We start from the raw sequence: 60948 nt of genomic DNA on the forward strand, positions 1-60948 counted from the left end.
TCTTCATAGTCATTTTATGGGATTTTTACTGTTCATGTTAAACTGTGGTGTTTGCTGATACAGTGTCCCTGCTGTTTGTTCTCATCAACAGTCCTGCTGTTTTTAATGAAATGGGCTGAAGCTGAAGGAAATGCTTCTACAGTGTTAGTCAATTATTTAGTTTGGAGCTGTATCATCTAACTAATGATGCTTTGATTCAGTTTACCAGGATCTATGACACAATGCACTTTATGATAAAGGCTTTATTCAGCCTAAAAACATGGCAGAATGTAAAACATGTGGACAAACTGAGCTGAGGTGCTTTAACCTCCTCTACATCCCTGTTAGCAGGATGAAGGCGCCCTCTTGTGTTGTGCATCACTTTCAGATTTCACTTGTTAACCTGCAGGAAGACAAAACTTCACTGAGCCTTCAGCAGCTTCAACATCATCAGTAAAGACAGATTTAAATATGTGTAATATCACACTGTGTCAGTTTGTTCACAGGAGTCACAACCTGTAACACTGATGCTGCATTCAAGGACCATTACAAACATCTGAAAGGACTTAAGAACATGAAGACAGAAGAAAAGACTTTGTTCAAAGTTTGATTTATAGTCAAACCTTCCAGTTTATTCACACAATAAAACATCAACACAATATATGAATTCATTCATTAAAATCACAGTTTTTCCTCATTTGTTTGATGATTTTGACAAAAACAAACACAAACACACACACATGGTCTGCCATACTCATAAAGAGAAATGTCGACATTTTTCAATACAAATATTCCAGAAACATTTAGAGGATAGAGAAGTTTACATTTTCATGTGGAGAAATATTTTAGTAAATCAAAATGATGATGAGCAGTGATAGCCTCCATAAACAGTCACAGGAAAGATCTCCTTTAAAAACTCAGAAACATCAAGAGAACAACTAGAAGATGTGGAGGTACCACCCATAATGTTTGACTGACAGCTGATCTCTGTGCAGAAATGATGGAGAGGAAATAAAATGAAACTAAAATACAGATTTAAACCCACAATATGAAAGACTTCAGTCTATTTCACTTTAATCAACTCAGCAGTGTCTCCAAAATTATGAAACCAAAGTCCAGCATAGAGCGGCTGAGTGAATGTGGTCTGGACTCTGTGGAGGAGAGTCATGGTTTCAGAGACGCTGTAGAAGGACAAAATACCTGCTCTGTGATCCAGGTACACTCCTACTCTGGAGGAACGAGGACCTGAGACAGGAGTTTGGATGTTGTTGTACAGAAATGTATAAATGTTGTTGTTACACTCTAATGACCAAGATTTGTCATTATATCCAAATCCACATTCATATCCTTTTCTGCAGATATTCTTGTATGCGACTGCTACATAAACTCCTCCCCCTCTCCACTCCACCTCCCAGTAACAACGTCCAGTCAGACTCTCTCTACTCAGGACCTGACACCATCCACGCCATGCAGTGAATCTGTCTGGATGATCAGAATAAGACTGTTGTTGATTCATTAATGTTACTTTTCTGTTCCCCTCTGATAATAACAGATATGTGTTTGCTGTGTTTGGATCCAGTGTGATTTCACATGAATATTTTAAGAATCCAGCTCTGGTCTTTGGCTCTGGTGGATCTGACAGTGAAACATCCACTTCAGTGACTGTCAGTGAGATGTTTGTCCATCCCTCTCTCAGAATGTCCTGTAGTTTATCTCTGACCTCTGACACAGCTGCTGTCACATCCTCAAAGTAGCTCAGAGGACGGATATTGATGCTGGATGAGTCTGTAGACTCACTGAGTGCTGACAGTGAGGGGTAGTTGTGTAGAAACTGGATGTGATCCTCTGTGTGTGAGAGCTGCTTCAGCTCAGCATCTTTCCTCTTCAGCTCAGTGATCTCCTGCTCCAGCTTCTCCTGAAGCTCTTTGACTCGACTCACTTCAGTTTCCTGCTGGGATCTGATCTGCTGCTTCACATCAGAGCTTCTTTTCTGGATGAGATGGATCAGCTCAGTGAAGATCTTCTCACTGTGCTCCACTGTTTGATCAGCAGACTGATTGATGGCCTCCACCTCCTGTTGAAGCAGCTTCACATCTTTCTCTCTGTCCTGGATTCTCTGCTGGATGTTTTGTCGACTCACCTCCAGCTCTCTCTGCCTCTCAGTCCTTTCTGCTGCAGCTGAGACTGTGTCGTGGCCTTTATGTTCATCCACAGAGCAGAGATAACAGATACTCTGCTGATCAGTACGGCAGAACATCTTCATCACCTCATCATGACGAGAGCAGATGTTCTCCTGGAGCTTCTTGGAGGGCTCCACCAGCTTGTGTTTCTTGAATGTAGGTGAATCATAATGAGTCTGAAGGTGTTTCTCACAGTAAGATGCCAGACAGACTAAACAGGACTTGAATGCTTTCATTTTTCTTCCAGTGCAGAAATCACAGGCCACATCTTCAGGTGCAGCATAGCAGTGATCAGCAGGAGCAGCTTGGAGTCCAGTCTTCTTCAGCTCCTCCACTAAATCTGCCACTAATATGTTTTTCTCCAGGACAGGCCTCGCTGTGAAAGTCTGTCTGCACTGAGGGCAGCTGTAGATTTTCTTCTTTTCCTCTTCATCCCAGAAGCTTTTAATACAGTTCCTGCAGTAGCTGTGTCCACAGGGAATAGCCACCGGATCCTTCAGTAGATCCAAACAGACTGAACAGCAGAATTTTGTTTGATCCATTTGATTCATGTGCTGTGCCGTTTCACCGTCTCTCAGTGACTGTCAGACAGTTTCACTTCCTCTGAACAGAAACAACCTCTGTGCTCTGAAGGGAAACAGATCTCTGCTCTTTTTCACCTCCTACAGGAAATGAGGCTCACCAGCAACTGCATTTACACCATGTTGTTTAGACCCATCCTGATACAGACACATCTGTGAAGGGAGGCACTAAAGAAATATTCTTACAGAGCGACCAAGAGCCAATCACATGATGCAGGGTGTGGTATGTTTGGTTACAACATGCAGTAACAAGTCTGACCCAGTTAAAGTTTAATAGTTTAACTTTACTTGGTGCTTTGAAATGTGACAGTCAACACTCAGCGAGTTCATTTTATATTTCAAAAAGTTCAGCAAAGTTTAGGATGCTGTGATGAATAAAAATAAATCACACTTTATATTTTGACATTTTCTAATCTTAGTTCATTCTCACACTTACAGAATGATGCATGGGAACAACTGACTCCACTAAATCAAACCTATGTTCAAATGAAATTATGATCATTAAATAGTAACAAATTGTTATGCTGAGTGAACGGACTCTATGGCAGAATACACAGAAGCGCAGAAAATGCAGGGAGTGCTCTTTATTTGCTGTGTCAAACTTATTTACACGGGATGAGATTATACTGAGGAATAAACAGAGGGAAACCAGGGGAGGAGGCTGACACGCATTCGGAGGGAAAGGGGTTACCCGCGCACGCAGCGTGGATCTATAAGAAAAAGAAAACGAAACTTTAGGGGGAGATGCCAAACCACCGGTAAGAAACAGCAATAAACATGGGGAGAGTTTGAGAGCTCACTTGTCACACTGGCTGTTCGGGCTCGGGCGAGGATTCTCGGGATGTGGGAGAAACGCTGTAATTGATCTCCGTAGTGATCCCGGAAATGCGGCTTCACAAACAGCTGACAGGTAAGCGGGTGATGGATCCGGCTGAGGATACAGGACAACAGGTAAGCAAACAAAATCCAAGACATAGGTTGGCCGTGATGCACACCGCGGAGAATTAAACACGTTACCCACGAGGAGGTGGCAACACTCCGACACCAGACGTCAGTCGCGCTGCTCCTAAGTAACGCTCCATCAAATGACGTCTGATGCACCGCCGGTGTGTCAGCATCCCGTGACACACCACCCCGCCTACCTGAGCTGAAAACAGAAGCAGAGCCCGTGACACCACACCAGAGAAACCCCACCAACTCCTAACACAAATATTTACATTTAGCAATAACAAATGCAGATCGCTCCACAGTGTTTACAAAAACAAACAAACAAACATCTTTTTGTAGTTTTTCCTGTGTACACAGTCACAGTGGAGTTTAAAAGAAAACATCAAGATGTGCTCGAAATGAAAACTTTGAAGTTTAATTCAAAGGTTTTAGTAAAATTTTTGCATGAACTGTTTAGTAATTTTTGTTTTTTACAAAGTGTCCATGTCAGTAATTCATTTGAATGTATTTTGGTCTTAAACAGATCCAGTAACTGTAACTTTGCCTCACCTACTTAACCGAGTATTTTATTAAATATCAGTATTTTTTATTCAGCTTTGGGAAAAATACTTAAGAGTACACACTCCAGGACCGTTAAAATGAAGGTGGTGAGGAGATGTGCTGGATTAATCCCTGGCCAAAGGTGTCATTCTTAATTCAGACTACTGGACGAGCTCCATCAGCCTTTTGTGAGGTCTGTTTAAAGTGGACTCAAAAACATTGACAGCAGCTTCCTGCAGTGGACTGTATGCACAGAAACACATGGTCACATATGCAGCTGTAGCAAGCTTGCAGTCATTTTAAACAGACTTGTTACTCTGATGTCTGTCTCTGTTAGTGCTGCGACAGACTGGTGACCTGTCCAGGTGTACTCTACCTATAATTACTGGGACAGGCCCGAGCCCTCCACCCACCCACCAACCCTCCCACTGTGACCCTGAATTAAATATAAAGAAGAAAATGGATCGATAGGCTGACGTTTTTTTAAATTGTTCAAGAAATCTGAGCTGTTGCTTTGTCCTTGGATTTTGTGGTAATATTAGAGCAACCTTTCTCACAGAATTCCTACAATAAGCCATGTTACCTGAGATTATTCCTGTATTTACCTGAAGGCCCTGACAAATGTGCTGTGTACATGAAGGATGGGAATCAAATCACATCTTAACTGCTTACAGTTAAGGAACCTGTTCATGTTTATTTGATGAACCAATGATTTTCTATAAGTTTGTGATCCATCTTTGATTACTGATTCCAAGATGGTCTTTACGGAAATCCTGTTTGGCTTTTTAAATGTTATTTCCCTTTTTCAGTTTGCCAGGGCAGCTCTCCACAGTCACTGTCCACATGGGTCAGTGGGAACTAGAAGCACTCTGCTAATGTGTGTGACCAGCAACCTCCAGCATCCACCCAGTCAGCGTTTACCATCGCCCTGCTGGATATTTGTTTTTGTCTGTGACTGGAGAGTCAGATTTTTTTTGAGGTTGGAGGAACAGCCTCACACTCGCAGAGGTGAGTCAGTTTTCAGAGGTCATCTAAAATCCTCCCACCCTGGTTTTTATGAAGTAGATCTTATTATGTGAAACAGTAATATTTCTCTTCCTCTTCACCCTCTACACATCTGACTTCAGGTACAAGTCTCAGTCATGTCATCTGCAGAAATTCTCGGATGACTCTGCCATTGTGGGTTGTATCAGGGATGGACAGGAGGAGGAGCGCAGGAGTGTGGTGGACAGCTTTGTCGAGTGGTGTGAGCTAAACCACCTACAACTTAGCATCACAAAGACAAAAGAACTGATTATGGACTTTAGGAAGCATGCTCCTCCTCCTACCGCTGTCACCATCAGAGGGGGCTGATGTAGAGATCGTGGAGGACTACCGGTACCTGGGGGTACACTTGGACTGTAAACTGGACTGGACCAAGAACACCAATGCTGTCTTTAAAAAAGGGCAGAGTCGGCTTTTCCTACTGAGGCGGCTCAGGTCCTTTAATGTTTGTAGGAAAATGCTGACCATGTTCTATCACTCTGTGGTAGAGAGCGCTGTGTTCTCTGCAGCTGTGTGCTGGGGCAGTGGGGTGAAGACAGCTGATGCCAACAGGCTGAACAAAGTGATTAAAAAGGCTGGTTCTGTCCTGGGTGTCAGACTGGAGAACCTGGAGGAGGTGTCTGAGAGGAGAATGCTAAAAAAGCTTCTTTGTATCATGGACAACCCCTGTCACCCCATGCACTCCTCCATGATGGAGCATCGGAGCAAACGCAGCAAAAGACTCACTGCCCCAGAATGCAGAACTGACCGCCACAGGAAATCCTTTGTACCGGTGGCTATAAGACTGTTTAACTCTTCCTCACTCTGTAGCTGATTTTCCTGAGACTATTACCAATGTTATTCTGTTCCCTTCCAGACCGTGCAATATTACCCAACAGTACCTTATTGAATATTTGTTTCATCCCCCCATCATACGCTGCTACTCCCTTTATTCAATTGCACAATAATATGTCACTTTATAGAATCGCCTGCACTGATAGTTAAGTTATTTATTCTCCAGGATATAGTTATATATATTACTTCGTTAGAGTTATTTGATACTATGTCTTGCACTATCCTACTGTATATTACTGTACACTACTATTCTTATTGTATATATTGTATATCTTATTCATCTGTTCCTCTGTCTCTCCTGCTGCTTTGAGCATGTACATGACAAAAGAATTTCCCTCGGGATAAATAAAGTTATTCTTATTCTTATTTCAGTGACTGCTGCTTATACCACAGGTTAATACACTGTACAGATCCCTGATGGGAGAATCAGCCCTATTTTAGGCATTACCTGTTCCAACAAAGAAGTCTGGTAGATGTTTGTTTACAGTCTGATGATGGGACCACATCCTCAGCATCTCTGAGTTTGTTTCTTGGTTATTATTCATACACAGTAATGTGATGTATGATGATATCTAGTATAATTGGACCAACCTGGTGCTCTTCATTGATGAAGGCTGTTTGAGTCTGAATGTTTGACCTTGTGTATCTTGTGTTCTCTGGGCTTTGCTGACCTCAATCTTTTTACAGGATCAGAAAACAAAACCAGGATTACTGTAAATGTTTCTTCTCCAGGTGGATGATGATAAGACTGTGTGACACAGGATGCCACCTTTAGTCTTGTGAGGAAGCAAAGCTCAGTAGGAAGTGTGATATTATATGGTACCCACATGTGTGCTGCTGAGGAGGATGTTCAGGGACGCCTGCAGCCAAATCCAAGCCTCCTCAGGTTAGTCGTAGTTGCAGAACGTTATAGAAGGACTGAGACAGCTGAGGTTTAAAATGTTTGAATAAACGGATGAAAAATAGATTTTCTTCACTATAATTATCACTTTTTTAAATCTTTGGCAACTAAAAGTTTTTTAAATTACTTTGACACCTGAACTGAAAATGATAACATACTGTATTCATTAATAATCAGAAGATGCTCCACCATGCAACATCTCATTGGCTGTAATTTTGAAATATAACACCAACCTGTCCTCTAAACTCCTGTCTGTTCACTGGATTGCTGAAATTCTTTTTAGATCTAAATGATCCAAACTTGAGCTCTAATGTTTAATAGTAGTAATATTCTAGACCTCTTTAAGTCATTTTCACTATTCGACTGTCCAACCAGCCAACTCCAATAAAAGAACACAGCAGCACTCAGTGATCACCACAGATGAGCGAGTTCCTGTAACATTCATCATCTGATCCCTGTTGGTCTGTGTGCTTCTGCTTTTGGTAACTATAGTTACCTAACTGTAGTAACCATAACGCAGTCACTATAAACACATGCCATCCACTTTCTAACTGCTGGTTACTGGTTACTTCCTGCCAGTTATTTTAGACCCAACACTGTTTCTTCTTGTTCGCCTCAGTGTTGACGTGTCAAATGTTAAACAGCTGGAAATGAAACTACACCAGTGTGCTGTGATGTTTCAGCAACATGTGGCAAACGCTGCTCCTGCCATTCATGGTGACATCACCAGAGACAGCCCCGCCCACCTCAGGACCTCCCCCTGTCATATGTTGATCATGATGATTATGAAGATGACAGTGAGCGAAACTAAGACTGTAAAAATCCACGACCAGGATGTTTAGATGTTTTCTAATTATTAATGAATATTAAGAGCCTGTTTGTGTTGTTTATCTTTGTTTTTGTGTCGTTTGTTATTAACAAATTTCACAAACTCAGACAGTTTACATTCTGTATGTGTTTTCATCTTTACCAGCCACACTTTAACTGCAATTAAGAAAACAAACGTTAGAAACTGTTGACTCAGTGACTTTATAAAATATTTAAGTGGTTCAGGTAGAGCCAGCTGTTGGATTCCCGTGAACACTTACCATATTGGACCTGTACAGCATGTTTTTGTATGAGACAGATTTGTAACAGAGGCCTCGCTCTCAGTAAGTTTGAAGTCATTTCCTGATTTGTTTTGTAATCTCTGCTCTTTCTGTATTCTGCTCAGTTTGAATGCTTTGTCAGCAAAACAGACAACAAGTGAACAATTTTGAATAACAAACTGTAGCATGCACTAATATTACACATCTCCAAACAACAATCCACTGAGACCATGAACTCCACTTCTTTGAAGCATTCTTCTTCTTTTTGGCATGAAAAAGAAAGCAGAAACAGCACGAGCTGCTTTGATCTACCAAAAGGAAAAAACAAGATATCTGAGGTGAAATCAGTCAGGTGAAATAATTAAGATATAAACAATAATTCAATGCAATGTCTCAGGTAGCTTAGTCTGCTACAACTGTTGATAAAAACTAAACAAATTAACACTGTGTCAGGGAACTGTTGTGTGGGAACTAGTGGCTTTTATGTCTGCAGTCATTTAACTTCCATCTATTCATTTAACTGAGGGGGAAGAAATGTCAGGTTGGTGCAGGCTGGTTAGGTGCATTTGGTCCTCTGTTGTTGTAACTAGATGAGTTGGTTCACTTTGTGGCTCAGCTGTATGTGGGGTTATATCTTGGGCTGGGTATCGATTTTGATTTCTACAATCATTTTGATTCCAATTCACAAGGTCCCGATTCGATTCAATCACCATTTGGATCCAATTTTGACTCAGCGTATGAAGATTACGTGATGCTGCTGAAGTGAAGCAGAGCAAAGGTACAGAGGTTTTACTAGAGAGACAGCTAAGCGTTTTGCAATTTGGCGTCATTTTAAAAAGTTTCGATTTCTTCAGTATTGAACAGCCGAAATGAGGCTTTTTTGTCAGAGGTTATTTTATAAAAACAGCACCTGACAGCGCTGTACACAACGGTAGACTGGTGCATAATGAGCAAGTGAATAATGCAGAGAACAGATTTGAGATGGGAAACTGTTCTTGAAGTACACTGAGAGAGAGAGAGCTGTGCAGGAGGTGTGATTTTAACGTGGTGGAACCAAAACAGCAAAGGTAGGAGGGATTTTATGATGATGTTCATCAAACGTGAAGCAGTTTTGATCTTCTTTTGCTGCTCGTTCAGTGAATTTTGGTCAGAGAGTGACAAAACCTGCAGCTTCAGAAAATGTGAGATGTCAGCATTCAGCCCCGACAGCGTGTCTGTGTACGTGCCATCGGGTGAACGATCCACGCTTTGTGTTTACATCTTTGTGCTGAATCTGTTTAGCTGCTCTCACTTGCTGTAGGTTGCCTCCCCAAGTGGCCGGTCTCCACCATCACTGCAGTGAAGCCTGTTCATTTAATTAATGTTTGCTAAGAAAGTGTTTTCATTCACGCTTCTGTGTTGACAGCCCTGCTATCTAAGGAGTTTCTTTTCTGCAGCTCTACATTTGCAGTTATTTTGTCTAAACTTTGTTTTATGAAACTGACCTTCCTCACCTCTGCTTGTTGATCCTTTCACACATAGTGGTCACTACAGTGGACAGCTACTCAAAGGCTGTTTTCTTGTATTTGTGTCAGTGTTGATGGTGTACTTGCACATAAACACAACACACAGTGTCAAATTCACAAGTTGAAACATATGTTGTCCACCTAAGTCAGACGTTCCCAAAGTGTGGGGCCCGCCCCCTAGGGGGGGCGCAGAGCCATTGCAGGGGGGGCGCGGCATGAAAAGGGAAAAAAAACCCAAAAAAAACCAAAGCTTGGACACTGCTAGCACGGGCGCCCACACAAACGCAAAGCAGGAGATGAAGCATAGCTAAATATGTTTCCAAACCAACTTCATTCTAAGCCAAAGACTAGAAAATATGATGAAGCAAATCTTCCCTTTGGTTTTACCTGCACAAGTGCCGAGGTAGGTCTCCCTGCAGGATTGGTTTTCCCTTCGTCGGGAGCAGCGCTGGGCTGTTTAAATCACGGACAAACAGTATCCCACATTCTTGATTTGTAGTTCACAAACACTTGTTGTAATGACTAACTACTCCTGACATTTTGGAGATGCTAGCTCTTTATACAGTAAAGTTACAGTGGGATACAAATAATATCAGGCTGATCCTGCCACAATTTGTTCCCCCGGTTCAAATCACGGACAAACAGCATCCAACAGTTGTTTATGTTTTTGAACCCATTTTGCAGAGGGATTTTTTGAAAAATGTATTGATAGCAATGTTGAATATTATTACACAGGAAAAAAAAACAACTACATGTAAAATAATTACACCGTGACGCCTCTGCCTTTGGAGGATGTGTTCGTGCGTGCGTGCGTGCGCGCGCGCGAGGGGGGGCGCGAACATTTTTCTTGTAAAACAAGGGGGGCCCAGCAAAAAAAGTTTGGGAACCACTGACCTAAGTGGACATGTGAAAAACTCTTTGAAAACTACGTTTAAAAAACTCAAGTTCAAAAATCTTTTTTTCATGACTAAAGATGAATAAAAATACTCAAGAAAACAATCCTGAGTGAGGTTGTCATAATTCATCCATGATAAATGGCCTGTATTTGTATAGCGCTTTACTAGTTCCTAAGGACCACCCATTCACACACACATTCACACACTGGTGATGGCAGCTACATTGTAGCCACAGCCACCCTGGGGCGCACTGACAGAGGCGAGGCTGCCGGACACTGGCGCCACCGGGCCCTCTGACCACCACCAGTAGGCAACGGGTGAAGTGTCTTGCCCAAGGACACAACGACCGAGACTGTCCAAGCCGGGGCTCGAATCGGCAACCGTCGATTACAAGGCGAACTCCCAACTCTTGAGCCACGATCGCCCCCATCATCCATGAAAGGGTTAATAACGAGCCCGTGTGCCTTTTGTAACTGTTACGTTTGCACTGGCTATTGTAACCTCTCCTGGGGTGTAACTTCCTCCCCAGGTGGCGCTGTCAACACCATCTAGTTGCCTTTACCTGTTTTCCACCTTTGTGCCACCACATTTGCATATATCTCTATCAATTAAGTCTGATTTGAGGTCTGCCATATTTTAAATTCAGTTATTTCTCTCAGAAATTTGGGATCTAAATGACAAATCTGTTATACTGTCACTGTTTAGTGTAAATGACTCATTGGAACATATAAAATTACAAATGTTAAAATTTTTATTAAATCGCTTCACCTGATATCGAGTGTCCAAGAATATCAAACCTGTAAAAATTGTTTACGGTCAGAATTTATAAAAACTAATTGTAAGTAAATTCAAAGACGTGAGCTTTTCTTTGTGTTGAATATCAACACTTAAGACTGTGAGCTTTACTTTAGAACAACCAACAACTGAGTTGAGTTTGCTTTATGTTACATTGTAAATATGTTAGGTTCTGGTGTTTAGTATTAGTTAGGGTTTAGTTGAGATTTAACCTAGTTTATGTTTCTCCTTCGTCTCCTTGTTTGAGTCTTTGTCTGTTTTTTATCTCCTCGTCTGTAGGTTCCCTCTCTGTCTCGTGTCAAGCTTGCGTGTCCCAGTTCATGTCTCAATGGTTCCTGTTTTATTGTGGATTCTGTTCCATAATCAGTGTGTTTAGTTGTACTTTCCCTGTGGCGTTCAGGTACATTTGTGTCAGCTGTGTTTCCACTTCCCTCATTACCCTTCTGTGTATTCATGTCCTCTGCCTTCCCCTGTTCTTTGTCAGGTTGTGTGTTTTCTCCATGTCAAGTCACGTCTGGTCACAGCGTTTTATTTCTACTTCTCAGGTTCATGCTCATGTTTTTTTTCTTCATGTTCCTGTTCAGCTTCATGTTTCAGTCATCATAGTAATTTAGCTGCTCCCAGTTTAGTTTGTAGTTTAGTTTGTCCCAGGACGTTTTGCCCTAATTGTTTTCCATTTTTGACTTCAGCCCAAAAGAAACGGTTCACCTCTTTTTACATTTTTTTTTAACTTTGATTTTCTCCTTTGTCTGCGTTTTCGGTCCACGTCATAACACTGTCATTCCAAATGTCTATTGATAACAAGAAAAACTTTTTAGTACATAATCTAGATTTCTCCCCAACTTTAGAATCTGTCGGCTTTGTCTGCTGGTCTGAAGTCAATAAACCACAAGAAATGACTGTTTCACTGTACTCATCAACTAGTTGTTAAACTGTAATAGACTTCATTTGAAATGATTTGTTGTGAACAAGTGTAATACTGTAGTTTAAATGTAGCCCATAAACACTACATTATACAAAGCTGATGAGCTGCTGATGAAATATTTGAGCGGTAATTTCAGTCCAAACTAAATAAGTGACTAATGATGCTTTGATCCAGTTTACCATGATTTATGACACAATGCACTTTATGATAAAGGCTTTATTCAGCCTAAAAACATGGCAGAATGTAAAACATGTGGACAAACTGAGCTGAGGTGCTTTAACCTCCTCTACATCCCTGTTAGCAGGATGAAGGCGCCCTCTTGTGTTGTGCATCACTTTCAGATTTCACTTGTTAACCTGCAGGAAGACAAAACTTCACTGAGCCTTCAGCAGCTTCAACATCATCAGTAAAGAAAGATTTAAATATGTGTAATATCACACTGTGTCAGTTTGTTCACAGGAGTCACAACCTGTAACACTGATGCTGCATTCAAGGACCATTAAAAACATCTGAAAGGACTTAAGAACATCAAGAAAATGTGACTTGTTTCTCTGTAATGAAGCTGTTTTAGTGAAGAAAGTTGAAAGGTCACAGAGCGACTGCTGAATCTTCTGCTCTAAACATGAACTCTGAACTTTGTGATGCTTCAGGAGGAAAACTGCTTCAGTTATTCTCTCAGATTAGTTTCATATTTTCTGCATCAGATTTGAGTGAGATCCTGGAATGAAGACAGAAGAAAAGACTTTGTTCAAAGTTTGATTTATAGTCAAACCTTCCAGTTTATTCACACAATAAAACATCAACACAATATATGAATTCATTCATTAAAATCACAGTTTTTCCTCATTTGTTTGATGATTTTGACAAAAACAAACACAAACACACACACATGGTCTGCCATACTCATAAAGAGAAATGTCGACATTTTTCAATACAAATATTCCAGAAACATTTAGAGGATAGAGAAGTTTACATTTTCATGTGGAGAAATATTTTAGTAAATCAAAATGATGATGAGCAGTGATAGCCTCCATAAACAGTCACAGGAAAGATCTCCTTTAAAAACTCAGAAACATCAAGAGAACAACTAGAAGATGTGGAGGTACCACCCATAATGTTTGACTGACAGCTGATCTCTGTGCAGAAATGATGGAGAGAAAATAAAATGAAACTAAAATACAGATTTAAACCCACAATATGAAAGACTTCAGTCTATTTCACTTTAATCAACTTAGCTGTGGCTCCATGTACAGCACAGAAAACCCTCAGTCCAGCATAGAGCGGCTGAGTGAATGTGGTCTGGACTCTGTGGAGGAGAGTCATGGTTTCAGAGACGCTGTAGAAGGACAAAATACCTGCTCTGTGATCCAGGTACACTCCTACTCTGGAGGAACGAGGACCTGAGACACAAGTTTTAATGTTGTTGTACCAAAGTGTATAACTGTTGTTGTCACAATATAATGACCAAGATTTGTCATTACATCCAAATCCACATTCAATACCCCGTCCTTTTCTGCTGATATTCTTGTATGCGACTGCTACATAAACTCCTCCCCCTCTCCACTCCACCTCCCAATAACAACGTCCAGTCAGACTCTCTCTACTCAGGACCTGAAACCTGTCAGTGAATCTGTCTGGATGATCAGAATAAGAGAGTTCTTGTTCCACTGCTGTTGCTTTTCTGTTCCCCTCTGATAATAACAGATATGTGTTTGCTGTGTTTGGATCCAGTGTGATTTCACATGAATATTTTAAGAATCCAGCTCTGGTCTTTGGCTCTGGTGGATCTGACAGTGAAACATCCACTTCAGTGACTGTCAGTGAGATGTTTGTCCATTCCTCTCTCAGAATGTCCTGTAGTTTATCTCTGAGCTCTGACACAGCTGCTGTCACATCCTCAAAGTAGCTCAGAGGACGGATATTGATGCTGGATGAGTCTGTAGACTCACTGAGTGCTGACAGTGAGGGGTAGTTGTGTAGAAACTGGATGTGATCCTCTGTGTGCGAGAGCTGCTTCAGCTCAGCATCTTTCCTCTTCAGCTCAGTGATCTCCTGCTCCAGCTTCTCCTGAAGCTCTTTGACTCGACTCACTTCAGTTTCCTGCTGGGATCTGATCTGCTGCTTCACATCAGAGCTTCTTTTCTGGATGAGATGGATCAGCTCAGTGAAGATCTTCTCACTGTGCTCCACTGTTTGATCAGCAGACTGATTGATGGCCTCCACCTCCTGTTGAAGCAGCTTCACATCTTTCTCTCTGTCCTGGATTCTCTGCTGGATGTTTTGTCGACTCACCTCCAGCTCTCTCTGCCTCTCAGTCCTTTCTGCTGCAGCTGAGACTGTGTCGAGGCCTTTATGTTCATCCACAGAGCAGAGATAACAGATACTCTGCTGATCAGTACGGCAGAACATCTTCATCACCTCATCATGACGAGAGCAGATGTTCTCTTGGAGCTTCTTGGAGGGCTCCACCAGCTTGTGTTTCCTGAATGTAGGTGAATCATAATGAGGCTGAAGGTGTTTCTCACAGTAAGATGTCAACCAGACTAAACAGGACTTGAAGGCTTTCATTTTTCTTCCAGTGCAGACATCACAGGCCACATCTTCAGGTCCAGCATAGCAGTGATCAGCAGGAGCAGCTTGGAGTCCAGTCTTCTTCAGCTCCTCCACTAAATCTGCTAACATGGTGTTTTTCTCCAGGACAGGCCTCGCTGTGAAAGTCCTCCGGCACTGAGGGCAGCTGTAGATTTTCTTCTTTTTCTTTTCATCCCAGAAGCTTTTAATACGGTTCCTGCAGTAGCTGTGTCCACAGGGAATAGTCACCGGATCCTTCAGTAGATCCAAACAGACTGAACAGCAGAATTTTGTTTGATCCATTTGATTCGTGTGCTGTGCCGTTTCACCGTCTCTCAGTGACTGTCAGACAGTTTCACTTCCTCTGAACAGAAACAACCTCTGTGCTCTGAAGGGAAACAGATCTCTGCTCTTTTTCACCTCCTACAGGAAATGAGGCTCACCAGCAACTGCATTTACACCATGTTGTTTAGACCCATCCTGATACAGACACATCTGTGAAGGGAGGCACTAAAGAAATATTCTCATAGCGTGACAAGAGCCAATCAGTTGATGCAGGGTGTGGTATGTTTGGTTACAACATGCAGTAACAAGTCTGACCCAGTTAAAGTTTAATAGTTTATCTTTACTTGGTGCTTTGAAATGTGACAGTCAACACTCAGCGAGTTCATTTTATATTTCAAAAAGTTCAGCAAAGGTTAGGATGCTGTGATGAATAAAAATAAATCACACTTTATATTTTGACATTTTCTAATCTTAGTTCATTCTCACACTTACAGAATGATGCATGGGAACAACTGACTCCACTAAATCAAACCTATGTTCAAATGAAATTACTGTACAAGACAGGCAGCAAGCTTGATTTCTTGAGTATTTTTTTAAATAGTAAAATATATGTAAAACTATTTAAAAAACAAATACAGATAGTGTTCTAATTCTACATTCTTTAGTAATTTTTCCTGTGTACCACCATGGATTTCGAAACAATACATTAATATGTGCTTTAAATGCAGACATTCAAATATAACTCAACATTCACACTGAAGATACACAGTAGACATAAGAATCAGTTTTCATGCCCTTTTTTTATTCTTTCATTTAAAATCTTTGTGGTAAAGATCATCATAATTACCCATTAACTTTCATGTGCAGCTTAAATGTTTCACTACACTGTTGGCAGCAAAGATTACACAGCAAAGCCGATTAAACTAGAAGCTAAACGACTGTTCAGTCCAAGGGCGTAGATTTGGCATGGACGGAAGGGACCCACCAATATCCAGCAATTATTGAATTGTCCTCACCAATAATTAGAAAGAAAAACAAACCCGATAGAAAGAAAAAAAACGATCTGTCAGCGTCTCATTCACCCAGCGGTGCAGAAAGAGTTAAATTACGTTCTCTACTGGAGTCCTACGTCACGTGACAAATATGGCCAATGTGATTGGAGCTCTGTTTAGTTTTAGCAGCGGCAAGCCTGCGCTGCGAGGAGGAGAGGAGGACGGCAGCAACAAGGAAGAACCTGGATATAAGAAAGTATTTTTCAAAGAAACCTGTAAGTCACTTAAAGTCAAGCTCACTCATAAAATGTAGTGATGGTGAGATGAAGCCTCGTGATGAAATGAAGCTTTCCATCCAACTGGTCGACTCATGGTTCGAAGCATTGTGATGATTCATTTGCTCTACTGCGCCATCAAGTGGACGATTCAAGTGAAACGGGCTCAATGATTATAATGATGTGATGTGTAAACCTCTAAACTGAATAAATAAATTGTTTTTATGGTTATTTATCCCGAATATTGTCTCAGTATGTCTGATGCAAAAGAGAAAGTGGAAACTATCAGTACAGAGTTTTTGGGATGATTGTGTAACTGCGTAATCATGCTTATGTACATCTCAATAATGACACAAACTAGTGTGTGGCGCTTCAAGTTGAATGAATAAAGAAATTACTTTTGTTCATGACACCAATAACTAAACTCTAAATATTAGTTATATTTAATATTATACTAATTTTATATTATATTAATTTAATTAATGTTTGTGTCAAAAATAGCAGCTTTTCCACAGTGCTGGGCTTAAGACGGTTCCTCTTTTTTGAGAGGATTTCTCCTGCTTTTAAAAATATCCTCTCACAGGGCACAGATGAAGCAGGGGTTGCAAGAAAAACCACAGCAAGTTTATACAAGTTTGGATAAAGAAATTTGTGTCCAGCCCAGTACTCCAGCGGATTCTCCAGTCTGCCCATATTTGGTTCATGGAGGTATTTCTGTACTTCAGCTGTTGCATCAGCAGTAGCATTTGGGGTCTTTGTCTCCAGAACAGTGGTGTCCAAACGATGCCACAGTTTGCTACCTAAAACAAACAGAATGTAAGTAACTAAATACAATACAATAATCGAAATGTGCTCATATACCTTGAGTCACAGGCTGAGAAGCTTTTGATGATGAGGCTGCTGATGAGAAGGCCACGTGCCGCAAAATAGCAGCACATTCAAAAATAAGTCTCTTCTCAGCATCCATTGCTTTATTTGGGCTAAAGAAGCCTATTTTTTTGAACCTTGGATCCAGCAATGTTGCCACTGACATGATGCTCATTGACTGCAATGTGTAGAGCTTCTCCTTTAATTGTCTCCTTAGACACTCAACCATGGTGGAGCTCTCTGGAGTTAGGACAACTCCCATTTCCTCTTCATTTAGTGCATGGTGCAACATTGTTAGAAGTGGAATTACTTTGGATCCAGACACTCGCTTTTCCTCTGACAGCTCAGTGGTGGCATCATTAAATGGGGAGAGTATTTTAAGACATTCTGCCATAAGGTCATACTGTTCAGAGGATAGTGGGCAAATATCAGTGTGCAGGCCAGCTAACGATGCTCCAATAGGTTCCCTGAGTTCATGAACACGTTGAAGCATTTGGAATGTGCTGTTCCAACGTGTATCCACCTCTTGAATTAACTTCAGTGCAGGCCGGCTGTTACGACTGATCTTAATCACATGCAAATTTAAGTGTCCAGGTGCTCCTCCGGGATTGGTGCGTCCGGGTGGATGGCTGGCACCGATTGGCTGCAGACCGGGAGGCAGCAGATAAGAGGAGACCGCCGGCGACTTCTAGGTGATTCATCCTCGGCCCAACCCGACTGGCAGACCATTCACTGCGTCACTGTGTTATGTTACTCGATGTAAGAGCACGTAGGGGTGGACCGCCTTTTCTTTTGATCAGTTTTCTCCTGTTTTTGTTAGGCAGGGAGGGAAGTGAGTGTCATTTGGTTTAGTTCTTTTGGGTAGGTAAGTTGTTTATTTTTGAGATAGGTTACCCTTTTGTTTGTTGTTTTGGCTTTGGGTTCACCCTGATGTTAAGATGTGCTCCCTTCCTTGGTTTAACACACTTTGTAAATAAATCACTGTCACCAAAATATCAAGTGTGTGGACGTGCTGCTTGGGGTTGGACGGGGATGGATCACCCTTTATGTTTTGGCCTGGCCGCGCCTAGCCGGGCCATAACATAATTGGGGGCTCGTTCCGTCTCTTTTCTCGCTTGTTGGTGTGTTGGGGTTGGCGTGTCTTGTTCTGGTTGGCAGTTTTGTTTTTTTGTGGGGGGGTGTGTGTGGGAATGGATTTTTCACTTGAAGGTTTTGTGGAGGCACCTTCATGGGAAAAACTTGACAAATGTAAGAAAGCGGACCTGCTCATTGTGGCTAACTCTTATGATGTGGAAGTGCAAGCTATGCATCTCCGTATCAGGGCTCTTGAGCTTGAAAAGGGCTCAGCTAATGTTTCCCCAACGTCATCAAGCACAAATGCTTCTTCTGCTGGTTTTGATATTAGTAAGCACATCAAGTTGGTTCCCCCGTTTCGCGAGTCTGAGGTAGACTCCTATTTTAGTGCATTCGAGCGCATAGCCGCTGCTTTGAAGTGGCCGAAAGAGTTTTGGTCCCTCTTACTCCAATGTAAGCTTGTGGGAAAAGCCCAAGAAGTGTGTTCAAGCCTGTCTATTGAGCAGAGTCTAGATTATGAAACTCTTAAGAAAACTGTGCTGCAGGCGTATGAACTTGTCCCTGAAGCATATCGGCAGAAATTTAGGAATCTTAATAAAACTGCTAACCAGACTTTTGTTGAGTTTGCGCGAGAAAAGAATGTGTTGTTTGAGAAATGGTGTTGTTCATGTAAAGTTAAAACTGTGGAAGAGTTGAAAACTCTTATTTTGCTGGAGGAGTTTAAAAAGTGTTTGCCGGAACGCATCGTGACTTATTTAAACGAACAAAAGGTGTCGTCTCTCACTAACGCGGCTCTCCTGGCTGACGAGTTTGTTTTAACACACAAAAGTGTGTTCTGTGCACAGAATTCGTTTCAGGAAAATGTCTCTGAACGAAAAAAGTCACCAAAAGCAGTGCGTAAAAACGTATCAGCAAACGGTCGAGAATGTTTTTACTGTCACGACTCAGGACATTTGATTGCTGCATGTCCAGTATTAAGAAGAAAAGAAGCGAGGGGCACTAAATTCCCCGCAGGCGTGGGTTTGATTAAAACCGCTGAACAAAACCCGAAAACTGACATTGATCCGCAGTTCCTACCATTTGTGTCACGCGGCTTTGTTTCGTTGACGGGTGAAGAAAACGATAAAGTGCCAGTCGCGATTCTTAGAGATACGGGTGCGTACCACTCATTCTTACTAGAGTCTGTGCTGTCTTTGTCTGAAAAAACAGCCTGTGGTTCCAACATACTAGTGTGGGGAATAAAAATGAGTGTCACCAAAGCCCCTCTGCATATGGTACACCTGCATTCGCCGTTAGTGTCGGGCTACGTTAAAGTCGCTGTGCGCCAGCGATTACCAATAGAAGGAGTTTCCTTCATTCTTGGTAATGATCTAGCTGGTGGGCATGTTTTTCCCCCGCCAGAAGTTGTTGATGTTCCTGCCCTTGCTGCTGACTCAGGCTCCCCTGCTTCAGAGGTGTTTCCTGCGTGCGCAATTACTCGTGCGCAGGCTCGTAAAATGGGTGAGATTGTGGATTTGTCAGGGTCGTTTATGGCTACGCTTGATGAAGACGACTCTTTTGTGTCACCCATTGATTCCGTAGAAATCTCCACATGTGATGTTCCTGAAATGATTCCTGAGGACATTAATCAGAGCTTGAATATGACCAGAGACATGTTGATCACAGCACAGCAGGGTGATCCTTCACTGGTGCCTTGTTTTACCTCTGTTGTGGACAGAGAGGGATCTGAAGCTCCAGTAAAATATTTTCTTGAGAACGGTGTGCTGTTGCGATCTTGGTCTCCTGACTCAACTGATTTACATAGAGTAAGTCAGGTTCTGGTGCCAAAGGAATACAGACTCCAGATTCTCAGTCTGGCGCATGATGCCAGCTTAGCTGGACATCTTGGGGTCAAAAAGACGTATCACCGTGTACTCCGTAACTTCTTTTGGCCTGGACTAAAATCAGATGTGGTGAAATATTGTCGCTCATGTCATACGTGCCAGGTAGTGGGAAAGCCAAATAAACCGATTCCACCAGCGCCTCTTCACCCGATTCCAGCGCTGGGTGAGCCGTTTGAGAGAGTTCTGTTGGACTGTGTGGGCCCGTTGCCAAAAACAAAATCAGGCCACCAGTACATGTTAACAGTAATGTGCGCCGCCACTCGTTTTCCAGAGGCAATTCCATTACGTACATTAAAGGCAAAGACCGTTGTGAAAGCCCTCACAAAATTCTTTTCAACTTTTGGGTTACCCAGAGTTGTTCAAACTGATCAGGGAACAAACTTTATGTCAAAGGTGTTTGCCCAGGTTTTGAAGGAGTTAAGAATTAAACATCAAACGTCCAGCCCTTATCACCCGGAGAGTCAAGGTGCACTGGAACGATTTCATCAAACCCTAAAAACCATGTTGCGCAAATACTGCCTTGAGTCAGGTAAAGACTGGGATGAGGGACTTCCACTTTTGCTTTTTGCTGTTAGAGAAACCACTCAGGAATCCCTTGGATTTAGTCCGGCTGACTTAGTTTTTGGACACACTGTGCGCGGCCCCTTGCGACTACTTAAAGAAAAGTGGTTATCTGAATCACATCAAGCCGATCACAATGTGTTAGATTATGTTTGCAGTTTTAGAGAGCGTCTTTTCCGTGCATGTCAGCTGGCCCGTGAAAATTTGGAACAAACTCAAGGCAACATGAAAGCCCGGTATGACAAAAAGACAGTGGTCCGACATTTTGCTCCTGGTGAAAAGGTTCTGGTGTTGCTTCCTTTAGTTGGGTCTAGCCTCCATGCTCAGTTTTCCGGACCCTATGAGGTGGACAAAAAGATAAGTGACACTAGCTATGTAGTAAAAACTCCTGATCGAAAGAGAAAACTGAGGGTTTGCCACGTTAACATGCTCAAACGCTATGTTTCCAGAGAGGACGCGGCAGCTGAAAAAACCTCTCCCATAGCGCCTGTCTCTGTGTGTTCGGCACCACCATTGTATGTTTTGCAAGATGATGACTTGATTGACAAGAGCAGTTGTATGCCTGTGGCCCGTTTGCGAAACTCAGAAGTGTTAGAGGACGTAGGGTCTTTTCTGTCGCATTTGTCAGATTCCGCTCGCAAAGATATCCTTGATCTGATTGAAGCTAATTTGCTGCTTTTCTCTGACCATCCTCGGCAGACGTCTGTGCTGTTTCATGATATTGTGGTGGAAGTTGATAAGCCGATAAAACAACATGCTTATAGACTAAATCCAACCAAGCGGATTTTAATGCAACAGGAAGTTGAATACCTGGTTAAACATGGGTTAGCTGAGCCCAGTAACAGTGCGTGGAGTTCACCCTGTATTTTGGTGCCTAAACCAGATAACACCCCACGTTTCTGTACCGATTTCAGAAAGGTTAACGCAGTCACAAAACCTGATTCTTTTCCTCTCCCCAGAATGGAGGACTGCATTGATCGTGTCGGCTCAGCTACGTTTGTCACGAAATTAGACCTGTTAAAAGGGTATTGGCAAGTCCCGTTAACCCCGAGAGCTTCTGAAGTCTCTGCTTTTGTAACTCCAGATCATTTCCTCCAATACACTGTAATGCCCTTCGGGTTGCGAAATGCACCTGCAGCGTTCCAACGTCTGATGCAGAAGGTTTTGTTTGGAGTGAAAAACTGTGAGGCATACTTGGATGACATTGTCATTTATTCTCCAACGTGGTCAGAACATCTGGAAACACTTTCTGAGGTGTTCAGACGTTTTTGTGAATCTTCTCTCACATTAAACCTCTCTAAGTGTGAGTTTGGTAAAGCCACCATTACTTATTTGGGGAAACAGGTCGGACAGGGGCAAGTGCGCCCTGTGGCTGCGAAAGTACAGGCCATTGTAGATTTTCCTGTCCCGCAGACAAAAAGAGCTCTGCGTCGTTTTTTAGGAATGGCCGGTTTTAATCGAGGGTTTTGCAGAAATTTTTCTGATGTGGTTAGTCCCCTGACTGATCTTGTTAGCCCTTTAAAGCCTTTTATTTGGTCTCCAGTGTGTCAGGTGGCATTCGAGTCCGCCAAAGCATTGTTGTGCAGTGCACCAGTGCTAGCAGCGCCGAATTTTGAGCGCCCTTTTAAATTAGAAGTTGATGCCAGCTCGTGTGGCGCAGGCGCTGTTCTGTTACAGGAAGATGGTCACGGTGTAGATCATCCCGTCTGCTACTTTTCAAAAAAGTTTAACAGACACCAGACCCATTATAGCACCATCGAGAAAGAGGCTCTTGCCCTACTTCTTGCGTTACAGCATTTTGAGGTCTATGTCGGGTCAAGTGTGCTGCCTGTGCAGGTGTTTACTGATCACAACCCACTAGTGTTTCTTTCCCAAATGCGCAACTCCAATCAAAGACTTATGCGCTGGTCCTTGTTATTGCAAGACTTTAACTTGGAGATCCATTACAAGAAAGGGAAAGAGAATGTGTTGGCTGATACTCTGTCTAGAGCACTTTCTCCTTGAATTAAACATTCTGGGGGTAATGTTAATTCTTGGGAAAGGGGGTGTTACGACTGATCTTAATCACATGCAAATTTAAGTGTCCAGGTGCTCCTCCGGGATTGGTGCGTCCGGGTGGATGGCTGGCACCGATTGGCTGCAGACCGGGAGGCAGCAGATAAGAGGAGACCGCCGGCGACTTCTAGGTGATTCATCCTCGGCCCAACCCGACTGGCAGACCATTCACTGCGTCACTGTGTTATGTTACTCGATGTAAGAGCACGTAGGGGTGGACCGCCTTTTCTTTTGATCAGTTTTCTCCTGTTTTTGTTAGGCAGGGAGGGAAGTGAGTGTCATTTGGTTTAGTTCTTTTGGGTAGGTAAGTTGTTTATTTTTGAGATAGGTTACCCTTTTGTTTGTTGTTTTGGCTTTGGGTTCACCCTGATGTTAAGATGTGCTCCCTTCCTTGGTTTAACACACTTTGTAAATAAATCACTGTCACCAAAATATCAAGTGTGTGGACGTGCTGCTTGGGGTTGGACGGGGATGGATCACCCTTTATGTTTTGGCCTGGCCGCGCCTAGCCGGGCCATAACACCGGCCCATTTGCTCCTGCACCTCTGTCAGCCTCTCCTAGAAAAACAGCCAACACAAACTGATTAATTCAAGCTGTGTTACTGCAGCAGCACCTCAAAGCAGTAATGAAATAATGGAACAAACCTTAGCAGTTGTACTGCTCTTGAAATATCCCACTATCCTCCTACAGGTAGTCCGGATGTCAGACAGCGTCGTGTGTTGATCAAGAGCTTTTTTGACCATTAGGTTTAATGTATGTGCCACACAATTACTGTGACGCAAACGAAGCTCCTTAGCACAAGCACCCATGTTTGCTGCTCCATCAGTCACATAACATGTAACTTTGTCTGTAATGCCCCACTCTGACATGAGCGCTGCTGTTACTTGTGACAAATTGACAGCAGTATGTGCTTGAGGGAAGTGCTGAACACCTAACACTACAGAATGCAATGCAGTGTTAGAGTCAATGAAATGGCAGGTGACGGCTAGGTAAGCCTCTGTGTTAATGGAGGTCCACATATCAGATGTCAAACTAACTGCAGAAACCTTGGCCACAGTCAGTTTTTCTTTTTGTTTGGACTCTTTGTATCTTTGGTCCACCATAGCTTTCAAAGCCTAAACAAAAGAAGGTACAGTACTTAATATGTAAATAAAGGCAAAATGGAAACATGCTTCATATTTTAAGATACACACCTGCCTTGTGGGGAGAACATAGTTAGGGTTCAAAACTTTAACAAGCTTCCTAAACCCACTGTCCTCCACAATAGTGAAGGGCTGGGAATCCTCTATCGCCATGTTGACCAAGGCCTCATCCACATCATTCCTCTCCCCTGATACAACAAAAAAACATTAAGAAATTACATATTTCAGTAAATAGAACCCAAATATTAATGAATTACATGGGGAATATAAATGTATCAAATGACTGTATCCTTAAAACCTACAAAAACTCACCTGAGCTTGGTCCACCTTGGTTAGTCTCCTTGTTCTCATGCATGGCTCTGTAATGCCTCAGCATAGATGAGGTGTTGTTGCTGTATCCAAGTTCTTTAGAGCACAGCAAACACTTCACCTTTTAATAAACAAAAAGACAGAAATCTGATTATAGGATCTGTGGTGTGGTTTATTTATATTATGGTACTTATCATTTCTTTATTACAGTGTGTATACCTTATTAGGAGAGATGACATCAAAATGTTACCAGACAGGGGAAAATTTTCTTTTCCTTGCTGGTTCCATCGAGGGAAGAAATGCTCAAGTAACTATGTAACACGTACGTAATCCAATTCCACAACACAATGTGATGGGGGAATCAGCTGTGTTTTGCTGCCCATTTTATTTCGAATTTGGCGCGAACCGGTGAACCAGTTCCCGAATCAGTCACGTGGTACGGACTGCCCGCGAGGCCTCGAACGTCGCTGTATACGTAATCAAAGCAAGCCTCGATACGCGCTTCAGAAAAACGCCCCCGAGATTACCCGACGCACGATTCGGAGCTTCGACACAATAACGTTACAGGCTATGCTAGGCTTTGGCCCACATCAGTCTAAAATTGTATGTAACCATGAATAACGTGTTTTGTAAACTAACTGCACAGCAGGCAGCACTATCAGTTCTCTCAGTCTCAGAGCAGCATTTCTAATTTTGATTGAAACTGTCAGAGAAAACAGAGCCTCGAGCAAGCCAGGATATTAGTTTACAGAGGCTGTTAAAATTATATGTCTAACGTTAAAATGTTGGTGACACAATAATTTTATCCTAATGGTACTGACATATTCATGGCGTTAATGTTTGAGACAAAATATCATGAGGTAGTTAGGATTTTGCAAATATTCCACCTTGTAGTGCAGTTTGCACAAATTGTTGTAAAAATGCACTCACACTACAAACATTACTGACGAGTCAAGATCTGCACAAATTGACAGAAACACTGAAGCAGCTCCACATTTTATTCTTATTGTCATGTATGTCCTATTTGTCAGGTGATAGAAAGTAATGGTGACACAAGATCACAGGTGAAATTGGATGATGACCTGATGGTTCATGACTGTACTTGAAGCACATGTGTGACTGCATGTATGTTGAATGTCTCACTGTTATTTATCAGGTGACAGAGGCAGCTCTGCCATGTTGTAGCTCAGACAGAGGTGAAGAGGTGAGGTCACAGGTGACTGACTGATGATTTGGTGCTATAGATTAACTAGTATTTATTATCATGACAATTGTTAGGCTGCTGATGTAAATTGATTCATTAGTGTATATTTGACAAAGAATCTGAATTGACACGTCTCACTTTTTATATGGCACGAATCCATGTGTTATTTTATCAGGTGGCAATATGTCCTAGTGCAGTCAGAGGGGAAGAGCCAAAGGTGAGGCACATCAAGCACAGAATAATAATTTTAATCTGAGGATAAAACTCATGTACTGAGGCTGAAAGAAGCTTCAGTGCTCTCAGAAGACTAAAAAGATGGCTAAGGTCAACAATGACTCAAATGAGATTAAACAATGCTGCTGTGTGTCCACCAGGAGAGACTGGACAGTATAGATGTAAAACAAATATGCCAGCAGTTTATCTCAGTTAACGAGAGGAGCAGGCATGTGTTTGGCTCCTTCACATAGTGGACATTGAGTTGTTGTGTGGGTCACCAGTAGTCCATGTCTGTTGCTGTAACAGTAGTTCATGTTTAGAATAAAACATCCCAGCTCACTGATTTGATCGGGGCAATAGTGCCTAAAATGTTGCATAATTTTGCTGAGAGATCTTTTACTTTGTGGTAATCTTAGACGAGTAATTTTATGGACAAAACCCACCAGGTCATTCAGTGTTCCCTTAGTGCTAATGTATCAGAGATGTTGGTGTACTATAACTGAACTAATGTTGTTAATTTCTTAAAGTCATTTTCTTTTGTTGTCATGACTGTATTTGAAGCTATTTTTATTTTTGTATGATACCTGATTTATATGGAATATGACTGAAGTAAACTAAAGCCTGAAATACTTAGTCAGTCATTTGTTTAATAGTAATTTAACATTATCTAATTCACATATAAAACTATGAATTGTGATTTTAAATGGTTTAAAAGCATGCAGAATAGGATATGTAGGCAAGTATATTTCTCCTTTTTTTATTAAGGAGCAAAAACAAAAAGGAAAAAAAAAGAAACAGGGCAGAGTTCGGTGGTTGAATCATCCGTCCCCACCAATGCCAAAACCAAATCTACGCCCTTGGCTCTGACACATGTTTGTAAAGAGAATGAATAATAAGGGCGATAAGAGACACCCTGGAGGAGAACCTGTGGAGGAGAACACTGGGTCAGACAGAACCCCATTTATTCTCACTCTTTGTCACCTGTCAGTTAAAAGATCTAAAATCCATCAAACCAGGTTTTTCCTGATTTCAAACTGTTCTAAAAGACTTTTAATTAAAATATGGGGCTGTATTGTATTAAAAGCCGAAGAAAAATCAATGAAAATAAGTCTTGCAAAAGTCCCTTTACTCTCTACATGTTTAAGAATCAGATTTAGTCGAGTCAAAAGCGCGTCCTGCACTCCTCTGTTGGGCCTGGACGCAAATTGCATTGGATCCAGCTGATATTCAATCTCTTCCATAATCACATTTCTGATGATTTTTTCAAAGACTTTCATGACAACTCAGGTAAGGCAACAGGCCTGAAGTCATTCAGGACGTTTGGACGACTAGATTTAGGGACATGAACGACGACAGCTTCCTTCCAAAGCGAGGGCACATTTTGTATTTGAAAGGATTTATTAAAAATAACCTGAAATTTAGGACTGAGCTCTTTAGCACAAGATTGAATTAGGCGGCACTAATGTTATCAGGGCCCTGGCTCTTGTTCACATTAACTGTATGAAAGGCCTTTTGGACATCGCTGAGTTCAGTGATGAAGTGTTGAGTATCTTTCAGTTTCTGTTTCAGTTCAGAAGAACTAAAACGAGCATGAAGCATATTCAAATCTCTGTCTGACTTAAAACCGTCTACAATGATCTGACTGCTGCTCTGGGGATTTTGAAACCCTGATATGGTTTTCATACAAGTCCAGGCAGACCCAAAATGTTTTGCAGCAAATTTGCTTTCAAGAAGGTTTTTGTAGATCTGTTTTGCTTTCAAGAGCTCGATTTTCAAGTCTTTGGTGACTGCCTGAAAGTCAGTAACAGCCCATCTTTAAAAGCCTGTCCCTTTTTCCTTAAACAGGATTTGATGCATTTGGTGACCCATGGCTTATTGTTAGGGTACACTTCAGCTCGCTTAAGGGGTATAATCATGTCTTTACAAAAAACTGCATATGAGCGAACATCCACCAAAGCATCAAGACTGAATAAAAACTTCCCAATCTGTAAATGTAAAACATTCCTGCAAGGTAAGCACAGATTCTTCTGACCACATGATTGATTGATGATAACATCATTTTTTCATCCCCCAAAAATTCACGTTCAAAGCAACATATCAGCCCGATATCACACAGAACTGTCACATGACATCAAACACAAGCTGTCAGCTCTGCAGAGTGGGCAATCATAATGAAGCAGTTCATTATAAGCTGCAGACTCAAGCTGCTCTTCATATATTTGTCCACCAGATGTCACCAAAGAGGACTGTGATGAAAGCTCCGAGTAATGAACCGTTTTTCATTACAAGCTTGGCCAACTGACTACAATCTACAATAAACTAATATGGCTTTTCAATCCTCTCTTCAATCACTTGGTACCACCAGGAACCTTTAAATGGGCCTCAAGCTGCCTGGAGACTGTTTTGTCGCGCACATCAGAGAAACCACAGGTAAGACAATCTTATCCAAAAGGTCAGTGTAACAGTATTGTTTTCCACCAGCTTAACCAAACTTCCCACACTAACTGAAATTTCTTTTTCCAGGCAAACATTAAACAGCAGCAGCTGGAAAACTGGAAAACCTAAAGCCAACTAATCAATAAAACATAACAAACTTTTGTATGAGTGAGCATTGATAAACTGAGCATAATTAAACCTCAGTGAAACCACATATAAGTTCTGGTAACTGGTACATATTTATGTTTAATATGTTGTTTTATATTTTGATCAGTTTCAGGTGTTTGTGCGACTGTGTTAACCATCAGTAAAACCACATATAAATCACACTTCTGTGTTTAACAATTACAACACTTGATGCTGTTTTTCTGATTCAGGATTATGTGTGTGATGAGTTGGCCACACAGTTCTTATCTTTCTGCTTCACACACACACAAAACTGCCGAGTTTGAAGCTGGCTTCAGTCTCTTTCTACCCCAGGTCTCAGCACATTTCCAAAATGTAAACTCTGAGTCTCATAAGAAATGTGGTTCAAAAAGATGTGCTGATCTATGAATGCATCCTTACTGAAAGCTAAAGATGTCCAGCAGACAAAAACAGCAGCTGAATGAACAGTTATCATGAGCGAGTGTACAAACACTATCACAGGAAATAACAGAAATAAACTGTAGTTTCCATTTATACCTGTAGTATTTTTTCAGCTTGATATCATCTTCCAATATGTCAAAATATGATTTCATTGTATCTTAAACAAATACAAACTTCTTTCTTTTCCCAGAATTTGGACAAATGAACAAAAAATAAATGATTATTTATTTAGTACAATGAGACTGGGCCTGGGTTCGTAGTGCTACTAATCATGCTACTTGATATCCTCTAATTGAATTAATAAGGACCAGCACAACTGTATTTTACACAAATTAAATCCCTCACCGGGTATTTATTTAGACAGCAAAGAAATGAATAAAATAAACAGTTACTTTTATAAAATGAATTGAAGTCAAATAAACAAACAAAAATACTGTAAAAGTGACTACATGGGTTTTCAATAAAAGATTATCAACACAAAATACCTCGTTCTTAGGTGCCAACTGTTATTTCAGTTACAACAGCTCACACCTTTAACAGGGATGAATTTCAACCTTTGATAATAACTTTGCTTACAACTACACACTTACTCAATTTAAACCAAATTTGTAACAGTGGGCCCACACACACACACTTTAACCTGTCCACACTACACCTGTAGCACAGTGCTTGTTGCAGGCCTGATTCGAAGTTCGGGTGCGGTGAGGCCTAAAACTGATGGCCGCTTCACTCAAACTGAGCCATAAACAAAATACGTGCACTTTAGTTCCAGTTAGTACTCACGAGTCCAATGAGTTTGTTAGTGGGGCAATCAGAAACGGGCAGTTAGTTCACCAGTAGTGAAGACAGTCAGGGGCGAGAAAACAGCAGGGTCCATCCGGGCAGAAACCTCTCTCTCCCTCTCCTTTCAGAGCGTCCCTCGGCTTCTAAACATATTAAAACACTTGAGCTACAATACCAAATGCTATCACATAACGATTTAGCATTAGCATGCTTTGACTAAAAATCACAGAGCTAAACATACAGCATGGCATCACAGCACATAACGCGGTAAGCTGCGCTAATTAGCAAGCCGCTAGTTAGCATCACACATCGCGCCATTTTACCACTATAACGAATAGTTACAGTACAAATGTCAAGGCACACAGACTCATTTACCTCTTGCAGATCACAAATAAGAAATATCAGGACCACGGGTAGTCGACCTCAATGATGATCTTAGATGTAAAATCCACACCACGTTTGCCTTACGACATCTCTCTGTTCGGACTTAGCTTCTGTGTCCGCTCCCACAGATTCACACAAACATTACAACTCGTCCCGCCCCCATAACAGAGAAGAATGACATTGACTGGCTCGTCAGCACAAACAACCAATGACAATACAACATTGAGGTAACTGACATTAAATGGGTAAATAATTTAAGGTTACACCACAACATATTTATTCTGCACAGAAAATGAACTCTAAATCATGAAACCCTTTTTTATTGGACTCTTAACTGTAAATGAAATACATTTGTACCAAAGCATATGATTTTTAAACCTTTTATCAACTATTTATATTTTAACCATTTTTATAACAGTAGACTTTTTTTCTTTACACTGCAAGCCCGAATAATTTCAGACAGGGCTACATTTCCATCTGTGTTTATTTCCATCTTTACAGTCAGGCATAAACATCTCACAGCAGCTGGAAAAACCAGTGAGCACACTTTAGAGGAAAAAAGTGAAAGTTTATGTTCAACTGTAAAATATTCTCTGTAATGTAAATTGTTCTGCTCTCTGACAAACCATCAGAGGTGCAGCACGTGTATCATTTGGTGTTTGAAGCAGAAACAAAAGCAAAGAGTTAAAGGAAGACACATTTGGAGAAGAAGGAAAATGAAAACAAGACGTCACTGAGCAACAACCTGACAGAACGAGAGTCAACAGTTTACTATCAGAACTGAGGCTGATCATTAACAGGGAGCAGCAGGTAACAAGGTCATCAGCAGTGGAGGAAAGTATGGAAGTAATACTCAGCTTCATATTTGAAGATACTCGAGTATCTTAGCTGCAGGTCTGGAACAATGGTTTTATTTCCTTTCCCATTAAACATCTCACACAGCCCCTCATCTGTGACCCTTAGCAAACCCACTGGATATCTACCTGTACATAAAGGAGATCAGATCAGGTCCATTATCAGGTCATGGATGCTGATGCTGGTGGGCAGCGTGCACTAAAAAAAATGACTGATGTCCTAGAATACAAAAGAACAGTGTCTCTACAAACTTATGAAAACATGACAGTCTTGCATTAGTTTGTATTCTTATGATTTCAAAAAACGAGGGAAAAATCTCCTTGAAATCCACAATTCCTTTTTGTTATTTCTTAGTGTGTGACGTATTTTATTGCCTTTATGATTGGTGCAAACAGTTTCCTGATTCATAATGGAAATAGATTTTAGACACAGATATGGTCCTTTTAAACCTGCGACACTGATGCTGCATTCAAGGACCATTAAAAACATCTGAAAGGACTTAAGAACATGAAGAAAATGTGACTTGTTTCTCTGTAATGAAGCTGTTTTAGTGAAGAAAGTTGAAAGGTCACAGAGCGACTGCTGAATCTTCTGCTCTAAACATGAACTCTGAACTTTGTGATGCTTCAGGAGGAAAACTGCTTCAGTTATTCTCTCAGATTAGTTTCATATTTTCTGCATCAGATTTGAGTGAGATCCTGGAATGAAGACAGAAGAAAAGACTTTGTTCAAAGTTTGATTTATAGTCAAACCTTCCAGTTTATTCACACAATAAAACATCAACACAATATATGAATTCATTCATTAAAATCACAGTTTTTCCTCATTTGTTTGATGATTTTGACAAAAACAAACACAAACACACACACATGGTCTGCCATACTCATGAAGAGAAATGTGGACATTTTTCAATACAAATATTCCAGAAACATTTAGAGGATAGAGAAGTTTACATTTTCATGTGGAGAAATATTTTAGTAAATCAAAATGATGATGAGCAGTGATAGCCTCCATAAACAGTCACAGGAAAGATCTCCTTTAAAAACTCAGAAACATCAAGAGAACAACTAGAAGATGTGGAGGTACCACCCATAATGTTTGACTGACAGCTGATCTCTGTGCAGAAATGATGGAGAGAAAATAAAATGAAACTAAAATACAGATTTAAACCCACAATATGAAAGACTTCAGTCTATTTCACTTTAATCAACTCAGCAGTGTCTCCATAAAAATTAAAACAAAGTCCAGCATAGAGCGGCTGAGTGAATGTGGTCTGGACTCTGTGGAGGAGAGTCATGGTTTCAGAGACGCTGTAGAAGGACAAAATACCTGCTCTGTGATCCAGGTACACTCCTACTCTGGAGGAACGAGGACCTGAGACAGGAGTTTCCAAGTTGTTGTGCCGAAATGTATAACTGTTGTTGTCACAATATAATGACCAAGATTTGTCATTATGTCCAAAACCACATTCATAACCTCCTTTTCTGCTGATATTCTTATATGCGACTGCTACATCAACTCCTTCCCCTCTCCACTCCACCTCCCAGTAACAACGTCCAGTCAGACTCTCTCTACTCAGGACCTGAAACCAGTGAGTGAATCTGTCTGGATGATCAGAATAAGATTGTTGTTGTTCCATAAATGTTACTTTTCTGTTCCCCTCTGATAATAACAGCTGTTTGTTTGCTGTGTTTGGATCCAGTGTGATTTCACGTGAATATTTTAAGAATCCAGCTCTGGTCTTTGGCTCTGGTTGTGACAGTGAAACATCCACTTCAGTGACTGTCAGTGAGATGTTTGTCCGTTCCTCTCTCAGAATGTCCTGTAGTTTATCTCTGACCTCTGACACAGCTGCTGTCACATCCTCAAAGTAGCTCAGAGGACGGATATTGATGCTGGATGAGTCTGTAGACTCACTGAGTGCTGACAGTGAGGGGTAGTTGTGTAGAAACTGGATGTGATCCTCTGTGTGTGAGAGCTGCTTCAGCTCAGCATCTTTCCTCTTCAGCTCAGTGATCTCCTGCTCCAGCTTCTCCTGAAGCTCTTTGACTCGACTCACTTCAGTTTCCTGCTGGGATCTGATCTGCTGCTTCACATCAGAGCTTCTTTTCTGGATGAGATGGATCAGCTCAGTGAAGATCTTCTCACTGTGCTCCACTGTTTGATCAGCAGACTGATTGATGGCCTCCACCTCCTGTTGAAGCAGCTTCACATCTTTCTCTCTGTCCTGGATTCTCTGCTGGATGTTTTGTCGACTCACCTCCAGCTCTCTCTGCCTCTCAGTCCTTTCTGCTGCAGCTGAGACTGTGTCGTGGCCTTTATGTTTATCCACAGAGCAGAGATAACAGATACTCTGCTGATCAGTACGGCAGAACATCTTCATCACCTCATCATGACGAGAGCAGATGTTCTCCTGGAGCTTCTTGGAGGGCTCCACCAGCTTGTGTTTCTTGAATGTAGATGAATCATAATGAGGCTGAAGGTGTTTCTCACAGTAAGATGTCAAACAGACTAAACAGGACTTGAAGGCTTTCATTTTTCTCCCAGTGCAGACATCACAGGCCACATCTTCAGGTCCAGGATAGCAGTGATCAGCAGGAGCAGCTTGGAGTCCAGTCTTCTTCAGCTCCTCCACTAAATCTGCTAACATGGTGTTTTTCACCAGGACAGGCCTCGCTGTGAAAGTCTGTCTGCACTGAGGGCAGCTGTAGATTTTCTTCTTTTCCTCTTCATCCCAGAAGCTTTTAATACAGTTCATGCAGTAGCTGTGTCCACAGGGAATAGTCACCGGATCCTTCAGTAGATCCAAACAGACTGAACAGCAGATTTTTGTTTGATCCATTTGATTCATGTGCTGTGCCGTTTCACCGTCTCTCAGTGACTGTCAGACAGTTTCACTTCCTCTGAACAGAAACAACCTCTGTGCTCTGAAGGGAAACAGATCTCTGCTCTTTTTCACCTCCTACAGGAAATGAGGCTCACCAGCAACTGCATTTACACCATGTTGTTTAGACCCATCCTGATACAGACACATCTGTGAAGGGAGGCACTAAAGAAATATTCTTACAGAGCGACCAAGAGCCAATCACATGATGCAGGGTGTGGTATGTTTGGTTACAGCATGCAGTAACAAGTCTGACCCAGTTAAAGTTTAATAGTTTATCTTTACTTGGTGCTTTGAAATGTGACAGTCAACACTAAGCAAAAAGTTCAGCAAAGTTTAGGATGCTGTGATGAATAAAAATAAATCACACTTTATATTTTGACATTTTCTAATCTTAGTTCATTCTCACACTTACAGAATGATGCATGGGAACAACTGACTCCACTAAATTAAACCTATGTTCAAATGAAATTACTGTACAAGACAGGCAGCAAGCTTGATTTCTTGATTATTTTTTTAAATAGTAAAATATATGTAAAACTATTTAAAAAACAAATACAGATAGTGTTCTAATTCTACATTCTTTAGTAATTTTTCCTGTGTACCACCATGGATTTCAAAACAATACATTAATATGTGCTTTAAATGCAGACACTCAAATATAACTCAACATTCACACTGAAGATACACAGTAGACATAAGAATCAGTTTTCATGTCCTTTGTTTATTCTTTCATTTAAAATCTTTGTGGTAAAGATCATCATAATTACACATTAACTTTCATGTACAGCTTAAATGTTTCACTTCACTGTTGGCAGCAAAGATTACACAGCAAAGCCGATTAAACTAGAAGCTAAACGACTGTTCAGTCCAAGGGCGTAGATTTGGCATGGACGGAAGGGACCCACCAATATCCAGCGATTATTGAATTGTCCCCACCAATAATTAGAAAGAAAAACAAACCCGATAGAAAGAAAAAAACGATCTGTCAGCGTCTAATTCACCCAGCGGTGCAGAAAGAGTTAAATTACGTTCTCTACTGGAGTCCTACGTCACGTGACAAATATGGCCAATGTGATTGGAGCTCTGTTTAGTTTTAGCAGCGGCAAGTCTGCGCTGCGAGGAGGAGAGGAGGACGGCAGCAACAAGGATGAAATGAAGCTTTCCATCCAACTGGTCGACTCATGGTTCGAAGCATTGTGATGATTCATTTGCTCTACTGCGCCATCAAGTGGACGATTCAAGTGAAACGGGCTCAATGATTATAATGATGTGATGTGTAAACCTCTAAACTGAATAAATAAATTGTTTTTATGGTTATTTATCCCGAATATTGTCTCAGTATGTCTGATACAAAAGAGAAAGTGGAAACTATCAGGACAGAGTTTTTGGGATGATTGTGTAACTGTGTAATCATGTGACACAAACTAGTGTGTGGCGCTTCAAGTTGAATGAATAAAGAAATTACTTTTGTTCATGACACCAATAACTAAACTCTAAATATTAGTTATATTTAATATTATACTAATTTTATATTATATTAATTTAATTTAATTAATGTTTGTGTATAATAAATTGGCAGCTTAACACAGGAATGTACATGGAAACAAAAAGGGAGGGAGTTGTGATGTGAATGTGCTTGTGACTTTATAACAGTGCTCATGACACTAGGGAAAAGTTTTCATTTGTTTTTATTCAAAAATAGCAGCTTTTCCACAGTGCTGGGCTTAAGACGGTTCCTCTTTTTTGAGAGGATTTCTCCTGCTTTTGAAAATATCCTCTCACAGGGCACAGATGAAGCAGGGGTTGCAAGAAAAACCACAGCAAGTTGATACAAGTTTGGATAAAGAAATTTGTGTCCAGCCCAGTACTCCAGCGGATTCTCCAGTCTGCCCATATTTGGTTCATGGAGGTATTTCTGTACTTCAGCTGTTGCATCAGCAGTAGCATTTGGGGTCTTTGTCTCCAGAACAGTGGTGTCCAAACGATGCCACAGTTTGCTACCTAAAACAAACAGAATGTAAGTAACTAAATACAATATAACAATCGAAATGTGCTCATATACCTTGAGTCACAGGCTGAGCAGCTTTTGATGATGAGGCTGCTGATGAGAAGGCCACGTGCCGCAAAATAGCAGCACATTCAAAAATAAGTCTCTTCTCAGCATCCATTGCTTTATTTGGGCTAAAGAAGCCTATTTTTTTTTAACCTTGGATCCAGCAATGTTGCCAGTGACATGATGCTCATTGACTGCAATGTGTAGAGCTTCTCCTTTAATTGTCTCCTTAGACACTCAACCATGGTGGAGCTCTCTGGAGTTAGGACAACTCCCATTTCCTCTTCATTTAGTGCATGGTGCAACATTGTTAGAAGTGGAATTACTTTGGATCCAGACACTCGCTTTTCCTCTGACAGCTCAGTGGTGGCATCATTAAATGGGGAGAGTATTTTAAGACATTCTGCCATAAGGTCATACTGTTCAGAGGATAGTGGGCAAATATCAGTGTGCAGGCCAGCTAACGATGCTCCAATAGGTTCCCTGAGTTCATGAACACGTTGAAGCATTTGGAATGTGCTGTTCCAACGTGTATCCACCTCATGAATTAACTTCAGTGCAGGCCGGCCCATTTGCTCCTGCACCTCTGTCAGCCTCTCCTAGAAAAACAGCCAACACAAACTGATTAATTCAAGCTGTGTTACTGCAGCAGCACCTCAAAGCAGTAATGAAATAATGGAACAAACCTTAGCAGTTGTACTGCTCTTGAAATATCCCACTATCCTCCTACAGGTAGTCCGGATGTCAGACAGCGTCGTGTGTTGATCAAGAGCTTTTTTGACCATTAGGTTTAATGTATGTGCCACACAATTACTGTGACGCAAACGAAGCTCCTTAGCACAAGCACCCATGTTTGCTGCTCCATCAGTCACATAACATGTAACTTTGTCTGTAATACCCCACTCTGACATGAGCGCTGCTGTTACTTGTGACAAATTGACAGCAGTATGTGCTTGAGGGAAGTGCTGAACACCTAACACTACAGAATGCAATGCAGTGTTAGAGTCAATGAAATGGCAGGTGACGGCTAGGTAAGCCTCTGTGTTAATGGAGGTCCACATATCAGATGTCAAACTAACTGCAGAAACCTTGGCCACAGTCAGTTTTTCTTTTTGTTTGGACTCTTTGTATCTTTGGTCCACCATAGCTTTCAAAGCCTAAACAAAAGAAGGTACAGTACTTAATATGTAAATAAAGGCAAAATGGAAACATGCTTCATATTTTAAGATACACACCTGCCTTGTGGGGAGAACATAGTTAGGGTTCAAAACTTTAACAAGCTTCCTAAACCCACTGTCCTCCACAATAGTGAAGGGCTGGGAATCCTCTATCACCATGTTGACCAAGGCCTCATCCACATCATTCCTCTCCCCTGATACAACAAAAAAACATTAAGAAATTACATATTTCAGTAAATAGAACCCAAATATTAATGAATTACATGGGGAATATAAATGTATCAAATGACTGTATCCTTAAAACCTACAAAAACTCACCTGAGCTTGGTCCACCTTGGTTAGTCTCCTTGTTCTCATGCAGGGCTCTGTAATGCCTCAGCATAGATGAGGTGTTGTTGCTGTATCCAAGTTCTTTAGAGCACAGCAAACACTTCACCTTTTAATAAACAAAAAGACAGAAATCTGATTATAGGATCTGTGGTGTGGTTTATTTATATTATGGTACTTATCATTTCTTTATTACAGTGTGTATACCTTATTAGGAGAGATGACATCAAAATGTTGCCAGACAGGGGAAAATTTTCTTTTCCTTGCTGGTTCCATCGAGGGAAGAAATGCTCAAGTAACTATGTAACACGTACGTAATCCAATTCCACAACACAATGTGATGGGGGAATCAGCTGTGTTTTGCTGCCCATTTTATTTCGAATTTGGCGCGAACCGGTGAACCAGTTCCCGAATCAGTCACGTGGTACGGACTGCCCGCGAGGCCTCGAACGTCACTGCATACGTAATCAAAGCAAGCCTCGATACACGCTTCAGAAAAACGCCCCCGAGATTACCCGACGCACGATTCGGAGCTTCGACACAATAACGTTACAGGCTATGCTAGGCTTTGGCCCACATCAGTCTAAAATTGTATGTAACCATGAATAACGTGTTTTGTAAACTAACTGCACAGCAGGCAGCACTATCAGTTCTCTCAGTCTCAGAGCAGCATTTCTCATTTTGATTGAAACTGTCAGAGAAAACGGCAGCCTCGAGCGAGCCAGGATATTAGTTTACAGAGGCTGTTAAAATTATATGTCTAACGTTAAAATGTTGGTGACACAATAATTTTATCCTAATGGTACTGACATATTCATAGCGTTAATTTTTGAGACAAAATATCATGAGGTAGTCAGGATTTTGCAAATATCCACCTTGTAGTGCAGTTTGCACAAATTGTTGTAAAAATGCACTCACACTACAAAAATTACTGACGAGTCAAGATCTGCACAAATTGACAGAAACACTGAAGCAGCTCCACATTTTATTCTTATTGTCATGTATGTCCTATTTGTCAGGTGATAGAGAGTAATGGTGATACAAGATCACAGGTGAAATTGGATGATGACCTGATGGTTCATGACTGTATTTGAAGCACATGTGTGACTGCATGTATGTTGAATGTCTCACTGTTATTTATCAGGTGACAGAGGCAGCTCTGACATGTTGTAGCTCAGACAGAGGTGAAGAGGCGAGGTCACAGGTGACTGACTGATGATTTGGTGCTATAGATTAACTAGTATTTATTATCATGACAGTTGTTAGGCTGCTGATGTAAATTGATTCATTAGTGTATATTTGACAAAGAATCTGAATTGACACGTCTCACTTTTTATATGGCACGAATCCATGTGTTATTTTATCAGGTGGCAATATGTCCTAGTGCAGTCAGAGGGGAAGAGCCAAAGGTGAGGCACATCAAGCACAGAATAATAATTTTAATCTGAGGATAAAACTCATGTACTGAGGCTGAAAGAAGCTTCAGTGCTCTCAGAAGACTAAAAAGATGGCTAAGGTCAACAATGACTCAAATGAGATTAAACAATGCTGCTGTGTGTCCACCAGGAGAGACTGGACAGTTTAGATGTAAAACAAACATGCCAGCAGTTTATCTCAGTTAACGAGAGGAGCAGGCATGTGTTTGGCTCCTTCACATAGTGGACATTGAGTTGTTGTGTGGGTCACCAGTAGTCCATGTCTGTTGCTGTAACAGTAGTTCATGTTTAGAATAAAAACTCTCAGCTCACTGATTTGATCGGGGCAATAGTGCCTAAAATGTTGCATGATTTTGCTGAGAGATCTTTTACTTTGTGGTAATCTTAGACGAGTAGTTTTATGGACAAAACCCACCAGGTCATTCAGTGTTCCCTTAGTGCTAATGTATCAGACATGTTGGTGTACTATAACTGAACTAATGTTGTTAATTTCTTAAAGTCATATTCTTTTATTGTCATGACTGTATTTGAAGCTATTTTTATTTTTGTATGATACCTGATTTATATGGAATATGACTGAAGTAAACTAAAGTCTAAAATACGTAGTCAGTCATTTGTTTAATAGTAATTTAACATTATCTAATTCACATATAAAACTATGAATTGTAATTTTAAGTGGTTTAAAAGCATGTAGAATAGGATATGTAGGCAAGTATATTTCTCCTTTTTTTTTTTTTTTATCAAGAAGCAAAGACAAAAAGGACAAAAAGGGAAAAAAAAAAAGAAACAAGGCAGGGTTCAATGGTTGAATCATCCGTCCCCACCAATGCCAAAACCAAATCTACGCCCTTGGTTCAGTCCTCTTTTGGAAGCAGTCTTTAAATGGGGACAAGCATTAACTTTTGTCATAAACTGTATAACCTCCAGATGGCGATATTAGTTTGTAAGTAATAAAACGGCATCAAAACAAACCTCTAGTCCGACCTGAGACACAGCTCCTGATCGAATGATTATTTCATGGTGAGGAGATCCTCAGACAAAATGAACTTAAATACAGATTAATAAGAGTTTGCTAAAGATGGAAACTCACTGCAAGGACAGAGAACTGCGTTTTTTTCACTTTGACATTTTTGTTTTCACATTGAACTTGAACATTTTTCTGTTATTTTGCAAATTCTCCTATTTTATATATTTCAATAGAAAACTCAGGAGAAATTCTTTGGTAAGTTAAACATTTTTTTGGCAATAAAACAGTTTCTGAGGGCAAAGCCAAATATTCATCCAATTTCACCACCTGAGAAACATTCCCCACAGCAAACAGGTTTCACAAATTCTCATTCCTCAAAAATCTCCCAAAAGTCTTTACACGTCTCTTCTGTTAATCAGTGTCTAAAAGTGAATCGACACTTTTAAGGTGTATTGCTACTCTCAAGTGTCAGTGAAATATTTAATCTATTTTTACATGTTTTTGTTTTATGAAAGTATGTTTTGTGACCTTCAGTAACTCCATATTGTGGACAAAACCTCCACCAACAGCAGGGAACAGTTTCAATAATTTAACCCTGTCTTGGTCATGATGTGCTGTGCAGCAGACAGAGGCATAAACCCAATATGCAGATACTCAGATGCAGAAGTGAACCTAAAAGGCAGCTTTATTGCTGGACTTGCAGGCAACCATAGTACAAAGAACTTCACTAGGAAGCTAGACTACAACACAGACAAGACACACAGCAAGGGTGAGCTCATGACAAGGGCTGTATCCCAATTCAGGGTCTGCAGCCTTAAAGTACGCAGCCTTAACGGTCCTCAAGGTCCACGTACTCAAAGACCGCTAAGGCCGGAAGTGCGAGGCTTGTAGGCTTGTGAAATGGGACAGTCTAGCCTCCGTCGCGCTGCCCAGGTTGCCTAGCAACCATGATACAAACTGCTGGAAACGTTTCATACAGCTTTGTTTGACAGAAATGAAGGAGAACATATTTTGTTCATTTGTTTCTACATGAGCTCTGTGTGATTTAATAAGTATCTGAGGCTGAGACCACAGGACTGTAAAACATGATTGTTGGGCTTCATTTCTGTACTGAACAGTCATTTTAAGATTAGCTAGTAAATAACAATTAGCTAATGTTGTTCATGAGACTAAAGTCATCTCACTTTGGTAATGTAAATATAATATGGCCAATATTATTGTTCTGCCTTTTATAAGTTAAATGGGATATTATAGTTGTAAACTGCCCTAGAGCTCCCTCTAGTGGCTGCTTTGTAATATGGGTTCGGTTACTTTGGGAAGGGAAAAAATGAGAACGTGAAGAAGAAATAAAAGATGGCGGAAAGTGATACCGTAATGTTATTGTTCTAAGCTTATACGGACCTTAAAATGTTGTTTCCATGGACAAGATATGTCTGTAAGTATGAGTGTCGATAAAATAATTATTATCTTTTGTTTTGTGTAAAAATGGTTCGATAATTTATACATTTGAAAGTTTTATCTTGTTAGCTTGCAGTAAGAGTGTAACAAGCTAGTTTACAATGTTAGTTAGCTAATACAGTATTTTGTACTTTCAGTTTTACGATGGTCAAAAAGAAGGCAATGGTCAGAGGCCATTCTTATAAGTCTGATTATTGGAGCATCGTTATCTCGCTGTCTAGCTGGTGAAACTAAGAGACTCAGGGCGAGGACAGCATAATTATAGTTATCATATTAATCATTATTAGTTATTACAGCAGTGAGTTTGAACTCTGTGTCAAATACTGAGCTTCAGTAAAGATTCAAGTTGCAGTTATTTATATTTCCTATCACCTTAAATCTTCACTCAAAGACAAGTATCTTTGACAGTGTATATATAGATGTATCATATATAAGAGACAAATATTGTTCGTTTAATATGTTGGCATTACTAAATGTGGCTCAGCTATAGGAGACAAAAAACTAACAAAATAAAGCAGCAAGTGATGCAAACTGAGACTCAGACATGTAAGCTTGATACTGGGGAATAAACAGACCTGGAGACAAAAGGTCAAAACACAGATGATAGAGAGACAGAGAGACGACAACAGGAGAGACTAAAGACAACACAAAGATGAGACAAATACAGACTAGACATGAAAAGGGGACAAACATGAACAGAAACAAGAACCAAAACCTAGAAACATAAGCAACAAAACTCAGAGGCTCTCAAAACCTGAACATAACTATTTCATAATTCTGAAGAATGAATAAAATGTCCAACAAACTCAAAAACCTGGGTCAAATTCCCAGGAGCATGACAGTCAGACATTAACCTTTTTCATTGAAAGGTATTCTGTAAAGTTCAGTTTTCAGATTCCACTTGAAGAGTCTCTTAAAAGCACCTGAAGGTAACTTCAGATTATCTTCCCGTTTCTAGGGCAGAATGATGGTCTTGTGTTATCAAACCTCAGGCTGGTGCCTCCAGTGTCCATGCATGCAGAAGCTGCTTCTTCATGTGTCAAACCATCCAAAACAGGAGTTTCCAAAGCTGCCGGGGTGCAGTCTGTTCAATGTTTCATGTCATCCCTGCAGAGCCAGAGCACCAGGCCTCCTATTTTCAGTCAAGGAAGGTGAGACAAAACCAGTAACCATAGTGCTCTGTGTCAAATATTTTCTATTCTATTGTTTCTTTTCTATTCTGTCACTGTGTGTTAACCCTGTGCAGGGTGAACGCTGCCTTTTGCCCAGTGAAACCCGAGGTTGATGGATGTTACTGAGTATTACTAATCATGTCACAGAATCTATAAGACAAACTCATTTTACACTGTGGGCCACTTACAGGTAACTTTGATCATAAGTGGGCCGGACATGTGAAGCTGCACGATTAATGTGTAAAATTACAGACAAGTTCTTTTAGTTGATTCCCCAGACTGTCCTGTAATTATAAAATATAAAGTCTTTCATTAACTTAAAAATAATCTCCTATTTTTCAATGATTCCACTATAAAAAAAAGACAAAGAAATAAATTAAAAATTTAGTGAAAAAAAAACAGGAACTTTAATTGTTTAACTGTCACCTAATGACTTTGGTGTAGTATGAATAGCAACTAAGGGGGATTCTTTATAATGTCAAGAAAACCTAAAATTGTTATTAGTAGTGATAAATGTTAAAATAAAGAATCCTACTCTGTCTCTCGTAGCACCGCTGCTAGCACAGCTGTTGCACGACACCCAAGACAACATTGGTGACACAGCGCTGGTCAGAAACGTCAAGCAAAGTATCAGTCAAGACCTTAAGAAGAGATATGCCAGCACAGTCGAGAGGAACACCCTCTACACAGCATCAGCTCTCGACCCACGCTTTAAAACCCTGCCGTTCCTGTCACTGGAGGAAAGACAGGAAACCTATGCCAGAGTGGTTGCTGAGGCTATAACCCTTCAGGTAAGCAAACATTCTGGTGTTATAATTTAAATAACTTACTTGCAATATTAGTAGATCGGTGATATTTTTGTCATATTGGTAATATTCTATTTAACAATTAAATACATTAATTATAATTTGCTAACATATTACTGCATACTAAAAGATATAAAATATTTATTTTCTCCCTCTCTCTGTATGTGTGTGGGTTTTCTACAGGAAGAAAAGAGGCAGCAGCCCATCTGTGAGCCAGAAGCTCATGAACATCATGAGAAACCAGACGAGACTGAACAAAATCCCAGACCCCCTCTCATACCAGCCAAGATGAGGAAGTCTTGTGGGTTAACAGACTTGCTTGGTCAGACTTATGGTGATGTTGGAGCCCCACCAAAATCATTATCTGCCACAGCTGAGGAGGAGGTGAAAAGATACCAGGAGGTCACGTCACTGGCACTCACAGAAGACCCACTAAGCTGGTGGAAATCCCATGAGGAAGTCTATCCTTTCCTGGCCACGCTGGCAAAAAGATACCTTTGTATCCCAGGTACTAGTGTCTCGGCTGAAAGAGTCTTCTCAACCGCTGGAGACATCGTCACAGCAAAACGGAGCACTCTGACTTCAGAGCATGTTGATCCTTTTTCTGAGCAAGAATGCTGACATTGCTTCACTGTCCAAATGTGTTTAAGTTTTTAGGGCAGCAACAAACAGGATAGTTTACTTATTTTAATTTAAGAAATGTTTTATTTTATTTAAATTTAAAACTTTTTTATTTAATGTAAAATTATATTTTGTTTTAAGCTATAATTGTACCAGATAGTTACGTTCAGTTAAGTTGGTTACTAGACTGTTATACAAACCGTTTACTTTGTCAGCAATAAAACTGACTGACATGAGAGAAAGACTGAGTGTGAGACTTTATTATTAGATAAAATGAATATTGATAAAGTTTACCTTTATGGACAAAATCTGCAGTAGAAAAAATATGTGATAAATCACAAAATATCTTATTGCAATACTCAGAATATTGCAAAAATATATTTTAAAAAATCACAATAATATCGTATCGTGGGGTGTATGGTGATTCCCACCTCTACTATACATATACTGTACTTATTGATGAAAACTTCCCACAGGACCTTCAGTCATTTCTGACAGGAAGTTTATGTCCATCCTTTAATACTTAAGGATGAGGTAACATCAGGCAGCAGTCACATGCAGGTTTGTGCTCTACTTGCATAAGGTGATCTCTGCACATCCAGAATATGCTCACCTCATGGACCTGAAACTTTCCTGTCCATAATGCTCTCCAAGGCACATGATCTCACATGTGAGGTAAACCTAAGCAGCTCCTTAGACTACCATGAGCTGGATGACTGAGAACCTGCACAGACATCTGTGAGGTAAACATATTTTTCTTCCAGATTATCTTCCTGTTTCTAGGGCAGAATGATGGTCTTGTGTTATCAAACCTCAGGCTGGTGCCTCCAGTGTCCATGCATGCAGAAGCTTCTTCTTCATGTGTCAAACCATCCAAAACAGGAGTTTCCAAAGCTGCCGGGGTGCAGTCTGTTCAATGTTTCATGTCATCCCTGCAGAGCCAGAGCACCAGGCCTCCTATTTTCAGTCAAGGAAGGTGAGACAAAACCAGTAACCATAGTGCTCTGTGTCAAATATTTTCTATTCTATTGTTTCTTTTCTATTCTGTCACTGTGTGTTAACCCTGTGCAGGGTGAACGCTGCCTTTTGCCCAGTGAAACCCGAGGTTGATGGATGTTACTGAGTATTACTAATCATGTCACAGAATCTATAAGACAAACTCATTTTACACTGTGGGCCACTTACAGGTAACTATGATCATAAGTGGGCCGGACATGTGAAGCTGCACGATTAATGTGTAAAATTACAGAAAAGATCTTTAAGTTGATTCCCCAGACTGTCCTGTAATTATAAAATATAAAGTCTTTCATTAACTTAAAAATAATCTCCTATTTTTCAATGATTCCACTATAAAAAAAAGACAAAGAAATAAATTACAAATTTAGTGGAAAAAAAAACAGGAACTTTAATTGTTTAACTGTCACCTAATGACTTTGGTGTAGTATGAATAGCAACTAAAGGGGGATTCTTTAAAATGTCAAGAAAACCTAAAATTGTTATTATTAGTGATAAATGTTAAAATTCTATGAATTTCACATTTTCCAGTTTCTGGAGGCTGATTCTGGCCCCGAGCTTTATGTTTGAAACCTTTGTTATAAGGGATCTAAATATAATAAATGAGGAATAATCATCGCCTTTATCAGAAAAAATTATATTGCTATACAACATGTGCAGGTACAATTTAATACATTTTAAAAGATTTTTTGCAAAAATTAAGACATAACTGAAGTGATTATATTGTATTAATAGAAAAAATGCTTGATATAAATAGAAATTAATTACAAATATTAATTAATTAATTCATTACAAATTCCTCCAGCCAATCTAAAAAAATACCTTGCAGATAATTTTAGGCCCCTGCAGCTCAAAAAGAATGTCGCCTTATAGGAAAGTCTTATTTGGTTAATCTGCTCTTTATTTTCTCAGTTAATCGCTTCACCGGCTGGTCTAAGGAACTGATCTGTTTCATCCAGCCTTCAGTGCAGTACACACTCCAACATGCACAATGAAGCAAAGCACTAAAGAAAATCTGCAGGATTTAGATTTGAGGAAGCAGAAATAGAGAAAAACTATTCAAAACTAATCAAACAATAAACTCAGTCATTAAAATTGAAGCAGATTAATTTTCTGGCTGTAAATTAACTGATTCATCTCATAATCATTTGAGTTATTCTGATGTTTTTGTTTTTACTGAATGAACTGAGTTTGACAGAGCAGGTGGATTTAAGTAAATACTTTCCATTTTCATGTATAAGCTTTAAACTGGAGATGTGCTGATAGGACTGGAGGAGAAAAGAGCTCGTCTGTAGTCTGTGGCTTCTGACTCTGACAAACTCTTTGAGCTCCAGGAAAAACCAGATGTTTATACCTCTGGAGTCCTCAGCAGGAACTGAAAGACTGAAGATTTCTTTCATAAAACTGAGCAGGTGACCAGCTACGGTACATTTCTCATCTGCTCTGAGCTGCTTCTCAAAAGCCTGCTGATGGATTAAATTTCCTTTAATTGTAGCTAAAGGCGCTGACTTTTTGTTGGATGCGACAGGCGCGATCTAAAGCGACTGTTGCCGTAAACGCCTTTATTTTCCATAAACCTGCAGAGGTTGAGCTGCAGCTGTCTGCAGAGGCACGGTCATGTTAAAGCTACATCTGATAAAATGAAGCGTTCACAGCAGCAGCATGGGGATGTGCAAAAGTCTCCTCAACTTCTGCCTCAAAACTTTTAATACTCAGTGATAAAGTTTTATTGAGAAAGTGACAAACTGGGTCACGTTCTTTTCTTTTTTACTTTAAGTACAGCTGCATGAAAAAAGTTATTTATACTTTATTAAGTATATTTTACCGCTTTCTGATTGTAGCACAAAAAAGAGATTAAAGATAAAAAGAGTCATTTATGGGAAATGACAGAGACAGACACCTTTTTATAGGCTCACTGTATTATTATCAGTTAAAACCCAGCAGCGCTGTCACCAAAGCACTTGCTCATAAAGGTCATATGATTGTTGGGGTTTTCTCTGTTTTCTGTATTATTGTAGGTTCTTTACTTTACAATAGAAAAGGCATTGAGGCAACTGTAGTTGTGATTTGGTGCAATATCAATAAAACTGAATTGAATTGATAAAAAAATCTCTTAAATACTTTTAAACTTACTTAAAGAACATCAATCTCTAAGTAAAAATTAAACTCCAGAAAGAAAGACAACATATTTTCAGTCGTCTGGCTCATCGTGACAGGTTTGATGAGCCCTGTGGTGTTCAGGTGTATAACGTGGTGTTCAGGTGTATAACGTGGTGTTCAGGTGTATAACGTGGTGTGGAGGTGTGTCTGCAGCAGCACCGAGGTCCTCAGCTGATTTTAATTTCAAATATGTGTCTTGGGCGTAACTTTGTTTATGGCAGCCTGTGTGATTCATGCTGTATTCACCTTGCACGCTAAGGTGCTGGCCAATTAAATCACCAGGAAGGCCGATGAACACCCGCCAGGCTGCATAAAGTTGGATTAAAATCTGCTGCAGAACATAACTGTGAATTCTGACAGCCAATTTCACATGTTAGTGTTTCAGTCACTAAAGACTGGCAGTAAATGGAAATGTCAAATGATTCATTACAAGGAGCTGCCAACTTTAGAGGCTGGTTAATCGTGACAAATCTTTTCCTTCACTCAGGTTAGCTAGTAGATTGTGGCTCAAGCAGTGAACACATGTTTCTCTATTCGGACTTTCCCAAGTGTTCTTTATCTCTTTGCTCTTGCTGTTTTCTTTTATTAAGCAGCTTTAATCTTGTTCCAGCTGTGGTTCAGGTGGTACAATTGGTACCAGTCACAGGGTCAGTGGATTGGTCCACAGTTTCCTCCAGTCCACATGCCAAAGTATCCTTGGACAAGACACTGAACCCCAAGTCCATCAGCGTGTGTGAATGTTGGCTAAAGCCCTCAGGCACAGATAGAAGTGCTGCATGAACGTGTGTGACTGGGTACATGAGACATGGAGCAGAAAGTGCTGTGAGTAGACAGGACCTATGCAAGTACGACATCATTTACAAACAACCAACACTTTTCATTTTCACTTTTTTCACTTTCATTGTGTTTTGATTTTGCCAGGGTGCATGCCTTATTTTCTCTCATCCAGTGTTATGTTGATTTATTCATCATTCAGTCTTATGTGGAGTTCAGGTCCAGAGACAATAATTGAGGCCAAACGCCACTTTTAACATTGGATATAAAACTTTATTTTTAAATAAAAAGGGCAGTGATGCTAAACCAGCCTTTAGTTATGCTGCTATCTCCTTAAATCTAGTGTTGCTAGCTATTTCCCAGGCTAACTGCTGCTCAGTTCCCCAAAACAAACAACCACTGAGGCACAACTCAAAGTTAAAAATGTGCTCTGATGAAATGACCAGTTTGGCTGGACTCTCTGCTGTTGCAATAAAGTAATAATGTCTTAACATCCATCCATCCAGGGTTTCTGGAGATGAGAGGATTTAGAAGCTAGCAGTGAAATAGCTCAATAAAGGAGAATCCATGTTCTAGTATTTCTGAAACAAACAAACAAAAACATGGAAAACCATCTAAACTTTGTATGAAATGTAAGGAAAGTTGTGTCTGGTCATTTATTTCTTTGTTGTAAAAATGCTTCTTGGCAACAAATCTTATGTCAGTTTACCTAATATGACATATGTAGCAGCAAATAATAAATAAATAATAACCTGTGGTTTGCTTACACTTGATCTACATGCAACTATACAAACATGTGAGGATTATTATATTGACTGCTTGATCTACTGCAGTGACAACACTGAGGCCTCAAACCTGTCACGATCCTGGATCATTGACCCAGCGTTTTCAGTTTTCTTGTGTTTTGATGTCATTTTGTATTATGTTTCATGTTTAAGTCGTCTTTGGTTAAGTTGATTCTCTAGTGCCGAGGTTGTCCCTGTTTAGATTTGTATTAGTTAGTATTTCCCCCCTTGTGTCTTTGCCCTCTGTGTCTCCCTCTGTGTGGCTGTGATTGTCTTTGTTGTGAGTTCTTGCTTCCCTCATGTTTCCTTCTGTTCCTCTTCCTGTCATGTTATCCATGTTTCCCCAGTCATGTTCTCTGGGGCTGTGTTCAAGTTCAGGGGTAGCATGCTTCGAAGGACCCGACCTACCCGGTCCACATAGGGCGGATCCTTCGAAGGCCGGGTAGGCCTGAAGTGAGCTGCTGTGAAATTGGACAGTCTTCTAGCCTTCAGTAAAGTCTGCACTCACTTCTGTGTTTTTCCCGTCGCTAGCGCCAAAGCGTGACAACTTTAAAATGGACCCAGAAATGTCGCAGTGACTGAATGATTGCTGGTCATTCGTGCACATTTACTATATTATATAAAATATGTAAAACAAATCTCTTTGAAATTTATAGAAGAACATTTTCTATTTCTGTTTATTTTCTATTATTCATTTGATCCTGTAACTGATTTGTGTGCATAGATGGCCCTGGAGTGTCCTCAGGGAGAGAGGGAATTAGGACAGGAAGCAAATCAATACAACACAACAACTCTTAGTAATTGCATTTATTAACTTGTGTTCTTAAGGATTATCTTCTTGATATCACACATACATACTTTGTATTTTTAAGATATCTCATTTCCTTCTGGCCTGCAGGGGGTGACTTTCCCCTGCAGGCTCATCTTCTCCAGAATTTTTCTGATCACACACAACAAATAAGAGACGAGAGAAAATTGTACAACCACCAGATGGCGAAAGAGTCCCACTGCAACTTTAAGCCATGAAGGATGTGTCTTGATGTTTGCTTGTGATAAATCTGCTTTATGTGAGTCTTTTTCAGAAAGTAACAGTAATATGTCTGATTATATGTCTTTAATCAGTAAAGTCTCGCTTTGCTAGAAATAAATCAATAATAAAATTGTAAACATGCAGCTGTATGTTAGAAGTCAAAGGGTCCTTAAGTCTTCTGTAAATTGACGGGGATCAAATGAAGGACACAAGTATCTGTTCTTACTCTAATAAATGCTGCTTTAATATCCAACAGACTATTTTCCTTCCTCATCAGCAGTAAACAGCTCGACTGCGTCTGTGCATTTGTGTCCTCCATACTTGTTTACACAGACATCTCAGGCTTGATGCCACGATGCAGTGTAGAAACCTGACAACCCTCTGACTCATGTTCAAATGTTCAAGGACATTTCTCAGGATCATGTATGACCCCTTTTTGACATTTGGACTTTCATTAATAATATTTGTGTTTCTGAGTCATTTTTGTGGAGACTTCTGTCCAACGTAGTGTCCAAATGAAGCCTGAAGCTTTTCTTCACCCTCTTGTCAGATGGTCAGCAACAAAACTCTGTTCCAACCAATGTCTGATAAGAGATGAGACACAGCAGCTGAGCAAATGATCATTTCATGCTGGAGACATCCTCAGACAGAATTAAATACATACATAAACACAGCCTGGTGCCAATAACACAGCTAATGACACTGCTGTATCACTGGCTTTACTGATTAAAGACCATATCTGAAGGAAATCTTTGAACACAACAGAAAGTGACCTTTTAAACCTGCGACACTGATGCTGCATTCAAGGACCATTACAAACATCTGAAAGGACTTAAGAACATGAAGAAAATGTGACTTGTTTCTCTGTAATGAAGCTGTTTTAGTGAAGAAAGTTGAAAGGTCACAGAGCGACTGCTGAATCTTCTGCTCTAAACATGAACTCTGAACTTTGTGATGCTTCAGGAGGAAAACTGCTTCAGTTATTCTCTCAGATTAGTTTCATATTTTCTGCATCAGATTTGAGTGAGATCCTGGAATGAAGACAGAAGAAAAGACTTTGTTCAAAGTTTGATTTATAGTCAAACCTTCCAGTTTATTCACACAATAAAACATCAACACAATATATGAATTCATTCATTAAAATCACAGTTTTTCCTCATTTGTTTGATGATTTTGACAAAAACAAACACAAACACACACACATGGTCTGCCATACTCATGAAGAGAAATGTGGACATTTTTCAATACAAATATTCCAGAAACATTTAGAGGATAGAGAAGTTTACATTTTCATGTGGAGAAATATTTTAGTAAATCAAAATGATGATGAGCAGTGATAGCCTCCATAAACAGTCACAGGAAAGATCTCCTTTAAAAACTCAGAAACATCAAGAGAACAACTAGAAGATGTGGAGGTACCACCCATAATGTTTGACTGACAGCTGATCTCTGTGCAGAAATGATGGAGAGAAAATAAAATGAAACTAAAATACAGATTTAAACCCACAATATGAAAGACTTCAGTCTATTTCACTTTAATCAACTTAGCAGTGTCTCCATAATTAAACCAAAATGTTAGTCCAGCATAGAGCGGCTGAGTGAATGTGGTCTGGACTCTGTGGAGGAGAGTCATGGTTTCAGAGACGCTGTAGAAGGACAAAATACCTGCTCTGTGATCCAGGTACACTCCTACTCTGGAGGAACGAGGACCTGAGACACGAGTTTGCATGTTGTTGTACCAAAATGTGTAACTGTTGTTGTCACAATCTAATGACCAAGATTTGTCATTATGTCCAAATACACATTCAATACCCTCTCCTTTTCTGCTGATATTCTTGTATGCGACTGCTACATCAACTCCTCCCCCTCTCCACTCCACCTCCCAGTAACAACATCCAGTCAGACTCTCTCTACTCAGGACCTGCCACGGTCCAGTGAATCTGTCTGGATGATCAGAATAAGACTGTTGTTGTTTCATTACTTTTACTTTTCTGTTCCCCTCTGATAATAACAGCTCTTTGTTTGCTGTGTTTGGATCCAGTGTGATTTCACGTGAATATTTTAAGAATCCAGCTCTGGTCTTTGGCTCTGGTGGATCTGACAGTAAAACATCCACTTCAGTGACTGTCAGTGAGATGTTTGTCCATTCCTCTCTCAGAATGTCCTGTAGTTTATCTCTGACCTCTGACACAGCTGCTGTCACATCCTCAAAGTAGCTCAGAGGACGGATATTGATGCTGGATGAGTCTGTAGAATCACTGAGTGCTGACAGTGAGGGGTAGTTGTGTAGAAACTGGATGTGATCCTCTGTGTGTGAGAGCTGCTTCAGCTCAGCATCTTTCCTCTTCAGCTCAGTGATCTCCTGCTCCAGCTTCTCCTGAAGCTCTTTGACTCGACTCACTTCAGTTTCCTGCTGGGATCTGATCTGCTGCTTCACATCAGAGCTTCTTTTCTGGATGAGATGGATCAGCTCAGTGAAGATCTTCTCACTGTGCTCCACTGTTTGATCAGCAGACTGATTGATGGCCTCCACCTCCTGTTGAAGCAGCTTCACATCTTTCTCTCTGTCCTGGATTCTCTGCTGGATGTTTTGTCGACTCACCTCCAGCTCTCTCTGCCTCTCAGTCCTTTCTGCTGCAGCTGAGACTGTGTCGTGGCCTTTATGTTCATCCACAGAGCAGAGATAACAGATACTCTGCTGATCAGTACGGCAGAACATCTTCATCACCTCATCATGACGAGAGCAGATGTTCTCCTGGAGCTTCTTGGAGGGCTCCATCAGCTTGTGTTTCTTTAACGGAGGTGAATCATAATGAGTGTGAAGGTGTTTCTCACAGTAAGATGCCAAACAGACTAAACAGGACTTGAAGGCTTTCATTTTTCTTCCAGTGCAGACATCACAGGCCACATCTTCAGGTCCAGCATAGCAGTGATCAGCAGGAGCAGCTTGGAGTCCAGTCTTCTTCAGCTCCTCCACTAAATCTGCTAACATGGTGCTTTTCTCCAGGACAGGCCTCGCTGTGAAAGTCTGTCTGCACTGAGGGCAGCTGTAGATTTTCTTCTTTTCCTCTCCATCCCAGAAGCTTTTAATACAGTTCATGCAGTAGCTGTGTCCACAGGGAATAGTCACCGGATCCTTCAGTAGATCCAAACAGACTGAACAGCAGAATTTTGTTTGATCCATTTGATTCATGTGCTGTGCCGTTTCACCGTCTCTCAGTGACTGTCAGACAGTTTCACTTCCTCTGAACAGAAACAACCTCTGTGCTCTGAAGGGAAACAGATCTCTGCTCTTTTTCACCTCCTACAGGAAATGAGGCTCACCAGCAACTGCATTTACACCATGTTGTTTAGACCCATCCTGATACAGACACATCTGTGAAGGGAGGCACTAAAGAAATATTCTCATAGCGTGACCAAGAGCCATTCAAATGATGCAGGGTGTGGTATGTTTGGTTACAACATGCAGTAAGAAGTCTGACGCAGGTAAACTGGTTTAACTGGTTTAAACTGTTAAAATTAGTTTCAACTGGTTCAGCCCAGTTTAACTTTTCTTGAGTTATGACAGTCAACACTCAGTGAGTTCATTTTATATTTTAAAAAGTTCAGCAAAGTTTAGGATGCTGTGATGAATAAAAATAAATCACACTTTATATTTTGACATTTTCTAATCTTAGTTCATTCTCACACTTACAGTATGATGCATGGGAACAACTGACTCCACTTAATCAAACATAGGTTTGATTTAGTGGAGTCAGAAAATTGCAGATTGCTGGATCCAGGGGCATCACTGGGTTTTAAGGACAGGGGGGGCTTAGCCCCCAAGAGATGCACAAAATTTCACAAACAGAAAACAAAGACTGAGAAATTGCTTTCCTACTTTTTTGGACAGATTAAACATCCTAGACCACCAATAGATCTATTGTTTTATTTCAGTCTGTTTTATAATACAGTACAACAAGAAAACAGAGGAAATGTGTTTGCTGCATCAATAACAAGAAAAAAACTGAAAATAAAGAAGTACATCATTTTTATGGCTGCAATCACCAGTTACTTGGTGGGTGGAAGCATCAAAGAATGACGTCTGTTTTTAAGAGTGGCAAATCGGTCAATCGCTCTGTTGTGACTCAGATACTGAAGCGTGTCTTTTTCAATAGACATGACTGCAAGACTGTGAAGTCTTTTCTGACCCATTGTTTGACGCAGCCTTTTGTCTTGGCACCTGGTTCAGGGATACTGTGGGTGTTACACAGGGCCTTGGTTTTCTCATACAACTCTGTAGCAAATGCATCTGAGTGTTTGTCGGGTGCATTGTGTGCCGGGTGGCGGCCAGGAGCGGAGGCCCTGGCGGACTGACCCCCGGCTGCCAAAACTGGCAATAGGGACATGGAATGTCACCTCTCTGGTGGGGAAGGAGCCTGAGTTAGTGCGTGAGGTTGAGAGGTACCGGCTAGATATAGTCGGGCTCACCTCTACGCACGGCTTGGGCTCTGGAACCAGTCTCCTGGAGAAGGGCTGGACTCTGTCTCAGTCTGGAGTTGCCCCTGGTGAGAGACGGCGGGCTGGGGTGGGTATTCTAATATCCCCTCGGCTTGCTGCCAGTACGTTGGGGTTTTTCCCGGTGGACGAGAGGGTTTGTTCCCTGCGCCTTAGGGTCGGGGAACGGGTCCTGACTGTCATCTGCGCTTATGCGCCGAGTGGCAGTTCGGAGTACCCAGCCTTCTTAGAGTCCCTGGGGGGGGTGCTGGAAGGTGCTCCACCTGGAGACTCTGTTGTCCTGCTGGGAGACTTCGATGCTCACGTGGGTAACGACAGCGAGACCTGGAGGGGCGTGATTGGGAGGAACAGCCTCCCTGATCTGAACCCGAGTGGTGCTTTGTTATTGGACTTCTGTGCTAATCACAGTTTGGCCATAACGAACACCTTGTTCGAACATAAGAGTGTCCATAAGTGCACGTGGCACCAGGAAGCTCTAGGCCGTAGGTCGATGATCGATTTTATAATCGTATCACCAGACCTGCGACCATATGTTCTGGACACTCGGGTAAAGAGAGGGGCTGAGCTGTCAACTGATCACCACCTGGTGGTGAGTTGGATCAGGTGGCGGGGGAGGACGCTGGACAGACCTGGTGCACCTAAACGCGTAGTCAGGGTGTGCTGGGAACGACTAGCAGAGGCCCCAGTCCGCGAGATCTTCAACGCACACCTCCGGCAGAGCTTCAACAGCATTCCGAGGGAGGCGGGGGACATCGAGTCCGAATGGACCATGTTCAGCGCCTCCATTGCCGAAGCTGCTGCATTGAGCTGCGGCCGCAAGGTGGTTGGTGCCTGCCGTGGTGGTAATCCCCGAGCCAAATGGTGGACACCAGAGGTGAAGGGAGCCACCAGGCTGAAGAAGGAGTCCTATCGGGCTTGGTTAGCCAGTGGGACTCCGGAGGCAGCCGACAGGTATCGACAGGCCAAGCGGAATGCGGCTCGGGCAGTGGCTGAAGCAAAAACTCGGGTGTGGGAGGAGTTCGGAGAGGCCATGAAAAAAGACTTTCGGACTGCCTCGAAGAGGTTCTGGCAAACCGTCAGGCGTCTCAGGAGGGGAAAGCGGTGCTCTACCTGCACTGTGTATAGTGCTGGCGGAGCGCTGCTGACGTCGACTGAGAAAATTGTCAGGCGGTGGAAGGAATACTTCGAGGACCTCCTTAATCCCACTGACGCGTCTTCCAAGGAGGAAGCAGAGTCTGGGGATGAGGGGAATGACCCGCCAATTTCTGGGGGCGAGGTCACTGAGGCAGTTAAACAACTCCTTGGTGGCAGAGCCCCTGGTGTTGATGAGGTCCGCCCCGAGTTCCTGAAGGCTCTGGACGTTGTAGGGCTGTCCTGGTTGACACGCCTCTGCAATGTTGCGTGGAGATCAGGGGCAGTACCCGTGGATTGGCAGACCGGGGTGGTGGTCCCCATCTTTAAGAAGGGGGACCGGAGGGTGTGTTCCAACTACAGGGGGATCACACTCCTCAGCCTCCCCGCGAAAGTCTATGCCAGGGTGCTGGAAAGGAGAGTTCGTCCGCTAGTCGAACCTCTGATGCAGGAGGAACAATGCGGTTTTCGTCCGGGTCGCGGAACACTGGACCAGCTCTTTATCCTCTCGAGGATACTTGAGGGTGCATGGGAGTTTGCCCAACCAGTCTACATGTGTTTTGTGGACTTGGAGAAGGCATTCGACCGTGTCCCACGGGGTGTCCCGTGGGAGGTGTTGCGGGAGTATGGGGTGTCTGGCCCATTGCTACGGGCCATTCGATCCCTATACAACCGTTGCAAGAGCTTGGTTCGCATTGCCGGCAATAAGTCGGACTCGTTCCCGGTGGGTGATGGGCTCCGCCAGGGCTGCCCTTTGTCACCGGTTCTGTTCATAATTGTTATGGACAGGATTTCTAGGCGCAGCCAAGTGGCGGAGGGCTTTCGCTTTGGTGGCCTCAGGATCTCATCTCTGATCTTTGCGGATGATGTGGTTCTGTTGGCTTCATCGGGTGAGGGCCTCCAGCTCGCACTGGAGCGGTTCGCAGCCGAGTGTGAAGCAGCGGGAATGAGGATCAGCACCTCCAAATCTGAGGCCATGGTTCTCAGCCAGAAAAGGGTGGAGTGCCCACTCCGGGTCGGGGATGAGGTCCTGCCCCAAGTGGAGGAGTTCAAGTATCTCGGGGTCTTGTTCGCGAGTGATGGGAGAAGGGAGCCGGAGATCGACAGACGGATTGGGGCTGCAGCTGCAGTAATGCAGACGCTGCACCGGTCCGTCGTGGTGAAGAGGGAGCTGAGTGTAAAAGCGAAGCTCTCAATTTACCGGTCGATCTACGTCCCTACCCTCACCTATGGCCACGAGCTGTGGGTAGTGACCGAAAGGACCAGATCGCGGATACAAGCGGCGGAAATGAGCTTCCTCCGAAGGGTGGCTGGCATCTCCCTTAGAGATAGGGTGAGAAGTTCGGCCATCCGGGAGGGGCTCAGAGTAGAGCCGCTGCTGCTCCACATCGAAAGGAGCCAGCTGAGGTGGTTTGGGCATCTGATAAGGATGCCCCCTGGGCGCCTCCTGGGTGATGTGTTCCAGGCATGTCCCACCGGGAGGAGGCCCCGGGGCAGACCCAGGACACGCTGGAGAGATTATATCTCTCGGCTGGCCTGGGAACGCCTTGGTGTTCCCCCGGATGAGCTGGAGGAGGTGGCTGGGAAGAGGGAGGTCTGGGCTTCTCTGCTTAGGCTGCTGCCCCCACGACCCGGCCCCGGATAAAGCGGATGAAGATGGATGGATGGATGGATGGATGTTTGTCCTTAAGTGTGTCGCACACAGCTTGTTTGCAGATAAAAGCTTCTGAGTCTAAAGTCTCTTTCTGCAGGAATTTGTGGAGTCCTTCGGTTACAGACAGAATCGACTGAAACATCAGTAGTGCATAGACTGCTGAGAACTTGTAGAGCTTTACTCTGAGACCAACAGCTATGGGGGATCCAATTGCAGATAGGCACTCCAAAATGGCAGGCAATGTCTCAAGAACTGCACTGATTGATCGCAAAGTGTTTGAAAGTTGCACAAGCTCAGTTTTTGTCAATCCAAGCTTTGCCTGAGTCTCCATGAACTTATGATGATTGACTAGGGAGGTGCTGAAGAAACAATTCACAAACTCCAACAAGCTGAAAAGCTCCACAGCCTCTGGGACAGCCTTGCAAGTATTGCACAAAACCAGGTTGAGTTGATGAGCATAACAATGCACATAGATAGCCTCAGGATGGAGCAGTGGCGTGTCTAGAAAATTTTTGTTGGGGGGGGGGGGGGGGGGGGGGGGCAGGTGGGGGCACAGATTTGGAGAAGGGTGGCAGATGTAATTGGCAGATAATGTTAAAAACAATTCTACCAACCGTTAACCATAATTCAATAACCCTATAAACCTAATAACCGAATGTGCTTTTAACTCTTATTAGAATGAGATTTTAACCACTACGGTGCAAAGTTTTTAGATACTGTGTTGATAAAGTACAAGAGATACAATCAGTCAGTGTTTATTCAGCAGTCAAGGACATCAATATTTGCATAATATTTTTACTGACATATAGTGCACATATGTTTTGGGCAAAAACATTTTTGAATATTAAAATATAAACATTTTAACATACAATTGGCAAATTAGCCAATGCAAAACCAATGCCTATTAAAAAAAGAAGATAATCTTCTCTCAAACTGGTGTTTGATTTTGAAACAGGAAAAAGTGGGGAAACAAATGAAAAGACTAACATTTGAATAAAACCTGAACGCAAGTAAATACTTTCTATGCTGCCTTATGGTAAACTTTGGTAATATTGATGTATAAAGAACAACACTGGCTGATGATGAAATACAGTCAGCTGGCATGGTGACACTGCCAGTATTAACCTGCAGGGCTGGACTGGGACAGAAAATTGGGCATTTTCACTACAGACTGGCCCACCAGGTATTAAAGCCATAAAGCCTTTGAATGAAAACAAACGCTGTTGTGACAGTGATGTACAGTCTTATTGGTATATGTATGATTTCCATACATTTTACGTCAGATAAAAACTTTGTTCGCAAGATTCAGATAATTATTTAATAAAAGCTGGATATTTTAAATGAGAATAAGAAAGAAAAGTATTTCTTTGTGCCCACCTCTCCCTGTTAATGCCCTACCTGGCCCCCTGGCAACACTTTGCTAGATCCGCCCCTGCACAGCTATCAGCTGTCAGCTACTTAGAAAAGGATTCTGGTGTTATTTGTCTCTCAGAAACAGTTCATAACTTCCCTTCAACTCATTCATGTCACCTAAAAGGTAAACCTGTTTCTCCATCACCTGTTCGGCTCTGATGATTCAGTAAGGACATCTCCTGGTTTCATCTTCATGTTTCCCTCTCACCAGATAACCAAACCGACATCATGACCAGCAGCTTTACAGCTGTGGCTCCAGCAAACATCAGCTGATACTAGAAATTAATATTAAATGAATTCTAACAACAGCTGATCAAGCTTAAACGTGCTGCTGTTGTTTAGCGGGACATCCGCTGGCTTCCTGTTTCTGGCGCAAAGTGGGGGATGAATAAACAAGAGAGCCGATCAGCTGATCATTGATCAGTTTCATGATTGAAGTAGAAACAGGAGAGGGAGGGGGAGAGAATGAGAGAAGAAGAGGCAGCTGCAGCGTAAAGACAGAATAACTCCAGCTTTGTGTCTTTTTCCATTCTAGCTAAAGTACGGGACAAACTGCGTCTCTTCTCAGCTCAATACAAAACGTGTAATGTTTTCTCTGAAAGAGGGACCATTCCATTTTTAAGGAGCCGTTGGCAACTCTACTAACTAACCTTGTGAATAAAATAAAATTCACTATCAGTAACATCATAGCAACCGAACAGCTGTATAGAAACTCCGTCATGCTAGCTCACGCAGTACAAGTTATTGTAACTGACTGTAAAAAGTCAGCACAACGAAAATAAACTCCACCTAAACTTGCTTTATATCTGACCCAGATAGACTGCAGGTCATAACTTCTTACCTGAAGTTCAGTTCACCTGACACTCAGAGCGGTGTTCCAGATCTACTGGCGTTTAGATCAACTGGTCGAACAGATGTGTGGCAGTCTTGTGTTTCAGGAGCTGCTACCTACAAACCAGCAAAAAAAACGCCAAATGTGTCATCTGTGACACTTGTGAGGTTATCTCAAACACACTCCGTCAGTCTTGATGCTGTTGAACAACAAAATATTTAAAAATGTGGCGAGTTTACCTGGTGATATCCTCATGCGCGACGCGATCGCGAAAACAGCAAACAATTAACACCACGCCGATGTTGTTCACCGGACAGCAAGAGTAAACGATCAGGAGACTCTTGCCGTCGTTATCGTTCCCCTCGCACGTTTTATTTCTCCAAATTCAGCGTTTTTGCTTCACAACTAAAGCGAGTGGTTTACTTTGTGCACTAACATGGACTCGAGTCAACCAGCGCCACCTCTGGCCAAGTGCCACAGCCTACAGCCAGATCAACTTGTTGTTCGACCAACGCCAGTTGATCTAAATGCCAGTAGATCTGGAACACCGGTCAGCTATTGCGCTGGTGGATAACAGAGCTCTCCGAAAACGTGGAAGCACTTTTGCAAATATGTGATATTTTTATAAATTAAGTAGAAATTTGAGCATTACACAGCTACATTCTCGCCTGAAAATATCTTAAAAGGTTATTTTGTGACCCAGAAAGGGTAGTCTGGGGAAAAGGAGGAGGGTGGTCATTAGAGCCTGTGCATACTTGTAAACGCAGCAATGGCAGAGGAGCGCGGCTAAAAAACTTATTACTTTTTCTGGGTCACAAAATAAACTTTTAAGATATTTTCAGGCGAGAATGTAGCTGTGTAAAGTTCAAATATCTGCTCGATTTATCAAGACATCACATATTTGCAAAAATGCTCTGACGTTTTCGGAGACGTCCATTTTTTTTTTCATGCTTTGTGGCAGCTTTTGAACATCTGTGGCATCTATTAATGTCAAATCTAGCCTTTATTTAACAACATAAGCAATCTCTATGTTACAATAATTGCACAGCCATTAAGGATAAAATCAGTTTCTGAAAACTGTTCTGCTTTTTCTCCCTCTGCTTGCTTCTTACTGTCTTTGAGGATCGGGATCAGCACTCCTGTTGTTGGACAGAAAGACATCAACTCAGTGGTAAGTATTTCGGTTTTCCAATATATTAGCAACTGTCAGTGACATTTATATTAATCAGGCTGAACTTTAATCATACTTTAGATCAGCCTGTTTTACTTATCGTTTTATTTGTGCTTTGGTTTGGGGAAGTTGTTTCTTTACTGATCTTTTCCTGTCTTCTGTTATTATACTTGAGATATGACTGCACTATGCTGTTGCTGGTGACTCCAGTTAATTCTACAAGACATGCTGTGTAAGTAAACAAACAACAACAGTTTGGTCTGCATTTCTTGAAAGATCACATCCCCCAAACTTAGTTTAGAGGGTCTACACTGTATATAGTGAAGTCTGCAAGTTTTCTAACAGCAAAATTTGTTTTGTTCCCAAATCATTTTGCACATCATTAGAATGAAAGTTATTGGCCATGTTTGCATAGCCCTTTTTAAAATGATGCTTTCATGGCATTATTGTGTGTCGGGTGGGGGTCAGGGCTATCCAGACTGACAATTGGGACATTGAATGTCACCTCTCTGGTGGGGAGGGAGCCTGAGATTGTGTAAATTGGAGTCTGTTTTATACCAAATGCAGAAAAAAATGTTTTAAGAAAGCAATTAAGTTCATGTTCCAAAAAATATGATTGTTTGCTCGCAGGACACCAGGAGAGATGAGTCCTCCGTCACAGATGGTGTGGTCAGTGAAGATGGTCGCCTGCATCTCCAACCCACATCCACTGCCACTGTACTTAAGGGAAATTAAAGACCTTCTTCTGCACTTACATTTGGATCACCTCGATCCATGACAGTCATTCGGGCAGTAATGCCTGGACTGGAAACAAGCCATCCTTAAAACATTACAACATTCCAGCTCCTGTGTTGGAATGAACAACAAATGTGTTGTTTAAATCAG

At 41.5% G+C, this 60948-nt stretch overlaps 5 protein-coding genes, 1 long non-coding RNA gene and 1 pseudogene across 6 annotated transcripts in view; 1 reads left to right on the forward strand and 6 right to left on the reverse strand.

Moving 5' to 3' along the window:
* The window catches only part of LOC148097545 (tripartite motif-containing protein 16-like), a 3443-nt gene extending 722 nt beyond the window's left edge, over positions 1-2721 (reverse strand). Inside the window, exon 1 of the mRNA XM_087832427.1 lies at positions 1290-2721. Within this exon, the coding sequence (XP_087688553.1) occupies positions 1290-2710 (1421 nt within the window). The 5' untranslated portion in view covers positions 2711-2721. The remainder of the gene's footprint in view (positions 1-1289) is intronic.
* A 3994-nt stretch (positions 2722-6715) lies between these two features.
* LOC148097546 (uncharacterized) lies at positions 6716-7368 on the reverse strand. The gene is made up of 3 exons (XR_015716806.1): positions 7241-7368; positions 6934-7033; positions 6716-6783 (listed from the first exon to the last, which is right to left on the reverse strand). It is a non-coding gene; the product is annotated as an uncharacterized LOC148097546 (long non-coding RNA).
* Positions 7369-12567: 5199 nt separating this feature from the next.
* LOC148097547 (E3 ubiquitin/ISG15 ligase TRIM25-like) lies at positions 12568-15199 on the reverse strand. Its single transcript, XM_087832428.1, has 2 exons — positions 14397-15199; positions 12568-12572 (listed from the first exon to the last, which is right to left on the reverse strand). The coding sequence occupies exons 1-2, from the start codon at positions 15088-15090 to the stop codon at positions 12568-12570; spliced, it is 699 nt and encodes a 232-aa protein (XP_087688554.1). The 5' UTR covers positions 15091-15199.
* A 16391-nt stretch (positions 15200-31590) lies between these two features.
* On the reverse strand, positions 31591-33565 carry LOC148097548 (tripartite motif-containing protein 16-like). Its single transcript, XM_087832064.1, has one exon. The coding sequence runs from the start codon at positions 33546-33548 to the stop codon at positions 31890-31892; it is 1659 nt and encodes a 552-aa protein (XP_087688190.1). The 5' UTR covers positions 33549-33565; the 3' UTR covers positions 31591-31889.
* A 689-nt stretch (positions 33566-34254) lies between these two features.
* LOC148097549 (zinc finger BED domain-containing protein 4-like) lies at positions 34255-36230 on the reverse strand (annotated as a pseudogene).
* A 4550-nt stretch (positions 36231-40780) lies between these two features.
* LOC148097550 (E3 SUMO-protein ligase ZBED1-like) lies at positions 40781-43660 on the forward strand. Its single transcript, XM_087831957.1, has 4 exons — positions 40781-40980; positions 41962-42154; positions 42725-42966; positions 43165-43660. The coding sequence occupies exons 1-4, from the start codon at positions 40975-40977 to the stop codon at positions 43600-43602; spliced, it is 879 nt and encodes a 292-aa protein (XP_087688083.1). The 5' UTR covers positions 40781-40974; the 3' UTR covers positions 43603-43660.
* A 5595-nt stretch (positions 43661-49255) lies between these two features.
* Positions 49256-52585, reverse strand: LOC148097551 (E3 ubiquitin/ISG15 ligase TRIM25-like). Its single transcript, XM_087832430.1, has 2 exons — positions 51856-52585; positions 49256-49275 (listed from the first exon to the last, which is right to left on the reverse strand). The coding sequence occupies exons 1-2, from the start codon at positions 52556-52558 to the stop codon at positions 49256-49258; spliced, it is 723 nt and encodes a 240-aa protein (XP_087688556.1). The 5' UTR covers positions 52559-52585.
* Between the last annotated feature and the right edge of the window lie 8363 nt (positions 52586-60948).

The sequence above is a fragment of the Neolamprologus brichardi genome, chromosome 18 (genome assembly GCF_056152115.1).
Source record: "Neolamprologus brichardi isolate AB-2024 chromosome 18, ASM5615211v1, whole genome shotgun sequence".
Classification (NCBI taxonomy): Eukaryota; Metazoa; Chordata; class Actinopteri; order Cichliformes; family Cichlidae; genus Neolamprologus; species Neolamprologus brichardi.

What these genes read in the sequence shown, in the direction of transcription:
- LOC148097548 (XM_087832064.1), bottom strand. Translation starts at nt 33,548, where the DNA reads ATGAATCAAATGGATCAAACAAAAATCTGCTGTTCAGTCTGTTTGGAT.
- LOC148097550 (XM_087831957.1), top strand. An exon ending in CCTATTTTCAGTCAAGGAAG is followed by an intron (nt 42,155 to 42,724) that starts GTGAGACAAAAC and finishes TGTCTCTCGTAG; the next exon opens with CACCGCTGCTAGCACAGCTG. An exon ending in CTGAGGCTATAACCCTTCAG is followed by an intron (nt 42,967 to 43,164) that starts GTAAGCAAACAT and finishes GGTTTTCTACAG; the next exon opens with GAAGAAAAGAGGCAGCAGCC.
- LOC148097551 (XM_087832430.1), bottom strand. Translation starts at nt 52,558, where the DNA reads ATGAATCAAATGGATCAAACAAAATTCTGCTGTTCAGTCTGTTTGGAT. An exon ending in TGATCAAACAGTGGAGCACA is followed by an intron (nt 49,276 to 51,855) that starts GTGAGAAGATCT and finishes GTGTGTGATCAG; the next exon opens with AAAAATTCTGGAGAAGATGA.
- LOC148097547 (XM_087832428.1), bottom strand. Translation starts at nt 15,090, where the DNA reads ATGGATCAAACAAAATTCTGCTGTTCAGTCTGTTTGGATCTACTGAAG.